This window comes from Emydura macquarii, unplaced genomic scaffold, assembly GCF_026122565.2.
Source record: "Emydura macquarii macquarii isolate MOO-44397 ecotype Brisbane River unplaced genomic scaffold, CSIRO-AGI_Emac_v2 contig_2960, whole genome shotgun sequence".
Lineage (NCBI taxonomy): Eukaryota > Metazoa > Chordata > Testudines > Chelidae > Emydura > Emydura macquarii.
The window spans coordinates 194,585-265,370 of record NW_027133097.1 but is presented as its reverse complement, the minus strand read 5'-3'; the positions used below and the strand labels follow the sequence as shown (position 1 = coordinate 265,370).

The 70,786-nt window shown below is 49.6% G+C and overlaps 1 protein-coding gene across 2 annotated transcripts; it reads left to right on the top strand.

Moving 5' to 3' along the window:
• The first annotated feature begins 29,251 nt into the window (after positions 1–29,251).
• ZNF395 (zinc finger protein 395) lies at positions 29,252–67,414 on the top strand. 2 transcript variants are annotated; one of them, XM_067569930.1, is made up of 10 exons: positions 29,252–29,353; positions 43,844–44,101; positions 47,383–47,648; positions 49,809–49,921; positions 54,455–54,690; positions 55,549–55,649; positions 59,110–59,368; positions 62,028–62,120; positions 62,506–62,609; positions 66,659–67,414. In XM_067569930.1, the coding sequence occupies exons 1-10, from the start codon at positions 29,258–29,260 to the stop codon at positions 66,768–66,770; spliced, it is 1,638 nt and encodes a 545-aa protein (XP_067426031.1). In that variant the 5' UTR covers positions 29,252–29,257; the 3' UTR covers positions 66,771–67,414. The 2 variants fall into 2 exon arrangements, with proteins under 2 accessions (XP_067426031.1, XP_067426032.1); XM_067569931.1 differs by lacking the exon at positions 29,252–29,353 and adding an exon at positions 29,478–29,529.
• Positions 67,415–70,786: the final 3,372 nt, after the last annotated feature.

The following is a 70,786-nucleotide window of genomic DNA, read 5'->3' as shown; positions in this document are numbered from 1 at the left end:
GCCAGGCACCGCAATCAGCAAAGCCAGCGATAGCAGATACGTGGGTTAATGATTCCCAGAGGGCGGAAGACCTGAGCTGCTTGGGCGCGCTCTCTCAACCCACCCGCTTGCTCTGGGGGTTATCCTTCCGCTGCCTTGTGGGCCACGTTCAAGGCGGCAGCGCGGCCTCTGCGTCCACCCCAGTCTCTGCATGAGCTGGGCACTTTCACCGGCCTGTGCTAAGTGACAGCCGCGCGCACGGTGCTCTCAGGAGACAGAGGCTGGCAGCATGGCGCCCTGCCCACGCTGTACTGAGCCATTCTAGCGGACCATGGTACTTCCACAGCCCCTAGTACCGTACTACCGGAACACCTCACCAGCTCTACCATATTTATCCACACAACACCCCTGAGAACTAGCACAGTGCTGTTTTTCCCCATCGCACAGATGGGACACGGAGGCACAGAGACTGACTTGTCAAGGGTCATGCAGGGTGTCAGTGGAAGAGCAAGGAACTGGCCCCGCATCTCCCAAGCCCCAGGCAACCGCCCTAACCACTAGGTTATACTTTCTGTCTTGTGCAGTTTTTGTTTGCTTGAATTCTGGGTTCTTGGTTTTACTGATTTTTCTCTGTAGCCATCAGAAAGTGAATAGATGAATAAATGTCTTCCATCACAGTGGGCAGAACATCAAAGTCTTGGACAACACCATTAAGGACAATTGGGGCACTAGGATGACACCAGGAGAAACAGTCTGAGAGACTTGGGTAAGTGTGGGACCAGGATAAGGGTTTCCAGTTAAAATGGTCAGAGGGTGATGTTCTGCAGGGGATGTTTCTTTTCAAAGAATCAGCAGTGAAACTGTTCAATGTTGACATTTAAAATGGCATCATTAGGTTTCAGAGTCAATGGTACATAATGATGGCTGAGGCAATTCACACCTTTATCCGAATGTATTGGCTCAGTCGCCTCTCCCTGCAGACTCAGGGCAGCAGCACTTTGCTTCACATTCGGCAGGTGTAACTGCAACCAGAAAGACTGGAAAATGTAGTTATTCAACCTGCAGAAACCAATGGGTGGGGAAATCATGGGGTGGGGTTAAGCTCCCTGTAGCCCCTAAGCAGCCCCCCTCTTTCTTTCGTCTATTGGGAATCCAGCCCAATGTGAGTGACAATCCAGTCTTATTTAGGGCCATGTATGAACTGAGTTTGGGGAGGTCTCAGTCTCAAAAAGCACCAGCCCTGCTGGCAGTAACTGGCAACCTTGTTAATATGCCAGCTTCACCCGGGAGACCAAGGACTGAGAGCATCATAACGGCTAACATCTCCCCTACTTCCTAGTGGTTGTCCCTCGGGACTGCTTCCGTGGGGCAGTGTCTGGCAGACACGTGCACTGCCACTGGCTGTAGCTGTCGGGGGATAGATCCAGGAGTCCAGGCCCCAGCCCCGTCTGGTACTGTTCAGCAGCTGAGCAAACAAAGGAAAAAATGTGAAAGTAAAAAAACAAACAGATCAATAGAAAAATGACACAGTGCAAACGAAGACTGAGCCAAGGATTTCCATCAGGGGATTACGATAGTGAGTTACTATTTCATTTCCCTTCTGGTCTGCCTTTAGGTTTGTACTTCCCATTTTTATTGGCGGGGAGGAGAAAAGTTCTCTGGGATCCATCCTGTTTTCCCCCCTGGCTTTAACAACCCTGAGGTCAGGCTGACCAGACTTTCTGGCCAAGGAAAGTTGGCAGCAGCTTTCCCTATGAAGCTCCTGCAAAGTCAAAAGGGGTCCCTCAGATGCACCATCAGGTAAAGAAGCTGATAATTACTGAACAACTTTGAAGTGAGACACAAATAATATCAGGGATCGTGGAAGGCTGTTTGAGTGGGTAGAGACTCGGTTGCTCCTTTAAGCTGGCGCGCTTGAAACCTCTCTATTGATTGGCTTTATCACACACTGTATTTATTTACATCTGAACAAACAAAGCACGCCCAGTAGTAGCTTGGAGTTTAGACCCACTTCGATTTGCCATTGCCTGGCACATTCCTGGCATAGAGCGAGGGCAGAAACGCATGAAAGATCATGCAAAAGAACGCTACGAAAAACAACCCCGAATACCCGGGCCTCTAGTGACCTGGAACACTGTGAGATCCCTCGGACAACTCTGCAGCTCAGGGCTGAGTTTATGGCGCTGTCTTATGTCATCTGGCTGGGGAACACAGGGCTCTTTCCCCTACAACAAATGGAGGAAGGAAGTCCTTGTGGTTATGGCACAAGACTGAGCTGCAATAAAAGCTTGACACACAGGCATGCTGGTAACAGACTGGTCTCTATTTTCTGGAACCAGTCACCTGACATGGGTCGGGCTTACAAAAGGTTAATATCCCTCTCACGTGACACTACCCTCCGGTGGCTGTTGTTGCATCTTCGCTTTAAAAAGAATCAAATACAAATCTAACTTACTGTCAGTCGAAAATAGCCACCACAAATGAATCCAGCCAATTAGCAAGCAGGCCGGTGGAGATGTCTGGAGTGGCGGTTGGGGCACACGACCTGAAGGGGGAGAGGAGAGTTCTGGTCCTTGTTAGACATCTGGCAATAGCTCCCTGGGATGAAGTGCAATGTTTTATAATATTTTTATGACACATGCCTCAGTTTCCCTCTGTACATTGCATGGTTACTTGGTGGGTGCAGGAGAGTTAAACCTGCCCTTCGAACAGCGCAGGAGGGGGTGTGTGGGTGGGTGTCCCCTTGCTGTCTGGGGGGAATGGAGCTATTAAAGTACTGTCTGACACTGACCCATAGCAACAGAGGGCCTGGCAAGACAAAGAGGTGTTGATTGGCCAGTCCTTGAGGGCTGAGAAGGGCTGTCCTTTTGGAGGGACTGGGACTTTGCTACCCCCAGAACTGTCCCATACTGTAGCTAAGTGTCTCCTCAATGGGCACCTGGCTCTGAAAAGGCTGCCGGTGTTGCCGTAAATACTCCCTGAGAGCCTTGCGCCCCGAAGGGCTACGGCACAAGCCTCCCGCAAGGAATCTGCCTTGGCTGGGTTTGCTGCAGGGAGCCCCGGATGGAGACCGGGTTCGCTGGCGCTGAAGGTCCTGTCTCGCAGTCTCAGAGGCTGGGGGCCTGCCCCCTGCATAATCGTATGGGTGCGTGGGGCCCAGCACGTTAAAGGGTCACTCCCAGGAGACTGGTTACAGGCTGGTGGCAGACCAGACCCCCCCCATCCCGTGATGCTCCCGTTGCGTTCTGATCACATGGCCTCTACTTGTTCCCAAAGTAAGTTTCTTCTGCGGTGGCCTGATGGGAGGCTAGGAAGTGGGGGCACTACCTGGAACCTCTGTTTGCTGCTCCTGGTGTATTTCGTGGTCAGTGACTGCATGGGCGTGTGTGGCAGTAACAGTCATGCTAGGTGTCCTCAAACGCCGTCTGAGTGCAAAGGAGGGGGGCATTGGCTTAGCTACGTTAACATGCCACGAATCTCTGTAAAGCTTCCTTGCTTTAGCGTCTTTGCATTTGCACAACTGCCTCCACTTCTGCTGAGTCCAGTCAAGCGCCTGTGTCGCTGGCTGTCCTGGGTCGCTCATCTCACGTGGCCTACCCTGGCACGGGTTCCTGTTCCGTTCAAGGCTCTTTCCCTCAGCCCACTGAAATCAGCAAATCACCTACCGTGACTCCTTCCCCGTCTAGATCCTCGAAGATCTGGGCCAGGAGGCTTTGGGATGCCTGGGTGCTGCAGCAATTCCAAAGGGAAGTTGTTTAAACGTATAGCTACCCCAGGAAAGGCTGAGAAGGCGACGTTCTGCGCTGTCTGTATCAAGTCAGATCTGCCAAAACCCTTGTCTTGCAGCCAGACCTGAAAATACCCCTGCACTTTGAAATCAAGGCATCACCTCCCCAGCTGTTCTCATGCGTTGGGGCCTGCATTGAATGCCTTTATTCCAACCTTTTGGGGCTATACAGGTCCCTAACTTGTCTGTTTTTTATTAAGGGATCGCACTGTGAGCCCTGTCAGCTGGTGTCTGAATTTTCTCAGGAACGTCTATTTGAACCATGCAGTGCAGGTCAGCTCTCAGAGCTGATGGGACGTTACATGGCCACCACAGGCGGAGGAGCTGTCATCTCCCGGCCCTGCTCCTGGAGGTGATCTGTGTCCCCCCACCCCAACTGGGGATGCACTGCCCCTGCTGCCCCCCCTTGTGCTCCACTATCAGCTTTGCAATTCACTTTTATGTTCATGTGGTTCCAGTGTCACAAACCAATCCAGACCCATGCTTTATAAATGTCTCAGATGCTGCGCCTACCTCATCACCTGCCTCCGAGCTGCGTCCTCCCGCTGCTTGGCCACGAAAAGGTTTTGCTTTGGTACCTCTTTGGAGACGAAGTGAGTGGGAGCGTCAGGAGCTCCGCCGCGCTGAGAACTGGTAAAATGAGCTAACTTGTTCAGCCTGCAACGCTGGAAGAGACCCACCGGCCATTGGGGGGCATGTTCCACAGTGCGGGGTGGGGTGGGGGGGAGTGGAGCTGAACAAAGAAACTACAGTGTCCACCCCCACACCTTGCTGTCCGATCAGATCCTGCAGCCCACCCACAGAGTCCAGGGGTGGTTGGGAGCATGCCAAGGTAGGAGTATTGCCCCCCACCCCTGGCCTCCCAGGTGCTGTCTCCTCTCTGGGGAGTGGAAGGAAACAAGGGGCTCCAGTAGGCAGATTCTGCCTTCGACTGCACCTTGGAATTAGCGGATGCACCTCTTGAGGATACAGCCAGGCTCCTCAAAGAGTCTCGGCCTGTGGCTTACAGTCGCTGCAGTGCAAAAACTCGGGGGGCTTAGCCAGGGCTGTCGGAACTGTGGCTTCAGGAAGAAATGGCTAATCATTGATTCACTTCGTCGGCCTTCCGCTTCGTTACCCTGACCCCGGCGCTTAGTTTGCAATGAGAGAGATGCTGGGGCTCAAGCAATTTTTTTTTTTAAACTTTCATAACTGCCAGGGCAAGCCCAGGGGTGCCAGAGCTATGAACCGCCAAGCCCAAATTAACCACTGCCTACCCTCGGGGACACCTGCCCCCTGCTGAAATGTTACAGCAGCCGGGTACGTGCTCACAGCGCTCTGCTCGGGGCATGTGTGGGAGCTGAGCCCGGCCGCCGGAGGCAGGAAGACAGAGACGTACATAGTACGTTCCTGTGTACAATGAGATCGCTGGGGTGTGTTTATTTTTATTGTGCATCTAATTACTAAGCAGATGCTCCCCCCACCCCCTCCCCGTGCGCTGAGCTCTGCGTCACATGCTGCCGCTGGCTTTCAAACTTCGTAACTTACATGCGGCTTTCCTCTCTGAACGGTGGCTTTGCTGTATAACGGGGAAGGACTTGTAAAACGGGCTTGGGCCAGCTAAAGGGCAGGCAGCGGTTGTGCGAGCCTCTTTCACGGCTCTGCCTGCCCCCACGCCCCACTCCTGACCTGTGCCCTTCCCCCTACTCCCCGGTATTTCAGTCCTGGCCTCCCCCCACCACCACGGCTCTGCCAGTGCATCTCACTGGGTGTCGCGAGGGCTCAGCATTTTGTACAGTTCCTAGCACAATGGGGCGTCAGCCTGAACGCTCGTCGACACGTGGAACGCTACAGCGGCTCTGCTGCTGTCGCACCTCAGTGAAGACGCTACTTCTGCTGCCGGGGCGGGTTCTTCTGTCGCTGTGGTTAATCCAGCTCCCTGAGGGGCCGTGGCTTGGTCGACGGAAGAATCCTGCCAGTGATCTAGCGCTGGCTATGCAGGGGCTTAGGTTGGCTTAACCACATCACGGAGGGGTGTGGATTTTTCACACCCGTGAGTGACCTCTCCGGGTTGATCTAATTTTCTAGCGTAGACTAGCCCTCGATCTCCTCCGGCCGCTACCACGGTATGTGTTAAATAATGATAATGGATCCAATCCCAATTGAAAGCAAGGGGCAGAGTCCCATTTAGTTGGATCAGGCCCTTAAAGTCGGGCAGAGTCTGTTTCACAGCGTTGTAAAGCACACGCATTGCCTCTGGGCGTGACATAACTAGGAGATGAGCACACAGCCTGTGTGAGCTGCCCTCATTGCTCACGCGGGTGAAATCAGGTAGCATTTCCCATATTCCACCCAGAAAATATGTCACACCAGCCACCGGGGTTACAAGCCTGTGTTTGCCTCCCTTTCTGTAATCAGGCGGCTTCTTGCATTTCTTCCTCTTAGTCACACGAAGGGACGTGAGTGCCTTAGTCAGCAGAACGTCAGGCAGCATGGTTGGCTGGAGGTGACGCTGCAGGCTTAGCTGACCATTCACTCGGTTTACGTGTGGCTGGGCATGGCCCGCCAGCCTGCAGGGAAGCAGCGCAAGGGGGGGAGATTCTCCTCAGGCACAGTTGGGTAAGAGTGCAGTGAGGAGGAGTAAACAAAAGGAGATTGCACTTTCCACACAACAATTCCATGGAGGGTATGTCTTGTTCACGCACACAGGCTGGTTTCATTTTAGCTTGTAGATCTAGCTACAATGGTGCTCGGAGAAAGGCATGCAAGGACGCCTTGTATCCCTGTCATGTTACGCTTGTTCAGCCCTTAGCATAACCTGGTGGTGCCCTGCAGGTGCTGCCTCGGTATTCGTGTGTAATAACATTAGGTTTTAATCAGGTCGGGAAAGTGAGTGAGGAAATAAGAATCCTTTGCTCGTCTGTGGCACTTTCCATCCAAGGCTCTCAAAGCACTGCACGAACATTCATTAACCCTGTTGAGCTAGATAAGTATTAGCAACCCCACTGCAACGGTAAGAAATTATTACCCCCATTTTACAGATGGGGATACTGACTCAGGCAGGTCAAGTGACTTGCCCAAGGCCCATATAGGATGTCAGTAGCAGAGCATGCAGCTAAGCTGCTGGGCCTTACTGTTATCTCGCACTGGCTTTACACTGGTGTAGTATAGTTGATTTAACAGACTTTATTGCTGATGTACTCATGTAAGTGAATGGAGAATCAGGCCATGTCTGTCATCACTGCGATATCCCTATCTGATAACTCCTAGAACACTGCCTGATTTCTCAGCTCTGTGTTCTAACCTCGAGATAAGTCTTTCTCACATGTTTCTTTATGTTATTTGTCTGCCTTTCTACATGGTTGCTGCTGGTAACTGCCTCCTGGGCTTCCTTCCAGGCTGTGTTAGCCACCTACCACATGATGATTTACTCCAAATCAAGGTCACTGAACAGTCACAGACAAGATCTCCGTGAATGAGTGACTCAATTGACTTGTGACCATGTGCCACTTGATGCCATGATAAGATTGCAGAGCTGGAAAAGGAAAACACTCCAATGCCCTGCCCACGAGGCCAGCTATGACGCTTACTAGCCAGCAAAACCACTAAGATGAGCACTGATCCATGGTGCCTTGGGATGTGACAGGTATGAAAGGGGTTAATTCACTCACTAAGTCCTAGTGTGGAAGTAGCATCCTGCCCCCAGGGTACGTTCAGCCAGTGACTGGATCCTGCTAATGCGATGTTTCTGTCTTGAGTTTCCTCTGCACAACGTGCTGTCTCTCCATGTCCAGGGCGCTGAGGTGGGTAGACTCACCAGCTCATGTTTGCTTTCACCTGCTCACGTAGTTGAAAGCCTTTGTCATCTTCCTAACTCACCTCCAGAGGCTAGTAACTAAGCCCCTATTCAAGTCTGATTCCACACACAGCCAGAACAACGGGCAGGCCTGAGTCTCACACGCGGCTCCGACACCAGCAATTACCGATGCGCTCCAGATGGTAATAATGAAATGTCACCACATTCGATTTTTAAAGTAATACTGTTCCTGGGTTAGCAAGGCCCGGCAGTGCTCTCAGCCTCTGGAGAAAGGGAGAAATCAGACACCCGAGCAAAACCAGCCATTGCCCTGCACGGCTGACTGCCCCATTCTAGAGAGACATCTTCCTCTGCCAGGAGGACAGGCTGCCATGATGTGGGGCCTGCAAGTGACGCACGCTAAAGAGGGCACTTACAGAAATAAGGATGAGATACAGTAAGAGCAAAATGCTTCTAGTTACATTAGCACAGTGCAGCCAGAGAGGTGCCAAACAGATGCCACCTCATAACCCTCTCCAGGTATCTTCGCCTCCAAGAGGGTAATTGTTATTGAAACGACTTGTTTAACCCTTCAAAACCAGACAATGAGTTAACTCACGGGGGACAGTATTGACTGAAAGGTGACGAGACTGGATTTTTGCCTTTTTATATGTATAAAGGATGGCTTGAAAAACAAATTTTCAAAAGGATTTTTTTCTGCTCTTTTTTTTTTTTTTTTTTTTTTAAGTCTTTAAAATAGCAGGCTTGGAAGGGTTTCTCTTCCCTGTTTTTGTTGAGATCTCCTTGGAGGAGCAGAGAGATGGAGTGGGAGTTTTTCTCAGTCTTTAGTTGCTGAGATGAGGCTGTTAAATCCGAGATCTTTCCTGCCAATGATTTCCTAGTTCCCCCACTTCCCAGAGATGTTTCAGGAATAATAGGGTAGATAAGAACTGAGTTTTTAATGTAAAAAAAAAAAAAGAAAGAAACACGCAAAAGGAAAAAATATACCTTTCAGGGCATATTTATAGCCCCATATGATAGCAAAAATAAGGCACAACTCCCTTATGTTTAATCTCTAACAGCTGGGTCATGTTGGATTGTTCACCTTACCCACGCTTGCAGCAATTGGGGTATCAGAGGAGAGGAGGAAATTAGGGGCTAGAGGGGGCTTCACCCGAGACAGCTGGGAACATGTATACCTGGGCCTGGGGAGAGTGAGGAGGAGAGACCATGGATCAGGAAGAAAATCAGCTTTGGGAATAGAAAAGGCAGGTAATGCACTAAGAATAGGAAAGCGGGCTGGGGGGAAATGCCTAGGGGACAGATGTCTTGGAACCAGGGTGGAAGGCAGCAATGGGACAAGGTAAGAAATCTATGGCTGCTGTCTTGAAAGAGGACTAAAGCTGAATACGTAGAGACACTAGAACTAGACTAGAGAGAGAACAGACGGGAAACAGCAAAATTGGTAGAGTAACAACCCAAGAGTATAGCCATGGGCATGTTGTCAGTACCAGTCATCCAGCACTAGAGGGCTCTCGATTGGTGTTTGTCTAAGGCTAAAAAGGGAACGGGGCATTGTTTCATTTTATGCTGTTCTTACCCAGTTATCCAGTCCCTGGACATCTGCAGTAGGACATGTCTGAGGTCTCCTTACTGCAGAGAGGGGAGTCCATCCTGATGCCTCATCTGTGTTGTTTTCAAAATGCAAGGGAGACTGTTGGCAAAAATGTGACCGTGGATGCAAGTTAACCTCTAGAGAGACGTCCATTTAGCATGTGGCAAACAAATGTTTCTGAGCAACAGCCACAAGGAGCGATGTAGGAACACGGCCCGGGGAGCTGGAAGGGGGTTTCGCAGGGATTGTTCTGTCTGTGGGAGTTAGTGAAAGAGAAGAGCCGCTAGGTCAGTGAGTCCATCTTGCGCTGCCAGGCCTGTATCACTCCCACGGAAGGACAAGGAAAGGTGTCTTGCTATAGATGGGGAAAGCAAATAGATACTACAGCCTGAATCACGGGGTCTGTTTTCAAGGGGCAAGGAGCACATGCAGTATATGCTATTTCTTTGCAGCCAGCACTGTAGCCTTTTTTAGTTGCAATTCAAAGGACAATTCAGTTCATTGTGGGGAAAAAAATGGTTTTGGAGTCGGAGAACTAGGTCTGGTTGGGCAATGAGGCAGTGGTGGGGAGGCAGACTACAACTCCGATGGGGAGTCCTGGCCTGCGAGCAGGAGAGTGGGACTGGCTGGGTAAGGAGATTGGGCCAGGGATGAAGATCCAGGGCTTAGGAAAGGACAGGATTGGGGCAGAGGGCAGAGAAGGTCAAGCCTGGGAGAAACACTCTCCCCACCAAAGACTGGAATGGCACCCCAGATTTCTGAGTGTCAACGTTCCTCTGCTGGCAGCAGATATCTGAGAAGCCCAGTGTGTAGCTCACCCTCTCCCTCCAGCGTTGGTCAACCAGAGGATGGATGACAACCTACTATTGTTATCGGTTACCTTGTTCGCTTCAGTGACAGAGGTTGGTGCAGTGCGGCTAAAGGTTCCATCCCTGCTGCTCAGCCATGTGGGTGTCGATATGATGCCATCGAGTGGAATTTCTGTTTGTTCAGATTGCTTTTTTAACTAAGAAAGTACACACAAAAAATGTTAGAAGAACATTCAGGTTGCAAGGTCAAGCACTCTGAAATTAGGAAATGCCAGAGTTAAGGTTGCCTGTGCAACCTTCATTCGCCTGCTCCCCTTCTGTAGGATCGATGTATTTATATAACCTCCCTTACCATCGTATCTGAGCACCGCCCAATCTTTAACAGATTTATACTCCCCACACCCCTGTGAGGCAGGGCACAGCCATTGTTCCCATTTTACAGATGAGGAACTGAGCCATGGAGGGACTCAGTGAGTTGCCTACGGTTCCACAGGAATTCTGTGGCAAAACGGGGAAGAGAACCCAGATGCCTGAGGAAGGCGCTTTGTCCCTGAAGTGCCTCAGAGCTGGCCTCCTTCTGCACACGATACAAATTGTACCAGGTTGAGGGAGGGATTCTTGTACATTGAACAAGCTCCACTGGAAGTACGGAAAAGGCTGGGTTTGCCTGATCCCATGACCACCTTCATTATGCTTTTCACTGTGCTGCCACTTAGGCAAACACGCATGGGCAGGCAATCCTTGCTTAGTTGTGCTGCTGCACTCTGCTGGATGGAATCAGAACTGCTCAACTTTGTGTCATAGACCTGGTACAGGAGACATTTAATTTGGATACTTCAGACATTTACATATGCCTTTGATGTTTGCAAACCGATTTATACTGTGTCAAAGCAGGAAAGGAAAGGGCACGCAGGGAGTGAAATCAAAGAGGATTAAACAACAGCAACAAAAACAGAGGCAAATGGGCCATACTGATAAACATTACAAAGAGGCAAATAGGTGCAAAGAAAGAAAGTTTTGTGGTGCTTCTCTTCCCCACGCTTTTTTTGTTTTTTCTGTATGTGTAAATGGGAGTTGAGGGTGCTCAACTAGTTGTAAGATTGGACCCTGCCAGTTTAATCCTGCAAGGGAACTATATCCTTTGTGGGTTTTAGACCCTGTGTGGGCAGATTCCTTTGCAGGCTCGGGGCATTAGAGTGTGAGTTCTTTATCACAGAGACCTGTCTTTCCTATGTGCTTTTTAAAGCACTTTTGGATACTGCATATACACAATATTAAACAAATTAACCTAGTTATTGCTGTGTTCTTTTATTTCTGCTAGGGGAAGTCAAGATTTCATATTGGGGGAAACAGAGTGATTTGTTCCTGGAATGTGGGACAGATGGCAGGAGAGCATATTTATATTACAATATTAATGCTACCAGCTGTTTTTGTTAATGTTTTTTAACCTTTTTTTATTTCATTCCCTGCACTCCCTTTTCTTTCCTGCTTTGACATAGTATAAATCAGTTTGCAAATATCAAAGGCATACGCAAAAGCTGCTTCCCTCTCTCCATGCCTCTTTGTCTCTATTGCTTACTTAGATTTTAAGGTCCTACTACGTGTATGTGCAGCACCTAGCACAGTGGGTCCCTGAAGCTGGTTGGGGCCGTTAGGTGCTACTGTAATGCTAATAATAGTGGAGTACAAGCTGTATTGTTGATCAGCACGTAAGAGCTACCGTACTGGATCAAACTATCTTTCCCAGTATCCTGTTTCAGACAGGGACCAGCGCCAGAGCTCCAGGGGAGTGCACAGAACAGGGCAATTATGGGTGATCGACACCTATCTTCCACATCGGGCTTCTCTGGCAGTCATAGGTTGAGGGGTGCCCGGAGCATGGGGTTGCATCCCTGACCATCTTGGCTAATAGCCATTGATGGACCTATACTTCATGAACATCCACTTCTTTTTTGAACCTAGTTATACTTCTGGCCATCACAACATCCCCTGGCAATAAATCCTTGGAATAAAGACAATATTGACTTTATGGTGCTGTTATGTACAGAACATAACAACCAGGTGCTCGACACTGAATCTAGGCCAACTTGCACTGTTCAATGCAAAGCTGGAAGGCGTGGGGCATGATTACTGCTGAAAAATGTGAATTCTTCAACCTAAATATGGCTCAGTCACTTACATCATCCTGAAGTCAGTTATGTGTAAATATCCGTTTCTATCCAAGCTTCCCTAATGTGTTTGAGAGACTGTCTCTTTAAGGCAAGAAAGAGCTCTGCTTCCAAGTGGGTGTGTTGTTGAGAGCCAAGCCAAACAGCCCAGCCTGTTGAGACTAGATTTTTCTGGCTCAGACATATTTGGCAGCCGCAGGGAGGGAGTGAAAAGCTAAGATGTTGCGGGTTGGTTCATATGGCTCCTGTTATTATAGTGGAAGCTGCAGTTGTGAGGAACCCTACAGACCAGTGGCTGTTAGTACTTGTTTCAGTTAATGACTCCATGCAGCCTCTGAATATATAAACCACGGGACGGATTCTGGGTAGTGAGTGTAAAGTTGAAAGCAATCCAAGGATCCCTATAGTTAGAGATGTCATTCTGCTGTGCGCAGCAGCTTCTCGGAGTCTTATGATGGCAATAGGGCTAGAGCTCAGATTCTCCTGATCCAGAGGAATAGGCCCATACCAAAAAAACTAAAGTAGAAGCCCCTTTAGGCATTAGCAGTATAAAGCACAGCTGTGAGCCGGTTCCTCATGGGGAAGTGGTGCACGCACTAACAGTAGGATACAACACAACACCGGTGGAACACTGGTAAATCTCCAAAATGGGAAGAAAAAAATGAAACCCTGAAATACAATAATCCTGATTAATAAACTACGCAAGCCACGATAAAAAGACAATGAAGCCTCCCAAAGGAAGCAGCTTAGCTTGAGGGCAACATCTCTCAAAGCAAACCTCTGCCCCTCATGATATTTTCCTTACATCGCCACTGTGCAAGAAATGCTTACTGATTGGAATAGAGGTTTGCAGTTGAGCCTTTTGCTTCTAGATTTCGAGGGACAGTAATAGCTAAAAGTTGTTACCATCCTACTATCGCGAACCCCACGTGTTAAAAAATCACAAGTCGAGCAGCCGAAAATCATGAGATTGTCTTAAAAATCATGAGATTTCAAATAATCATTACAATACATTTGGGATTTTTTTTTTTCTTTTACTACAGATTTTGGGACTTTTGGGTCAACATTTTCAAACTTTTCTCAGCAGCCAGGAGGACTCGCAACAGTTTTTAAATGCAAGCTGAGATTCTCACATATTCCCATGAATCCAGGAGGTGGGGGCTGTCAGGAAAACACTCTACTATTGGAAGCCTCGTAATCAGTTGGCAGCACGGCGGTTCAGGTATCCACATCCCAAAAACACACCGTCACTGTAGGCACAAAATAGCCATGGAGACTGATTCCCTTTTGGGGGGCGGGGTTCACGCCCAGATCTGCGCTGAGGCACAACTGATAGGGCACTGTGAGGGACCCTGGTACTGCCACTCTGGTGCGCTACCTGTTCTGTGGCTAAATGGATCTGACCAGTCTGCTGGGGTGGCAAACCAGATTTAATTCAATTTCAAACTTTGAAAATGTAGATCTGTTATAACGCACAGGCTAGTGCTCTGTCCACTACCCAGTGGAATCAGAACTACCATTCCAAGGAGTGTCAGAGATTCTAGATGGCTAATAGCCATTCTGCATTATTTTTAGTGTACTTATTATTAATCTGTATTGCGGTAGCACCGAGCGGGCCCAGTCCCATTGTTCTAGACGCTGTAGGCACACAAACCAAAAAGACAGTTCCTGTCTCGAAATGCTTAAAATCTATGTAGCCGCTGAGGGACAACAAGTGGATACAACAAACGGGCGATGGCGGAAGCACAAGGTAACAGTGAGACTGCGATGTATAGGAATTTTGTAGCAGCCCTTTAAATAGTTTGTGAGCCCTCTAACGGCCTCGACTGACTGTCGTCTGTGTTTCAGAATCCAGCAGAACACTTCGCGAGCAGCATCATACGTGTGTTACTAGGCCTTGAATGTTATAGATGGTAATCACAGTCATTTGGACCCCACTGTAACCAGGTGCTTCCTGTTAAGTTGGTTGTGTAAGGAGTGAAAGACACAACAGAGACAATTATGATAGGAGTAAGTGTCAGTAACGTGTGCTTTTGGAGCAGGTAGTTCTGAGTTCTAGCCACATTGTTGTCATTTAGGCCATGGTGTGAAATATGGTGACAATCATGAAGTTCTTTGGTGGCCGTGGATTTCTTGCAATATGTTTGCCAAACACAATAAAAGCTGCTTTGCTTTAATTTTTGAGGAAAAAAAGGAAGTTTGTAGTTTCTTTTTAAAAAACCTGTTTATTATTTGCAGGATGTTATGGTACATCTGCTCTTTGGACATACATGTAAAAACCTTAGTATGAAAGCGTTACGCACACATGGCTCCAGCTTTTCACTAAAAGAAAAGCACTCATAGAAAACTGTGACACAACATGCAGCTCATCCTATAGAAAACATACCACATTGTGCAATTACTGCCTGCCTTTTGAATTCAATTTTGAAGGTTTTTTGTCCATAATGTAGGATAATGACTAGGGGTTGTTTTGAAGAAAACAAAATTGCGAACAGCAGAGTTCTGTAACTTAGGCCTGGTCCACACAACAGAGTTTTGTCGACAAAAGTCAACTTAGACACTGCGCTTGCTTATGTTGCTGTAAATGGCCTCCAAGAGGTGTCCCACAATGCCCATCCTGACCACTCTGGTTAGCAATTCGAACTCCGCTGCCCTGCAGCCAGGTACATCTGCCCCTCCCGCCTTTAAGGGCCCAGGAATTTTTGAAATTCCACTTCCCGTTTGCTCAGCGTGGAGAGCTCACATCCCGTCTTCCCAGCTGACCATGGCAGCTCCACGCAGCGAACACGCTCCCCCTTGGAGCACCCTGGAGCTGTTGGATCTGCTGAGTATATGGGGAGAGGAGGCTGTGCAGTCCCAGCTCCGCTCCAGCTGTAGGAACTTCAGTACCTACAGTCAGATTTCTTGAGGCATGTTGGAGAAGGGGTTACGAACAGGTCATGCGTCAGTGCCGTGTGAAAAACAAGTAACTGAGGCAGGCGTACCAGAAGGCTAGGGAGTCAAACCATCGCTCTGGTGCTGCGCCGAAGACCTGTTGTTTCTATAAGGAGTGGGAAGCCATCCTCGGCGATGACCCACCTTCCCCGCCAAGAGCATCGCGGATACTTTGGCAGGGCTGGAGACAACAGACAGCGGCCTCAACCTCGAGGACAAAGTCGTGGACGAGGAGGTCAAGTTGGTGGATGAGGTGGAAGAGGCGAGAGGTTTGTCCAGTACTGTGGGGAACCAGGTCCTTTCCTCGCCCCCCAGAGTGTTTGAGCCAGTCTCAACACTCCATCTCTGGAGCGCATGATGCAGAAGAGGGGAGCTCTGGTAAGTGATCTTTTTGAGTTGATGCTGCTCGGTTATATGAGGTAGAGCTGTCTTTTGCTTTGTGATATTCTGTAAGTGAGTGAAGGAATGGAAATATACCAAACTAGTTCTGTTTGCATGTGCGTCACATTCCCCTCTGCAGCTTAGCTGTGTGGCGGAAAAGTGTGTCAATGCACAGAGATTTCACAGGAATCCTCCAGAGAGCTCTCTAGGAAACTTTCCTGGAGGTACTCGCCAATCCTCTGTCAAAGGTTCCTTGGCAGAGCTGCTTTGTTCCTTCCCCCATTGTAGGAAACTTTCCTGCACTAATTGGCAATCATTTGTGCAGGAACAAAAGTGGCACACAGGCGACCCGGTTTGAAGCTGCTCGCATGCAGGAGATGCAATCTAGCATCCTTTGTAATCTCGGGACTGAGATATCAGCTTCTCTGACCCGTCCCTCGCCTGGGAAAAATGGTGGCGAATTTACAATTTTGTCCCTAGTTGTCTGCAATGATCCCCTTAGAAAAACACCTAGACCCTTTGCCTCATCTTGCACACCCCACCCCTGGACCAAACTCACTGTGTTTGGGGTGCTCACCAAGCTGTGTGCTTGCCAGGGACAGTGGAAAGAAATGTACTTTGCTTTAATGATTCGATGCTGTGAGTGCACAAACAATCATGCTTCTGTTAATTGTTTCTTGTGCTTCTGCAGATGTGGCCTTCAGGGGAATCCCCTACACACTGGTGGAGCGCCAACCGCCTAATAAGGAAGCGACCGAGGTGGAGCAAGGATATATTTTGAGAGGTGCGCCAATGCTCAGAGGCTAAAAACCAAGAATGCAGGTGCTGAGAGGCACTTTAAATGAAAATTAGAAAATGAAGAGGCAGGACAGAAAGGAGAACTAGGAGTGCATTTTAATGGGACAGGAGCAGATGATGAACCCCCACGGTGATCCATGAGTGCTTGCAATACTGTAGAGAAGTACCCCTTTCTATTGATGTACTCTGTCGCAAGATGGTCCGGGGCCAAAATTGGGATATGCGTGTCCTCTATCGCCCCGCTGCAGTTCAGGAATCCCATAGTTGTAAAGCTATCCACTAATTAATGCACATTTCCAACAGTCACAGCCCTTCGTAGCAGAATGTGATTAATGGTCCTACACACTTGCGTTAACGCAGCTCCAACGGTAGATTTCCTGACTCACGACCAACTGGTAGCAGTCTGGAATTGCCAGCTTCCACACAGCGATCGCCATGCGCTTCTCCACCGAGAAAGCAGTTCTTATTGTGGTGCCCTTGCACCGCAATGATGGGGCAAGCTCCGCACACGGTTCCAGGAAGGTGGCTTTCCACATCCAAAAATTCTGCAGCCACTGCTCTTCATCCCAGACCTGCATAACGATGTTGTGACCTCACCACTCAGTGCTTGTTTCCCATGCCCATAAGTGATGGTCCACCATGTGCAGCTGCTCTGTGAACGCCAAAAGCAATCTGGTGTTGTTTCTTTCCATGACACATAGCAGGTCAGGCACCTCTGGTTCCTGTTCAGATTGGGAGTTCATGATACACTACATGAGCATCCGCAACGTGTTTATAACAATGGAGAGAAGTGCAGGGTTCATCCTTTCAGACAGAGATGGCAGGCACACAGTAAACAGGGGCCATTGAAAAATGCCGCAAAACACAGTCGGAAACCTATGGAATGATGGGATGGAAAAAATGCCTCATGGGATGTTGAGCTCGCATCCCTGATGCGCTGTGATCCACTGTGCCTTCCCACAACATGCAGAAGGTGCAGAGTTGCACTGTGGGATAGCTACCCACAGTGCACTGCTCTCACTGTTGATGCCACCACTAGATCACCAACTGTGGATGTGCTCCGCCGATAGAAGGAGTGTTGTGTGTACATGCACAAGCGATGTAATTATAGTGTTTTTCTTGCATCAACAAAAGTCTGTAGGGTGGACAAGGCCTTAGAACCATGGCTGTAGATCTATTCTTTCCAAATCCTTGTTTGGAACTAAAAATGTAATTATTGCCTACAGTAGTATGATATGTGTAAATTAGAGTCGTCCTAATATGCACGAATGCTACAAGTATACTGGCTCAAAGGCAGTTTCTGTGGCCTATTGTGGGTCCATGACCCTGGGGATAATGGAGTTGCAGAAAGGATTTTTAATAGCACTGTTCAGTTCATGATGTTGGACTTTGAGGATAATCTTTTGATACGCCTCTACACATCTGACCCAGTGGTTGATATGCTCTCAGATGGGAGAAGTGTCAGAATTACATTAAAATTGTATTAGGATCAAGCCACCAGATGTGACACTCATGCCTCTAGAAGTCCCACTGAAACAACCATTTCACTAACCATTTTAACTAAGAAACAAAACATAAAGAACATTAAAAAGGAGTTTAAAGAACAGTCTTAAGGGATTTTTCTTAATTAATAAAATAGTTTAATTACTATCTTTTTATAATAAATGGGAACATAAATAAATCACGTTTTAAAAATATTTATAAAAAATGGGAAGATTTTAGCTGACATGTTTCTTTACCACAATCCAGCCCCTCCGCTGCACAACGCTTTGTTTACTGTAGGGTAGTATTGAACCACATGGCAATTTGTTATTATAGGCTGCTTGTGAATTCTGAGATGTCCACATTGGTGTCTTACACAGAATGGCATCCCATGAACCCTGAGTGTTATGGGAAGAAAGGCTATGTTATTTGCTCAGAGCCAGGGAGAAAGTCGGGTAGACCTCGGGTTGGAATTCAGTTTTCTTGATGCCTAGTCACGTGCTCAGACTACTTGCCCACACCTTGTTCATCAAAGAAGCAGCACATAGTAAACCCATGTTTTCCTGGAGGCCTTATTTAAACATTTCTCTCTCTCTCTCTCTCTCTCTCTCTCTCTCTCTCTCTCACACACACACACACACACACACACACACACACACACACACACACACACACACACACACACACACACACACACACACACACACACACACACACACACACACACACACACCCCCCCCAGAAACAAGCAGATAGGATGCTGTGATCCTTCACTAAGATACAGGTAGTCCAGTGGGGGAGATCATTCTTAATGATAGTCTCCTCTTGATGTTCACAGTATTTCAGACATATATAACTCTTCGCATTCCCCACTGTATTGAGAGAAACCACCCTGCATTCTGGCAGTTGCTGAGTGGAAGACCATAAGGAGTGGTTACGATCTATTTTGAGTCCATTCACATGGGCCTTAATTCAGCAAGGTACTTACCAAGTAGTCCCATTGACACACGACTAACCTTAATCAATGGAACTACTGACGTGGTTAAAGTTAGGCATGTGCTTAAGAAGGTTGCTGAATTGAAGCCATAGTTGGGAAGCCCTTAATACGTGGAGTATGGATGTTAGATCTGTCATGGCATAGCTGTTCTGTGTCAACGCAACCTAGACTCCATGGGTCACACAAGGGGTGAAATCCTGGCCCCATTTAAGTTAATAGCAAAACATCCACTGACTTCAGTGGGGCCAGGATTTCACTTAAGAAGGGATTTCTGCCTCTGCCCAAATACAGCTGCCATGCAGATATACTATAAAGAGGCAAACCTAGGATGACATTTGAGACAAGGCACCGTGCCATCTACTACCAGCTACTATCTGTATGCTGATGACTCACATATCTACCTCTCTACGCCAGACCTGCCTCTTTCTCTGCAAACTAAAATTTCAGCCTGTCTCTCTGACATCTCTTGTGGATGTCTAGCCATCAGCTCAAATTCAACATGGCTAAAACAGAGCTCGTAATCGCCCCCCCACCACCTCTTTTCTTGATCACTATGGACAACACCACTGTCTTGCTTATGACCCAGGCCCATAACTTTGGTGTCATCTTTGTCTCAGACCTCTCTCTATCCTCACTTCCAGGCTGTGTCGAAGTCCTGCAGATTCTTTCTGCATAATGTCTCTTAAGATACAGCCTTTCCTGTCCATCCACACAGACTCTTATCATATTACTGCAACATCTCTTTCTGGGGCCTCAGCTAATGAGATCTTGCCCCACTGATATCCATTCGGAATGCTGCTGCAAAGATCACCGGCTCCCGCTTCTCTATCATGTCAAACATAAACTACTTGTCTTCCCTTTCAAGGCCCTCATGACCTGTCTCCACCCTACCTATGATCTGTCATTTAGCTCTGAAAAGTCCACACCTGTTTCTGATCGGCTCATGAGGTCAGCCTGCCCCCATTGCCCACTTATTTACATTTTCAAACAAGCTCCTTCGTACTGTCTCCCATGCTGCCCCTCACACTTGGAAGAAGCTCCCTGTAAACATCGGCAAAACTAATTAATTATCTTCCTTCAAAACCCTCCTGAAGCCTCTCCTTTGCCATGATGCCTTCAAAAAATCTTGACAACAATTCGGCTGTTGGTGTGGTGAAACCACTTCCTATCATGCTGACTAGTATCGTCTTGTCGTTTCCTTGTACACCCCCATTGGTCTGTACCCATCTGTTGGCTCACGTCTTATACTTAGATTTTGAGCTCTTCGGGGCAGGGACTGTCTGTTTGTTCAGCACCTAGCGCAATGGGGTCCTAGTCCATGACTGGTGCTCCTAAGTATTACGATAATACAAATATATGGCCATCCAACGTCTTGACAGATGAAAGGAAACACGACGGAGTCAGTCAGCTAGTGGTGCTCGGCATAGTGTGGGAAAAGAGCCCAAGCCGTGAGCGGCGGACACTCCCACAGTGGCTACAGGTCCACTCAGGAGATAGAGGTTGGAGCACACTCTGCCTCCTGGCTCGTCTGCCGGCCTCAGCCAGGACTCTCTGATGACTCTCCAAGATGACTGCACTGGCCTTGACCCGGCTTCTCCAGACTGAGCAGTTGTGGGCAGGGCTCTCCCCATAATACAAATAACAATAATAATAATAATGAATAGTAAGTAATTTGCCGCAGCAGCCAAGGGAAACGTTTGGAAATGCCCTCTGTCTTTTGGGGCATCAAAGTGGGCGAGGTAATATCTTTTATTGGACCAACTTCTGCTGGGGAGAGAGACAAACTTTCAAGCTCACAGTCTGACTGAGTCTCCCATGCAAGCTATCCAGGAACAACCCCACGTTATAAAACACCTAGCCCCTGCGTGCTCTGCATGAACACTGAAGACACACTGGCACTTTCCAAGAAAGGTGCTATTAAAAGCTATCCCTTTAGCCAAAAGGGTCCATCTCTTGCTGTTTGCCAGTATACTATATGCGCATGGTTGGTTGCTGTCTTTCAGCAGAAGTTGTTGCATGTATGTAGCAACAAAAATCTTTGTGGCTGTTCAGCATGAAATGCACTGTACAAATATGGGAAGCTGTTTGATTTGGCCGCCAGTTTGTCAGGCTGCATGTGTTGTTTAGATGTGTATCTGCAATTGGATTTTGTGTGACGGGTGTAATCGATTAGATCTAATTTTTTTCTAAGCGTGTCAAGCAATTTTGGGTGCCCATCTTGAGAGTGTAGGTGCTGAGTGGTCATGATTCTGACTGACATCAACAAGAGCTGCCGGTGCCTAAAAATCAGGCTTTTGCGTCTCAAAGTTGAGCACCTAAGAATAGAAGCATCCAAAATGAGTGGGTATGCCCTTTTGGAAGTGTAGCCCACGCCACAGCGTTCAGATTCTAGTAGTGCCAACCCTAAGCATAAAAATATCATGAGTTAAGTTCCCCCAAAATGTGAGATTGGCTTAAAAATTATGAGCTTTTTAAAAAGTAGGGGTTTTTTTTTCATTTGCCGTCTGGTTTTTGAACCTTTAAGTCTCACTCAATTCAGATTTTCAAGCTTTTCTCTACAATCTTGAGGGTTAGAAAACTTACTTTAAAAAACAATGAAAGTTGAGATTCTCCCTTAATCACATACCTTCGGGAGCTGGAACTTCAAGAAAACATCAAATATCACAAGACTTGTGATAAAAATCGCAAGAGTTGGTAACATTGACAAATCCCAACTTTCCCAGATTGGTGATATTCAGATCTGCGTTTGGTTTGGCCCATTATAGCGGTAGGGACCTGAAGCAAAATCTGCATGCAAAGTTCTCTGTGGTATGGGGGTGTTTAGGTCTGGTGGTTTGGCTCAGATTCACCTCTACTAAAAATTAAACAAATTATATGAATGGATTCAAAATGTTAGTTAAGCAGTTTGTTGTGAGCTGGTATGCCTAGAAACAAAGCATCCATTGAGGTTGATGGACAGATGCCAAAGTGAAATGTCAGGTGGAACAACAAGCAGATAGTGTTGAGCTGACTGTATTCAAGCAGACAACATTGTTAAACGCACACTAACATTTAATATTAATTGAAGTCACGTCAGGCCAGGGCTCAACAAATTTGTTTTGGAGCTAGGAGCCAGCCCAAAAATTAAGGAGCCTGACAACGTGGGCTCAGTGGCGGGGCGCACTGGCCGGAGCACAACAGCTGTTCTCCCGGCCCTGCCCCTTCACCCCACCCCTCTCCCACAACATGGGCCCAGCGGCACGGCACCCTTACAGGAGCATGGCAGCCGCAGCGCTCCTCCCTCCTAGCCCTGCCACATGGGCGCAGGGCGCCCTGGCCGGAGCGTAGCGGCCACTCCCTCTGGAGAAATACTAGGCACCAGACTTAAATTTCTAGCCTCCATGGTGCCCTGGTGCCTGGGGTTTGTCGAGCCCTGCCTGAGGCTATAACCTAATATCATTCTGTTGACGTGTTATATTATGTGTGACGTTTCTCTCTCCATTGCTTTTTGCTCTATATTTCTTTTCAAGTTTTGCAAAATTAATAAAGATTTGGGTAAGTTCCTTGCGTTGCATATGTATCATCATTGGAAAAGCAATAGCCAGGAACCACTGAGGAAGCAAAAATAGAGATGCCTCTGAATTCCTTTGAAATAGTGTAAAATAAGTTAATGCTACTATATAAATATTCTCACTGGAACACCTTTTGGTCAGCAAGGTTAGCAGTAGGTTATTACATGATGGCTTTCTAGCCTGTGTGAAGTGAACTGGTGATTTGCAGGCCACGTTCTAGCAGATTAAAGTTTACATCGTAAAAAATTCATCACATTTGGCACTAATTGTCACCCTTGCTGCCAATCTTAGCAGAGATACCAAGGTGTGATGGAGAAATAAACTCCCATCTGACAGCATCCTTCTAGTTTAGGGGTCTGTTACATTGTCAGAATGATGAGAAAATTTTGCACTGGTGCTGTCTCTGCCATTTCTCTGATCTGTGGACAGAGGAATTCAGAGGCTGTTAAAGTGGGACCTTTCTTTAGCACTAAACTTGTACATCCACACATTGCTTTCACTATATCCATAAATGCTGTAAATATTTTAACTACACCTATCTTGATTCCTTAAATCCATGTTTTGTATGGATACCGGTAATATTATTTGTGTGTGTGCGCTCAGATTTAGTGCTTATTCAGCTTTAGTGTGCAATTTAACTTCAGCTGAAAATCAGTCTGACGACAAAGCACACATGAATCAAACCAGAAGAAGCAATAATTTTGCAGTTTTACGTCTAGGACTTTTGGGAGGGAGAGAATGAAGAGACAGGAGAGAAAACAATGTCTTGTTGGAAGAGCTTTCTACTCTCAGCGAAGAATTGTGGTGGATTGGGGTATATATTTGATCAGCATGTTTCTTACTCATTTCTTATCTGAAGCTGATGATGTTCATTACTGGGTTATAGTCATGTTTAAATCAAAGAAGTAAAAACTGAAGAAAGCATCCTCGTAAATAGCTGTTTGCACATGCTACACAGCGGTAAGCACTCTGGGCGCTTCGTGGTCTTGGGGTGCACTGTTGGCTCTCTCATAGGTAAGAAATGTCACTTGTTTGTGAGTTAGAACTGAGTACGAATTGTTTGCAACTAAATGTCTTGTTTCTTTCTTTAAACGGAAATAAAAAAACCAACACTCCTAGAACTTAACTGAACTTTTCCCCTTTTAATAGAATAAAAACAAACAGTGTCCCCGAGGGCTAGTTTGAGGCCAGACTAGCAGGGTTGCTGCCCTTCCTGAATTCTGCAGGATTGTCCAGATTTCAACAGTGGCCACGCATCGGGCCAGCGATTTTCACGTTTTCAAGCGGTGTTGCAACCAGGGCGGTCATGCTGCTCACGGAGGAGCATTGCGGTGGGGGAGTCTCACTGGGCAGTGCCACGTGGGGATGGGGGTTCGTGCCCCACACAGTGGGGGTGCTATTTGTGGATGGGAGGGGCCTCACACCCAGAAGTGTCATTGCGGGTTCATGCCCTGGGGGGAGGGGGAAGGGAGGTGAGGAAGGGGCCCACCCCTTGCCATGTCACTGGGAGGGTTCACGTCCCTTATCATAGGGGTGCTGTGTGGGGGAGGGGGAGAGGCCTAGGCCCTGCAGTATTATGGGGGGGTCATACCCTTTGGGGGGACAGTGTGTGTGTGCGTAGGGAGGGGACCCACCCCTGCAGTGTCAGGGGTGGTCCATGCCCCTGGGGGGGGTGATGTGGGGGAGGGGCCCATGCCCTGCAGTGTGTGTGTGTGGGGGGGGGGGTCCACATCTCCCAGAGGGGTGAGGTGGCTGGGAAGGCCCATCCCCCCGCCCTGCAGTCCATACTGTGAGGGGGGCGTGATGTGGGGGGAGGGACCCACGCCCTGGAGCGTTGGGAGGTTCCATGCCCCTTCGGGGGGGGGGTGTGATATGGTGGGAGGGGCCAGTCGCTGCAGTGTGGGGGGGAGAGTCCATTCCCCTTGGGGGGGGGAAGGGACGGACGAAAGCAATTGGCGGAGCGCAGTAAACACTGGCGCAGCCCCGCCCCCTCCATGGAGCCGGGCGGGCCCACGCTGCGTTCGGGACGGGGGTGGGGCCCTGCTCCGCGCTCTCCAGTTCCAGTCTCCACAGCCGCCGGCCGCGGCTGCGCCATGGAGCGGGTGGGAGGGCGCGGCCTCACGTCTGGTGTCTGATTGGCTGTTCCCTGCGTTTCCCCGCTCCGATTGGATGCTTCCGGTCTCCCTCCTTCCCCGCTCTCCGCTCCGGGCTCTCATTGGCCTCCCCCCCCCCGCCCTTTACCCGGCGCGAACGTGCAGCAGCCGGGGCTGTTCACCAGTCTGGGCGGGGTCGCGGGCCGCCTCCACGTGGGGCTCGGCACGTAGTCAGCGCAGCCCGGGGGGAGGGTGTCGTGGGGCAGCTCAGCTGGGTTTGGGGGTGAGCACTGCCTTAGCAGCTGGGGGAGGGGGAGAAGACTGGGCCTGTCTTCCCCATAAGCATGGGGGGGGGGGTCGTGTTGCCTACCCCATAGGAACTGGGGGGAGGGGAGACTGAACCTGCCTGCCCCATAGAAGGAGGGTGGGGGGTGGGCCTGGAGCTCCTTCCCCCGTTGGGACTGGAGGTGGGGGATTGGATCCGCCTGCCCCATAGGAAGGGGGTGAGGGTGGTGTGGGAGCTGTCTTCCCGGTTGGAAATGCGGGGTCTGGGAGTTGCAAACACCCCCAAAGGGCTGCCGACCCCACAGGCCGCGGCCTAGGTGCTGCACGGCGGCGGAGGAGGAGGAGGGGCGACTCCTCGCCACGTGCCCGCTGGGTTAGAAACCCCGTCCTTGGATAGAAATGATCCCGCTGCAGCCAGGCTGTGTCCCGTCCGCTGGCCTGTGGGTGTTTTGCTACGGCTTATGGGTACGCTAAAGCCTAGCACAGACCGAAATGCGTTAGTGGGTCAAGCAGAACCATTGGCTCTCCTCCTAAGCATCGTGTCTTGGCCAGGATCTTAGCCACAATTTTTAAAAGCACTTTGGCCCCATTAAGGGACTTAGGTGCGCAGTGGTGTACTGTGGGTCTCTGATGCCTGGGGACCAGTCCTTGTATTCCCTTCCCTGTTGGTGGCTGTGGTAGTTCCCTGCGGGAAGGGATCTGCAGGCCATTTCCCACTCTCCTGCTGTGGGGGTGGCAGGGTCAAATGCTCCCAGGCCACCCGGCGGCGGGGGGGGGGCTGTCTGGCCCCTGCATAGTTGGGGTCCCCACAGCTCCCTTGTTGAGCCCAGCGTGGGGGTGGAGAGGAGAGGACAGGAGCTGGAGGATCTGGGTTGGTGCAGCTACCAGGAATGTCAGTGGGGGGCAGCTCCAAGGAGGAGGAGGGCCTGGCTGGCACCCCCTCTCGGTATGGGACTAGGTGCTTAACAGCCTGGCTCAATGAAACTCGATAGGGCTTAGGCTCTTAAGAACCTAATTAAGCTAATTCGAATTAGCGCTGCAGTGTAGACATAGCCTCACTTGTGAAAATACAACTTCCCCTGGCTACACAAGGGTTTTAAAATGTGTTTGTTAAAACAAGCCCAGAGTATCACTTTGACTGCAATGGGACCACTCATGGTACGGGTACTATTCAATGTGAGTGAAGATATCACAATCTGGACCCTATGTGGTACATTTTTGGGGGCAGGAACGTTCTTGCCAGACACTGTGCAAACGCATATAATGGAATGATGGGACCCTGATCCTGACCGGGGCCTCTAGAGTCAACTGTAATGAAAATAGTCATAAGGAGGAGAAATTATCCAAAATGAGAAGTTCTTCCCTTCAGATGTGTGAGGCTTGGCGGGTCTGATATTAAAATATCATTAGATGTAACATCACAGTAATAAAAATAGTCTTGGATTAGGAATCATTGTGCACGTGACCTGCCCCTGTTCAAACAGCATATGCATGTGTGTGATTTATTATTTATTTTTGTTATTAACAGGGGAAAAAGGATTTTAGCTTATTCTGAGGAAACCCCTCCTCTTTTTCCTTTTCAGACAGCTTGCTTCAGTCCCACTTGATCTCTGGTATTAGATAATCTCATGCATACACTGGGCCAATTTAATCCCAGGAGTATTTATTATTATTTATTATTTTTATTAGAACAGTGGCTTGGAGCCCCTAAGACCAGCACCCCATAGTGCTAGATGCTGTACGTACATGTAATAAGACACTGCCGCTGTCATGAAGAGCTTACAAACTATATACGCTAGACAAAGGGTAGAAAAAGCAAGTGTTCCCTCCCTTGAACAGAAGGGAAACTAAAGCACAGAGATTAAGGCTTTGTCTGTACTAGAAAAATTGAATTAGTTTAACTAAAGTAATTTTAAGTTAAACTGGTGCAAACCACTACTATAGAAGCACTTAAACTGGTTTTTCATAGATTCAAAGGCCAGAAGGGACCACTGTGATCTGTACACCATAGGCCAGAGAACCTTCCCTAAATAATTCCTAGAGCAGATCTTTTAGAAAAACAGCCAATCTTGATTTAAAAATTGCCAGGATGGAGAATTCACCACATCTTTGATGTAAATTGTTCCAATGGTTAATTATCCTCACAGTTAAAAAATGATGCTTTATTTACAGTCTGGATTTGTCTAGTTTCAGCTTCCAGACTTTGGATCATGTTATCCTTTTCTCTGCTAGGCTGAAAAGCCCATTATCAAATATTTGTTCCACATTTAAATTCTTATAAACTGTGATTGTCAGCCCTTAACCTTTTTAGTTTTTTGTTAAGCTAAATAGATGGAGCTCCTATGGGCCGTCATTCTAAGGCATGGTTTCTAATTCTTTAATCATTCTCATGGCTCTTTGAACCCTCCCCAATTATCAACATCCTTGAATTATGGACATAGTATACCAGTAATGGTTGCACCAGGCCAAAGACCTGTCTACTCCAACTCAAGATTCCCTTGATTATGCCTCCCAGGACTGCATTAGCCCTTTTGGCCACAGCGTTGCACTGGAGCCCATGTTCCACTGATTATCCGCTGCAACCCACACATCTTTTCCAGAGTTACTGCTTGCCAGGATAGAGTCCTCCATTGTGTAAGTATGGCCTACATTCTTTGATCTTGGATGTATACATTTACATTTAACCATTTTAAAACATACTGTTTGTTTGTGCCCAGTTTACCAAGTGATCCAAATCACACTGTGTCAGTGACATGTCCTCTCACTTTTTACCACTTCCCCAATTTTTGTGTTGTGTGCAAACTTTATCAGTGATGATTTTGTTTTCTTCCATTGATAAAAATGTTAATTAGCATAAGGCTGAGAACTGACCCCCATGGGACCCAACTAGAAACACTCCCGCTCAATGATGATTCCGTTTACAGTTACATTTTGAGACCTATCAGTTAGCCAGTTTTTAATACATTTAATGTGTGCCATATTAATTTTATATCATTCTAGTTTTTTTAATCAAGATGTTGTGCGGTACAAAGTCAAATGCCTTGCATAAGTTTAAGCGTGTGTCTAAGAAGTCTAAACTTAACCCTTACTTAATTCTACACGACAAGCTAAACTGATTTAGTCAGACTAGGACAACTTTTCTGGCATAGGCAAGGTCTATATGATTTGCAGAGTGAGTTTGTGATAGAGTTGGCAATTGAACCCATCTCTCCTGAGTCCAGTCCAGTGCCTTAACCACAGAGTCATCTTTTCTCTTTGGTTGAAATTAAGGGAGTTCTCTAAGTGAATGAGTTTGTTCCACTAAATTCAAATTGCCTTGAAGATGTAACACAAAAGCCTGTAGTATCCAGGACTGAGTGAGAAGGAAAGATCTAAAATTACAAATGGAAACCCTTCTCAATGGAGCCTGTGGGGACAGAAAAATTCCTATAACAGAAGGCAGATAAATTACAGAGCGGCCATAGAGATCTTAAATGCTTTCCATGTCTCCTTCCTCATTAATGCAGAGGGTCAACCTGTGGCAGACTACAGTTCCCAGCATGCCTTCTATATTGATTTGGAGTGGCATAGGGCCAAGTGGTTTCAGCAGGCCAAGCCCCACCTTTGATCCAAGTGCTCTGGAGCCAGTAGAAGGTATGAGCCCCCAGCATAAAATGTTTATGCTCTGTCTCTGGGTCCAAGACAGAGCATGACACACTGGGATCCCTGATTGTCCACAGGCTGCCCATGCATTCAAGATGAGAGTTACTGCAGGGAGTACTTTCATTTTTATGTTAATTGGGTGCTGTCTTCGGCTTCTGGCAGGTTGCCAGCATGAGACCCCCTTGGTTAAGGAAACTCTGGACACTGTTAACAAAAAGAAAGAGAGAAAGAGACATTCTGGCCAATGCAGGGTATGAAGCAACACAAAATATCAAGCGTGCTGCCAAACGCCACGCCTTCCTTGCCTCCCCCCCCTACCCCGGGAGCAAGAGAAGCGTTGGGATAAACAGTGGTAGTGCTGCACGTTTCAGAGCCACATGGTGCATTGCATCGCGCCGAAGCCGCGTGTGCGCCGAGAAGAGAGACCCAGAGCGGGGTCTGGGGAGCCGCTGGGCTGCAAGCGGACAGCGCCCTGCGGGTGGGACCTGGGCCTGGACCGTGCTCGCTGTCAGCTAGGGCAAGCGTGGGGAAATCGAGCAGGGGCGGCCCTGCCTCTCCAGTCCTGGCACCGCGTGAGCAGGAGGGAAAGAAACAGAGGGCGTGGGCCTCCCTGTAGTCTGAACGCTGGGCGAGCAGGAGTGGGATCAACCGGGACGGGAGCAGAGCCGCCTGCCCCTCCCACCCGAGCAGCACAACTCGAGCTGATTGCTGGCTGCTGGAATGGGGGGGGCAGGGATCGGGGCCACCCCTGACCTGCAACCCCCCCCCCAAAAAAAAAGCAGCGGCTGTCACGGCTTGTGTTTACGGCCATGCAGGAGGAGCAGGGAGGAAAGCCCGACCCGCCCCAGCCCTGCGCACTGTTTATTTTGTGCAGGCTCCGGCGGGGGTGGGGTGCGGGGGGGGGGGAGGGGGCGTGTATTTAAAGGGCGCCGGGCAGCCAATGCGCGGCGAGGGGCTGAGCATGTGGGCAGCTTGTTTACACCAGGCCGTCCCGAGCCGCTTGCACCCGGCCGGCAGCGGCGGGCGAGAGGCAAATCGCGGCGCTGGAAGCACGTGGGTGGGTGTTTGCCTGTGTGTGTGTGTGTGTGTGTGTGTGTGTGTGTGTGTGTGTGTGTGTGCGCAGCGCCGGGGCTCGCTCCTGGCCGCTCAGCCCCGGCGGCGATGGGCGAAGGCGGCGCGCCGGGGAGTTCCTAGAGGGCGCGGACCCAGGTAAATACCCGGGCGCGGATCCAGGTAAATACCCGGGCGCGGGCGGCGAGCCCCCCCAGCCGGGAAGTTCAGATGCTCAACAGACCCCCCCCCCCCGGCTTGGCTTTGTCCAAAGTTGCATTGGCTGCTCCGGCAGACCTGGAGCAGCCCCCCCCCCCGGTCTTTAATACGGGGGTGGGGGCCCAGGGGGGCTCCTGGTCCCAGCATCAGCAGCTGTGCATCTACCTCCAGTCCAACCCCGCAGCCCACTCCCTGGCCTGTCGAGAGGCAAGGACTGGCCCAGGGTCCACTCAGAGTCACCATGACGGGGGATGAGGATGCCCCATGGGCATGGGTTTTCTTTTGTTGGGTTTCGGCTGCTCCTGGGGTCCACGTGAGTCTGCAGGAGACCCCGCTGGTCTGTGGGTGCACGTGTGTGTGTGTGTGTGTGTGTGTGTGTGTGTGTGTGTGCAGGCTGTGTGTCCTGAGTGTGCCAGGCCGATCCTGATAGTAACAGATTTGCAGGACACTGGGCTGCGGGAAGTGTGGCAGATGACATGTCCTGCAGAATAGCTGTGCGGTGGGACAGAGCCGTGTGCCGGCACCGTGTGCGCGCGTGCATGCACACGAGACGGCCCATGTGCACCAACATTTGATGCATGTAGTCGTGTGTGCGTGTTTGTGCGTGCATGCTGTGGCCTTGCTTTTCGGAGGTGCGGAGCACCTGCAGCTCCAAATGGACGAGGTGCCTGAGCTCCGCAGCTCTGAAAACCCGGCCCTGTGCGTGTCTACACACGTGCCCGCGTCTGTCTGGATCCGTGTAGATCCGTGTTTGCGGGCGGCGGAGTGTCTCCGGCTAAAGGTGCCCGGCCGGGGCGGTCTGTGTGTTGGGGCTCAGCCCGCTCCAGGTAGCGGTGGTGGCTGCTCTCTGCCTGTGAGCGGTGCGGGGCGTGTCTCTTTCTGTGAGTGTGAGTCTGTTTGTGTCGCTCGTGCATTGTGGTCCCGGTGGCTGTGGTGTGTGTGTGTGTGTGTGCATTGCAAGGGCGCGGACTCCCTGGCCGTCCCTTCCCAGCCGGGACTCCAGGCCGGGCGCTCCCTGCAGCCGCGTACGTGAGGCCAGCCTGTGCCGGGGACAAGGGAGGGGGGACGGGGGAAGGTTAATTTCAAAACAAGCGGAGCGGCGGAGCGAGCGGTAAGCGCCGTGCGGCCGGGCGCGGGGGGCCGGGACGCGGGGGGCGGGGGACACCCGCTGCAAGGCGAGCTGCAGGGCACGGGGCTGGGGCGGCCAGACGGGGTGTGCGCGCGCTGGGGCTGCAGCGGGCCGGCCTCCCCGCCGCGTGCACACCCCCCCCCCAGTTCTCCTACCTCGCCGCGTGCAATCGCCCCGTGCACACACCACCCCAGTTCTCCTACCCGGCCGCGTGCAACCGCCCCGTGCACGCACCTCCTCCCCATTCCCTGCTGCGGCATGCAACCGCGCCGTGCACCCCCCCCCCCCCGTCCTCTCAGCCTCCCCTTGCGCCTTCACGTCCCCTCCGTGTTCGGTCCCTCCATGCATCCGTAGTCCCTTTCCCTCAACCGCCTCTGTTCCCCCTTTGTACGCTGCCCACCGCACCCCTCTTCTCCCTGCGTGGAGCTGCCCCCTCCCTCTCCAATCCCTCGTGCACCGTGTCCCTCTACATTCAGCCCCGCCCCGGCTCCCTCCGTGGCGCCCCCCCAGGGACCCCTTTCAATCCCCCTGTGCATCGCCCCACTTTCTGTTCCTCTCCCGAGCAGGTCTCCGTTTCTCTCTGTGCAAATCCCAGGGAAACTCCTCTGTTTTCTTCTGTGTATCCCCCACTTCCCTCTGCCTGTAACCCCCAGGCTTCCCTATTGCTCTGCATGGCGCACCCACTGCCCCACTGCCTGGTAACTCTCAGCGCAGGCACCTATTCCCTGTGCCTTTGCACACAAGCCATGCCTCCTGTTGCACCTCACTCTTTGCACACGCACACACAAACACCATCCTGCTTCCTATTGCACCCACGGACCCCCTTGCACACGTCTCAGGGTCCTGCCCCTCCCTGCGGCACTCCTGCCCCGCTGCACGCGTGCCACGCCCCCCTCCCTGCGGCACTCCTGCCCCGCTGCACGCATGCCACGCCCCCCCACCGCTGCATGCATGCCACGCCGCACATATGCCATGCCTCCTCCCCGCTGCATGCATGCCACGCCCCCTCCCCCTGCTGCCCCACTCTTGCCCCACTGCACGTGTGCCACTCTTGCCCCCCTCCCTGCTGCATGCGTGCCACGCCCCCCTCCCTGCTGCACTCTTTCCCTGCTGCACGCATGCCATGCTCCCTCCATGCTGCACACCCAGCCTGGTGCATGCATGCCACACCCTGTCTCCTGCTCACTCCTGGCTTGGTGCAGACGTGCCATGCCCTTCCCCACGCTGTTGGGCACAGCTGGGCGGGTGCACCATTATCACCCACACCCCCTCTTCTCCTGCGACACCCCCAGCCGGTGTACGCATGCCACGCTCTCCCTCCTCCCCCACACTCCCGGTCCGGTGCACACATGCCATGCCCCCCCCTCTTGCTGCACTCCCAGCCAAGTGCGCACATGCCATGCCCCCCTCCCCCACTACACTCCTGGCCTGGTGCCACATGCATGCCATGTCCTCCCACCCCGTTCTCCTACAACCCTGGCCCAGTGCACATGTGCCCTGCCTCCCTGCTGCAGCACCTCTGTGCCGGGTGCTTTAGCACACACGCCACACGCTGGTCTCTGCCCTTGGCGTGCATTTTGCGCCTCCGTCCATGGCCCTTTGTAAGCCTTCCAGACCCCTTCCTGCACCTATGCTTGCATGTCAAACGCTTGTTGTGTCCCATTGCTCTCTTTTGCGTGCACTTCACCGCCTTCCCCGTTGCTTCCAGGGTCCCGGCCTTGTCTTATACTTTTCTGTCTGCCAGTTTGCATGCACGCCACGCCCCCCTCTCTGCCCTGAACCATTGCCACACTCTGGCACTTCTGAAAGAGAGATGGGAGCAGGGTGGAGAAGAGGTTTGTCAGAGTCGTCCTCAGTTTAGCTCCAGTTTTAACAGGGTTATCTGGCATCCTTCAAGCTGGGACAGTACAAAGTGCTTCTAATCAGAAGGATCCTAAGTGCATTTCAAAGACCATGGACGAATACAGGCTGCGTGGCTAAAATGCAGCCACCTCTGAGGTGGAGGGCAGCAGGCAACATAGCAAAATGAAGGGCAAATTTCGGTAAAGGACGCTGGAGCAAAGTGCTTTTCTTTAGTAACACACCATGGGATCTTCAGTGGCCATGAGGAGCAGGCAGGAGCTGGGTTTTTAAAGTCTCATCTGAAAGATCCTCATTCAGCAAACTAAGGGGAATTGAATTTATCTGCTGTGGAAGGATGGAGTAATTGACTCGGCTGGGATTTGAACCTCTGTTCCAGAGAATTGAAGTATTCGGAGCCTAGAACCGCGTTCTGTCCCTGTTGGAGTCAGTAATGTTTGACTTTATACAAGGCTTTTCCTCCGTGGCTTTCAGAGCCCTCTACAAAGGAAGGTGAATATCACTCTTGTGATTTTTAGGGCTGGGAACACTGAAGCATATAGAGGAGAAATAACTTTCTCGAGGTCACATAGCAAGTCAGGCACAGCCGAGAGTTAACCCAGTTCCCTTGCACCCTCCGCTTGGCCACACATATAGAGAGGTCTGCTTTTATTCTCACTAGTAAATGCATTTAATAAGAATAAACAGAGGCCAGATTTATGATGTAAAATTGGGTCCTGCCCACTTGTAATGAAGGAACTCATGGGCATTTTCCACAGGAGATTGGGTCCTGGCCAAATTTGTATTTGCCCCTTACAGTTTTCTTTCTTAAACTTTCCCCGTGCAGTTTCAATAGGTGATGCAGTTTTTGACTTCCTCGCCTAAATTACCATGTGGTGGTGTGTGCTGCTAAATAGCAGCCATGTTCCATCCCACGGGTGGCTGCACTTCATTATTGGGCGAAGCAGTTTTTGAGGATAGAGCCCAGTCCTGCAACTGGCTCTGTGCGGGCATTCATAGATGGCAGGATCGGGGCCACAGTCTGTAAAGTGCCTTATGATCCTTCTGAAGGCGAGGCAGGGTGCAAATGTGAGTTAGTGGAGTTGAGGAGGGAGACGTTACAGATATTTCAATTGGTCATAGTACCATTTAGATTTTGACACCCTTATTCGTGCTGAATAACATTTTACAATTGACTGCAGTGTAGTAATGTACTGTGTCATGTGAGTTAGGCTTTCGCGGGTACTAAATGATATTTCCAAGATGATGAAATCTACAAACTTCTGTTTTTAAGAAAATCGGCGACAGTTTAGATTGTAAGATCTCCGGAGCAGGGACGCTGGCTCTGTAATGTGACTGTACAGTGCCTGCTAGTCACTGCTGCAATACAAATGCTAATAGCACCATTATTTTTCTGCTACATTTGGGTGTTCTGACTGGGGAGCATTAGGAGCTCGGGTTAGAATGTGGAACTGGGAGTCTAGCCCCATCTTTGCTGTGGATTTGCTGTGTGAATTTGGACAAGGTGCTGCACCTCTCTGCCTCAGTTTCCCCATTTGTAAAATGGCGTGACTGATACTTCGCCTCCTCTATAAAGAGCTTTCAGACCCCAATTAGGCATCTAAACGTTGATGTTATTTGCTGGTATGTGGATCCAGCATGGAAAGACTGAAGATAGACATCTTCTTCTCCACTTCTTGTTTTAAAGTTGAACATTGCCTCCAAAGTGAATGCTCATTGTTGAAGAAATAATTCCTGATCTCTGCTGGTTCTCACCTGTCTGACGTGTGATTACTAGCAGCTGAGAGGCACTGGGTGCTTAGGAGGTGGTGTTCCTACTGGTGCGAGCGGAGGGATAGGTGTCAAAGCAGAAGACACTGCATTGGCTTGTTTGGTAACTGTCTGCCTCTGTTTTCTCATCTGGAAAATGGGCATAATGAGGCCCACCTTGGTAAACTGCCTTGAGATCCTAAAACGAAAGTTGCTGTATGTAGGAGGCGGGTCTTTCAAATGCCATGGCTAGGTTGTTTAGCCTCACTCTTTTTGAGCCATGTTCATGACTCTCCAGCACAAATCTGGACATTTCCCCTCTCAGAAGGGTTCTTGTTTCCTGGCATTTCGCTGCCATTAGAAGCTTTACACTGTCTTCATGTGTTTTGCCCCTTGTTTGCCTAAGCGGGGAGTGGGTCTCCATAGACTTCACAGCCATCAAACTCACCCTTTAGGATTCAGCTGAAGCTGCTCAGCAGTCGTCTTTTCAGCTGAGTAGCTGTGTAAGCATGTCAACTTTGTAATCACAGGCCACGTGGTATGGGACATGTAGTTGAAACAAGATCCCTGGTTTAACGTATAGGGTCTACTGAAAGCAGATGTGGTGCTGGCATAACTGAGCTCCCTATTCTTAAACTCTTTTTGCAAGTCAAATATACCCCATACCCCTCCTCTGGATCAGAGCCAGGTGCTGCAGTGAAAGATTGGCACAGGTTAAGGGAACCTTGCCGTCCTGTTGGTTTCAGTAGTTGTTTATCTGTATGGTGTTTGCATAGGGAAGATGAGCGGGACCTTTTAAAGTGGGAGAGGGCTGGGTTTGGCCGGTAGTAAAACCTGCAGGAAAGGGTCACGTGAGTAGAATTTACAAGGTATCTTGAAAAAATAAACTTTCTGAAGAGATACCGAAGCACCCATTAGAGCGCAGCGTCTCTTTGTGAGGGGGAGTGGGGGAGGGCTGGTGCAAGGGGAAGTCTTTAAACGGCTGAGCCCCTCAAACAGCAGGAAATAAAATGCCATTTATAATCCAGAATCCACTGCTGAACGGAGTTCTTGGACTGTGTTTGAGTGCAAGTCCTTGAAAGGAGAAGGCGTGGTCCATGGGTTGAAGCGTGGTTTGGTGGTAAACACGGAGACAGGATAGATGGGCTTTACCACAGACTTGCCGTGTGACCTGGTGCAAGTTTTTTCAACTCCTTCTGCCTATGCTGACCTTGCTGTTGAATGGGGAATAATGATATTCACCTATGGCACAGTAATGTTTGCAGGGGTTTAGATCTGTGAACAGAAGGTGATCGAGAGAGAGAAATACACCCTTGGATTATTGTTATGTCGCTTCCCTCTGCCTCAGGAAACGTTCATTTGTCCCTTGGAGAAGTCCCATGGTGGCCTGTTTTTAAATGTCACGGTGAATTGATGTGTGTGAGTGCCCATCTTGAGAAGTCAGCAAATTTGTCTCCACAAGTTCCTTAAAACAGAAAAAACTTGGCATGGTTGGGGTTTGTTTTTACATGTGACGACGTTAAGAGCGGGGAGGGGTGTGTGTCGGGGAGTCAATAGAAATGTGAAGGGATTGCCCCCCATAAAATGCTTCTGGAAGTGGTGCTATTCCCTGTGCCCCGACTGGTGTAGGGGCCGCTATGCTACTGGGGGGGTGCCTTTCTGATGAAACAAAACAAAGGTGCTACCCGTTCTTAGGGCCTGATTTAGCAAAGCCCCGAGGTACACGCTTAAATTTGAGCATGTGGGTAATCCCATCTCTGTACGTGCTCTAAGGGCTTCGCTGAACGAAGGGAAGTCCGCGGTGAAAGGCTTGTCTGCACTTGAAATGTGTGCTGCCGTAGTGCTTCAGTGCAGACAGTACCTACGCCGGCTGGAGGGGTTCTCCCATCCACATAGCCACCACCTCTCAGGGAGATGGATTATCTAAGTCGATGGAAGAATTCTCCCGTCGATCTAGCACCATCTACGCGGGGACTTAGGTCAGCTGCACAACGTGGTGTTGATTTTTCACACCCCTGAGTGACAGCGCTGGGTCAATGTAATTGTCTAGTGTAGACCAGCCCTATGTGTTTTGTTGAATCAGGACCTTCATTTTTAAAGAGAAATAGCATGTTTCTTAAGAGTAGTGTGCTAGCCGTAGTGCCCTGGTAACTCTAGTCTGTCTGCTCTCCCTGAAATTCTCTATGGAGTTTCAGTCAGATACAATATGCTTTTTCACTTCCTGTTGGAAACGCTTGTGTAGCTTTACTATGGCTGCTAAATAGCTGTTACTTTCCACGTCAGAAATGGATGCATGTCAGCAGTGGATAAAGTGATCCTTTATATGTAGCTCATAAAGCACCTTGTAAATCACTTTGGTGTCCTTTTGAGATGCGAGATGATTTGGGATCAGGGTCAGTTTGAAATTGTGATCTCTGTGGCTAATGAGGTTCAGAGCTCTCCTTTTTTCTGACATTCTGTTTGCCTTGAAATGGTATGTAGGATACCAGAGTGCTGGTCTGGAGAATGCTAAGTAAGTCCTGCTGTAAGTGCAGGGGACTGGAGCAGATGATCTCTGGAGGTCCCTTTCAGACCTAGGAGTCTATGATTCAGTATAAACTACTGCATATATCCATCATTGAAATGCAGCCATCTCCACAGCTATTTAACAGCAACATGATGATACAATTTAGGACTGGAAATGAAAAAGAATGCTAAAGTCAACTGAAACCACACGGGGAATTTCAGTGACAGTCATATCGTTGCTGGAGGTGGTATTTAGTCACAACAACGTGGTTATAACACCCAAATTCTTCAGGAAAGCACCGTGGGTCTTAAAAGACCAAAATCGGCTGGGACCCGAGTTTTCTTTCAGAAAGCTGGCACCTGCAACAGCACAGCAACCCCTAGGGGCATGGAGGTGCATTGCTTCCATACAAAGTCGCATGGAAAAGCACCACCTCCGATACCTTTCCCTGAAGCACCTACAGGATGGTAACTGCTTTACACTTCAGTTTCTTACCTTACTGGAATACATTTATTTAGGGCTCGTCTTCATGTGCAGCGCTGTGCCAGCAGGAGGGCGTCTCCCATGGGCGTAGTTAATCCAGAGGCAGTAGGTACGTCGATGAGAGAAGCTCTCCTGTCAACGAGGTGCTGTGCTGTGTGCTTTTGGGGGGGGAGGGGGTCACTCAAGGGTGTGGATTTTTCACACCCCTGGGTGAAAATGTAGATCTGTAGTTCAGACCTGGCCTTGGCGTGATGCATTTAATGAACGTTTGTCCAGTCAGGTGTGTGTGTGTGACTATAGCTTTGAGGTGGAGTGGCGGGTTCATGTGTTTGTTTGGAATTCAAACAGACGGAGCGTGAGTTCGGGCAAGTCTCTTTGGGTCCGTCTACACTGCAGCGTGGGGCGTGCCGCCCGGCCCAGGCAGACAGACTTGCACTAACTCCGCTGCACAGCGAGTGTGCTAAAAATAGCAGCGGGGGGGTTTCAGAACAGGCGGCGCCCGTGCTGCAGTGTCCCCGCGGCTGGCTTTTGTGCCCTAGTTCCAGCAGAGCTGGCTCAGGTTTGGTTCTCTGGTCTGCTGAGGACACCTGGCACAGGCAGTGCAAAGTGGCCGGAAAGCAGCTGGTGGAGCGTTCTCCCTGTGCAGGGGAGCTGCCTCCTGATAGAAGCAGCCCTGCTGCCTGTTCTTGATGCAAGGAAAGGGGTGGGGTGTAGGTGGGAGAGCTTGGGGCAAGTGGAGCAGAACTACGTCCTGTCCTCCGCTGGCGTAAGTTAGGGCTGCCCCTGTGCCGGCTGCTGCATCTGGCTGCTTGCAGCTGCCCTTCTCTTCTCCATCCAGACACTCAATCTAGTGGGTAGAGAGCACAGAAGTGGGTGAGTTGAGGGGTCAGGATTCCTTTATTTTAAATCCAGCTGTGGCACTCACTCACTATATGACCTTGGTCCAGTCACTTTGCCTCTCTGTGCCTCAGTTTCCCCCTCTGTAAAATAGGGCGCTGTGACTTTGTAATGTGTTTCGAAGGCGAAGAGTGCTAACTATTGTTACAACAACGTGTACCCATGAACAGAGTATGTTGCTACAGGCTTTGCTGTCTTTGGTGCTTTGTGCATACATTTGGGAAGTCTGTCCTCCGTCTGCATGAATTCTCCTTGCTCTTAGGAAAACCCAAAACTTGTATTTTATTTTACAGAAAATTTGCCAACTGAAAGGAATAGGGGAAGCCAGATGGCTTTATATGCTTGCTAGAGCAACAGCGATAAAAAAGAAAAATCCACCACTGTCCTTTTTCAGGGGAAGGGGGGAATTATTGTGAGGGAAAAAAAGGCTAAGAAAAATGACTCTGGACATGATGATGATGTTACCAAGAGAGAAGGGGGTTTTGGATGAAAATGCTCCTAATGGTTTGTTTTCCAAATAAAGTGGAGTGGTAAGACGTGGCAACTTCATTAATAAACCAGCGTTCTCAATGTTTTACCGATATCCTTATGAGACTCTTGTGAAATGGACAGGATTATGATCCTCATTTTATGGGTGGGGGAACTCCATCATAGAGAAGCTAAGTGACATACCCAAGGTCACACAGCAAGTCAGTGGCAGAGCTGGAATTTTTTTTTGGGGGGAGTTCCTGGATCCCAGTCCTGTGCTTTGACCATTACAACATGCTCCCCTCTCTTCCTCCATTTCAGAGCTTTTTGTAGCTCTTTCCCCTCTATTATTTTCTTTCCTCTTCTCATCTGTTCTCTTAAGTCCTAAAGAGAGATGTCTCTCTTTCTCTAAAGTCCTGAGAGATGTGATTTTTTTTTTAATTGCACTTTTATTTTTCTTGAATTCTAGATTTTTTTTTTCTTTATGATTATTAAACAAGTTTAAATTGTTGAGCCAACATCCCCTTACCGGGAGGAAGTGGTAATTATACAGTTTAGATTTAATTAAACTCTTGGAGCGTTTGAGCATGTTCCCACTGAAGGCTGTGGCCAGACTCCTGTTGACTTCAAGGGAAGCAGTGTGAATCTTTTGTGAAAGAATAAGCATTTCACCTTGGATTTAAAACTGCAGTTGCATTAAAACATGCCTCACCCTGAGCGCTAAGACCAATTAATTCATTTGTTTTGGTGGTGCAGGAGGATGGTTGTAACTCGGTGTCCTAATCTGACTAGTGTCTCGGCCAGGGTATAAAATTCATAGGGACTTGAGGGCCAGGCGTTGTTTAATTATGGTCTGTGGGCTCTGGTGCACATCCAAAAATACATATTTGCCACAATGCAGAGGGAATGTTCTATGCGGCTGTGTTATTCAGGAGCTCAGACCAGATGATCATGAAAAAGGTCCCTTCTGGCCTTCGAATCTATGAATCTGAATGCTGGCTGGAGTTCGTGGTTGGGTTTGCGCAGAGATCAAGGGAAGAACAGCCTTTATGTGGGAACTAAACATTTAATGATTTATTATGGTTCAAGTACCTGATCGTTGCATTCATCATCAGTGAGAGAATCTATTGGACTGGAAGCACCCAATAAGTGTATGAAAGCGGAACCCCACCCTGGAAAACACATCTGGCTGAAACGCCTGTTCTTCCCACGTAGGAGAGGGAGAGGAAAGCAATTCCTGAAGGTTTCAGAAGTGCCAGCCCTAATGTGGTGTTTTGTTTTGTTTTGTTTTGAGGTGTTGCGTCACAGTGTGAAGGTGATCGTGTCTCTCTTGATGGGGCTGGTGAACGTTCACCTTGCACGCTGTCTTCAGTTCTGGGCACCCCAGTGCCAGGAAAACATTGACAAACGGATGGGAATTCAGGGGAGAGCAGCGAAAGTGGTGACCGGGCTGGAGAGGCTGACTTGTGAGGGGGGGTTGAAAGGGTTAAGTATGTGTCGTCTGGCATTCTAGAGGTAGGTAACGACAAACCCCAAGGGTTTGCTCCGGTTGGTCCAAAGGAATAAAACTAGGAGGAATGGGCTGGAAGTTAAGACATGAAAATTCAGGCTGAATATCCCAAAACTTCCATAGATTCCAAGGCCAGAAGGGACCATTGTGGTCTGATCTCTATAAGACAGGCCTATAGAGAGAGAGCAAAGTTCCCCAGGCCTGTGGAATAGTCCCTGTAAGGAAGGAGTGAAAGCCCCATTGCTCAAGTCATTTCAAACTAGACTGGCCAATGGACAGGAGGGGACAGCCCTGCCTTGGCAGGGAGTGTATAGGCAAACTTTGCCATCACTAATTTCCATGACGCTCTTGATGCCGTGGTTTGAAACTGCTGTGCGTGTTCTCTGTGTGGCCTGGCTGCCGCCGGAGCTACAGGGGTTAGCAGAGGTACCCAAGGCTAAAAATAACAAGTGTTTACTGGGGGAAATTGATCCTTAGACCAGGAGCGCACAAGCAAGAGTGAGACAAGGTAATGACAGAAGGGAGAAGGAGGGACTTGGCACGTTTGGGCACAGTTCCTTTGCATCTGGACCCTTACATTGGAATCTGGATTACCTGAGCAATAAAATGGATCTTCGATGTCCTCTGAGTGGACTTTTGTCCACATCATGAGATGGCCAGTCTGTTTTGGCACCACTGCCTCCGTCTGCCCGGCACTGGCAAATGGTGGTTGATGAATTGAACTGGGGGGGAAGCTCCTGGATTGAGGTGCATTGGCAGAGTCTTTTGGAGTGCCGGGTCTGGAATAGCAAAGGGGGCTGCAGGCTGTGTGTGGGGAGCCTTCCTAGCTGGTCTCTGCATGGTGCTGGGCTCTCCAAAGCGGCAGATCCTGCTGGGCCATCGCTATGAATGGCAGATGATGTCAGTTTGGAAGAGCCATCTGGGAACACCAGCTCAGTGGGTGAGGGAAACACCGGTAGGAATGTCGCAGGTTAATCACCGGTTCAGACGAGGGGAATCTGATTGGATGTGGCTGTTAAAAACCCATGGCTTGCAGCAAATGTAGTGCGTCAGTGTAGTAAGAGTAACTTTAGATTCCCCTGTCCATTTTCTAAGCTGTTCGTTCTTGCCCGGCTGACCTTCCTTGTTATGTGTTGTAAAGCACAGACTGGGTGCAATATATGGCGTTGTAGCTGGTGGTTGAATCCCAAGGGGCTTGGTCTGTAAATGTTTATATCTGGCCGGCTGATAGAGCAGGGGTGTCAGGGATCGCTGTCGATGGACTCCAGAAGCTAATATAGGGGCAGATGAGCTGACAGCCAGAGTAAAACCTCTTAGCTCACTGGGGTCAGCCAGCCTGGATCTGATACTGCAGTAACTGATGAATGTCCTCGGAGCTAACCGTTACTGTCATTGTCTGCTGGAGCTGTAAATATGCCCTTGCTGTATTCCCATTAGCCCCTGACAGTGTAATTCGTTAAAAAGTGTCTCTACCGATCTTCCTGGGCTGGCAGCCGCCCAAAGAGACTGATGTGTAACGGTCGATGTGGCCAAAGCATGGCCTCCTGCTCCTGGTTTAACAAGATAAACTGGTGCTTGCAGCCCAGGGCTCATAGGCCGCCCCACAGGAACATACCCAGCGGTGTTCGCTCGGCCCCCGTGTGTGTCCCTGTGACAATAAACCCCTTTGTGCTGCTTAGCCCCCACGTCTGCCCTTTCCATAATAATAATAATTAATAAATATTTATAGTGCTCTTCATCAGTAGATCTTAAGAGTACTTCACAAGCTTTAGTGTGTGCGCTTTGTGAAGCTGGGCAGTGTTGTTATCCGCACTTTTACAGATGGGGAAACTGAGGCACAGAGCGGCTAGCTGACTTGCTCTGGAAAGTCATGTGGTGGAGCAGAGAGTTGAGCCCAGGTTTCACAAGTTCGAGGCTAGTGCTTTCACGGGATAGATTGATTTAAATCACTGCCTTTAATAATCATTTAAATCAACAAACGGAAACCTTGATTTAAATCAGCAGTTTTAATCTTGTTTAGTATTTGTACTTCTTAGTTAGTTTCCTAAAGAAAGGTGGGTTCTCATTGGTTGGTAACCATTAAAACATATTGATTTGGAATTTAATATAGCTTTTACTCTAAATTTGGAGGTGCTTTTTGCTAACCAGAGGATGCACTGTATCTATACACGTTTATTTAAAAGGTTTATTTATATCACTTAACTTATGTTTATTCAGATTCTTAATTTGTACATTATTGTGTTAGAAAATGGTGAATGATGAATTTTGACTTTACAAGACTGATTCATTTTTTACGTGCGATTTGTGTCGGACTCTGTTTGGATGGAAATTAAAATTCAATTCAATGCACAGAAACATTTTAAAAATAGTTTTTTATTAGTTAAATACAGCTACCTTAGATACACTGAGAGAGAGATGAAAAAGTTTATCAAAACTATAACTTCTTTATTTAAATGAAGGAGGTATTTTCTGTAGATAGTGAATTGATTCTAGATCACAAAATCCTTCAGAATTTTAGAACTAGCAGCTCTCATCCTCTTACCCAGGGGTTCTCAAACTCCGGGTCATGACCCCTCAGGGGGTTGTGAGGTTATTATGGGGGGGTCGTGAGCTGTCAGCCCCCGTGCATGCCAGTAAGGGTGGCATGGCATGGGGGGGGTCATCACAAGCTAGAATATTTTCAGAGGGGGGGGCCAGCAAAAAAAAATGTGAGAACCCCTGTTTATATCTCACTTTTGTTCATAGATTGGAAGAGGAAAACAAGCTTTCCTGCTTTTTCAGCTCCCAAGTGGTTTCTTTACTTTGAATGAGCTAACGCTGAACTGAACTCCTTGAATAAACTGAAACGAATATATTCTCTCAGAAAAGGCTGCTGCTGTCAAAAGCTGGTTTAGCACTTGAAACTCCGGTTTCAGCTGCTTGGTCCGTGGTTTCTGCCAGTTCAGTGGTTTCCCTTGCTTGAAAACTTGACAGCAAATGTACTGTTTACTACTATTTTTTAAATTAATTGAAATGATTTTAATACATTTATGGTAAATTTAGGGCTTAATATAGGTGGTCGCAATTTCAAATCTAATTTTAAATAAAGTTGTTTTAAATAAACCTGTATTTAATTTAAATAAAAAACCTGATTTACATAAATCTGTTTTTTTTTTTTTTTTAAAAGCCATTGGTTTCTATCCACTCGGTGCCCTAACCATTGGCCCCTCCTTCCACTGTGTGCAGTAGGGGAGGGACGGAAGGAAAGTCCGTCCCGATTCAGTGAAGAGGGTGAGAAATAACGGAGAGGGGGGATCTGATTTTCAAAAGACAGTGGAAAAATAGTGAGCCGCAATGTACAATGTGCATTGATGCGTCGTTTCTTCCACCCAAGGACCTCAAAGCACTTTCCCTTTGGCGGGTGGTCCGTGTTATCTCCATTTCGCAGATGGGGAAACTGAAGCACAGAGAGGTTGGGACATGGCCAGGGTGGCTCAGTGAGTATCCATCGGAGCCGGACATGGAAGTCCGGCGTCCTGACTCCCAGCCCGTTGTTCTGCGTGCTAGACGGTACTGCTGGAGAAGCTCCGTCTCCAAGGCACTCTCACGACTCCAGTACCTTTCACCAGCTCTCCAGATGCAGAGCGGTTTGTGTCTTGCACTGGAGGTAATAGACCTTCCTGTTTGTCATTTACAGAGTGTCAAGATGGCGAGCGTGCTGTCCAGGCGCCTGGGGAAGCGCTCCCTGCTAGGGGCCCGCGTTTCCACGCCCAGCTCCTTGGCAGACAGGATGCTGGCGACGGCCCAGATCCCTGCGTTGCAGGCGGAGCTCAGCAGCGTAACTTCCCATCTGGCTTCGTATGAGGGTGGCCGCTGCAAGGAGCAGGCGGAGGAGAGCAGCATGATGCCCAGCTTCCCGACCCTGAACCATTTACAGCTCCACCCAGGACAAAGAGTACGTAAGGGCTGGTTGTGCGGTGCTGAGCAGCAGTGTTAATCCCTTGAACCTGGGTGCAGACCTCTGTGGGTACGTCTTCACTGCAGAGCTAGCCTGGGTTTTAGCCCACATGTCACCCTCCCCCTTCTGTCCACACAGAGGAACCTGCGAGCCAGGCTTGAGGGTGCTTTAAACACAAGCTTAAAGGGTATCGGCTCAAGCTGCTATTTCACTTTCCAAGCTGGCAACCTACCTACTCTGCAGTGAGAACACGGGCTTGCCAGGGGACTGTCCGTCCTCCAGTCCTAGCCCACAATGCTATCTGGGCTGTATTTTCTTGTCTGACGCCTCCCTTCTTCAGCATTGGGCCTTAGCTCCATGTTTGCCTGCTCCGTTTCCGCTGTACCTCCCCAGACAGAGATGCCAGCCAAGAAATCCCTCTTCCATGCTGCCCGTTGGCCGTTAGCTGTCACCAGCCTTCTGGTACCGCTGTGGTGTGAGCCCGGTCAGACCCATCAGAGCACTTTTCCATGGGAGCCCAGGAAGGACAGACCAGTTGTCCCCAGTGCACTGCGAATGAAGTCAGAGAGTGGCCCAGTTTAATGCACCAGTAAGAACCATGGGATATCCTGCTGGAAATCCATCCCAGCGTACGGGCTAGTACCGCGCCATTGCGGTCACAGCGGTATGGGTCTGACATGGGTAGGGGGGGAACACTCCACTCGGGCTAGGCTAGCCCGGGCTAACTGCGGTGAAGGCATGCCCTCTGCGGTTCGGGGGATGAGACGTGGGATCTAAGTGTCTGGCTGCATTCGTTCAGGGATTATAACTGAGTTGCTGGCTCCGATCTGGCCTTGCTCTGTAATTACTGAGTCATTAGTTGGGTAGCCAGCATGGAAGCAGGGTCTATAGGCCTGAGCATGAGACTGGGAGTCAGCAGCTCTCCGCACTGCGGCAGCTGCTCTCTTTGAGCTTGGGCGAATCACATCCCCTCTCTGCTTTGGTTTCTGCATCCAATCTCAGCCAAGATATTGTCTCTCGGCTTCAGAGCACTGCGTATTTTGTATTTATATACCCATCATAGACAGGCCTGTCCACACATCACCTCTGGTATTTACATATAGCAACGGGTGTCCCTGTAAATAGCTACAAACACTAACCTACACAAGCGTGCTATATCTCAGCACAGATATGTTTACCTTAATAAAAATAGACGCTGAGAAGTCATGGATAGAAGCCGTCTATTGGGTTGTTGGGTGACCTTGAGAGAAAGAGTTTGAATATTTCCTCTACTTTTTCTTTGTGGAGAAGCTGAGAATGTGGACCCGTCATGACATGAATGAAAGCTCCTCCCTGCCAGACTTGGCCTGTCTCGCAAAGGAGGATGCAACCATATTCCATTGGTTTGTCTATTCATGTAAATGAAGAAAAGTCTCTCCTCTTGGGTTTTCTTTTCTCCCTTTCCTTTGATGGTTGGTCAGACCTGTTGCTCTAAGGGTTTGGTGCTTTTTAACCAAGGAAACCACCAATGTCCTATCCTTTTGTTTTATCCACCAGCTACGTCTTGTCATAAGCCCCAATTGTAAGCTGTTTGGGGCAGAGACTGTCTTGGTGCTTCACGGCTCTGCAGCACCTAGCACAAGGGGCCCTGATCGCTACTGTAATGCAAATAAGAATAAGGGGAAACCCAGGGATGTGACCTGGGGAGGGTTGGGGCTGGTTCCTTTTCTTTTGGGGAGGAATATTTTTACTGTGTCTATTGCTTAGGAGGGGTCAGAGCAGAGTCGTTTGTTTAGCAGGATAGTTGATGCGGAGGCTGCTGGAGTACATTGTCCTTCCTCTGTGCCACTATCCCTTCCAACTTGCAAAAGCAAGATTTAGTGTCTGCTTATACTGGTGGGGACATTCTGGGACATGTAGTCTACCCATGGATATTAGGCTCAAGGGGTCAAATGCATTGCTGGCCGAAGCTGGTACAGCTCCATTGACTTGAGTGCAGTTGTGCCTACGTATGCCTGACCTGAATTTGGCTCGAGAGTCATATAGCAGAGGTTCTAGAAGAATGCCACCCTATAAATGGGGTGGGGGGCGGTGAAAGGGGAGTGGTCTCCACACTCCTGCAGTCCTGCTCTGACTGTTAAAGGGGCAGTTGCTGCCACCCTTGCTAAGGAGTCTCTTGGAGCAGTGAACCCCTCTGCTTTCTTTTCTGTGTGTTTCTCTGTGGAGTGCTCCGGGTGTTCGCTCTGTCCGTTTTGTACCGTCGGTTGGCTTTGCGTTACCAAAAATCCATGGCCTTGTCGGACAGCATGGAGTTGTCACTGATGCTTTGGATAACATGGCCAGTTGGAACTTCTTGATAACAGTGGGTGCACCCTGAAGGTGCAGGCTCCCCCTGCTACGTGAGCTAAACGAGAACCTCCTTTTAGCGGTAGAGGTCCTCACGCACAGATGTGCATTTCTGAGTGCAGCCAGAACAAGGGGGGTGGGGGGGTGTTTTACACTGTATTCTGCAGCCCTTTGTCCAGCTGAGTTTTAAAGGGACCTTGTTCAACTTGAAAATCCTTTTACATTAAATCCTCATCCACGTTTCCAGTAACAGCCTCAGAAGTTGAAATAGAGCAATAAAGAAATCTGACTCACTTAAGCCATTTCTGCTGGCCTTGCATTTTACATTTCACTGAAAGCAGACTTGTCAGTTTCATGTTTTTTAGTTTTCCAGTAGCTCAGTGCTGCATGTTGTTTTTTATTTCATGGGAATTTTGCTAATAAGTTTAGAATCATTTTGTTGTTGCAAAAACCGAAATTCGGCTTAAATCTGACCTGTGGGGGCCTGATTTTGCTCCCATTCAAATCCGCCAAACTTCCATTGGGTTCTGTGGGAGCAATTCCGGTTCTTTATTCCCCAGGGACTCTGAGGAATGCCAACACCTTTTCATCGACCCCTTGGGGGAGTCCCTCCGTTCTGCTGCTGTTCACATGGTGTGTTATCATGTTGCCACAGGGTGCATTAGCTGTGACCTTATATGAGGGGCCCCATGAGTGCCAACAGGCAAGTGGAGAAAGCCCTGAGATGGGCGGCAGTTGCTAATACTGTTTCACCTAGCGCAGTGGGGCAGGATAGGGGTGCTGAACTGGTGGATAGGAAAAGCCTGGCTGTATGCCGTGCCCCGTGATAGAATCCTTGCAGTCGGGGCTTTGTACCGGAGGGTGTCCAGAGGCAGAGCAGGTGAGCTTTGGGCTGGATTTTGTCCAAGGATGGAGAGCAAGGCTGACCCAGCTGTGATTTTGTCCTTGCCTAGGTTAACGTCACCTATAACGGACAGGAGTGCGCTGGCCTGGTGGAGCAGCACAATCAGATGAGCGATGAGGTGAAGGTGCTGCTCCTGGAGAAGGGACTGCACACCTGCTGGAAGACAGAGGACGTGCGACTGGCTGAGATCCAGAGGTCGCCGCCCCCTACCCTTCCGATGGACCATAGCCCTGACACCGCGATGGACCATAGCCCTGACGCCGTGACAGGATCAGTTCAGAGATCTGTTTCTAGGAATATCGATGTACCTAAAAGGTATGTGCCCTCAGCTGGTTGGTGCTTTAAGCTTTGGGGATTGATTCTCTTTCATCTTGCCTGGTTCAATAGCTGGGCTTGTGCATTGGTTGTTTACAGAATCCTTCCTCTCTTTCTGTTCTAAACTAGTATGTAGTGTTGCTGAGAGCTGCTAGAATAGTTGCTGCACTCTGCTCCAGAGGTGGCCGCATTTCCATGCGGGGTATAAACGATACACAGGGATCATTTCAAAGTGCCCTGGAATCCTAGAACTGTGGTTCTCAACCAGGGGTCCGCAGACTGTCTAAGGGGTCCGCAAAAGGTTGTCATTACCATGGGACAATGGTTTTCAATGTGTGGTCCACAGATCCCAGGGGTCCACAGACTATGTCTAAGATTTCCAAAGGGGTCCACACCTCCATTCGGTATTTTTTAGGGGTTCTCAAATGAAAAGTTCAGAAATACAGTCCTAGAGTATAAAGCATTTTTATGGAAACAATTGTGTATGTAAATTGTGAGATGCTGAACTCTGGTTCTGTTCCCTGTCACTGTGACTAAAATAGAATTGGAGTCCCCCTGGGTTGCAGGGGCTCATGGGCGTAGTAAAAATCTAGCAGGCGTCTGCAGAGGAGCTGTAAGATTGCACTGGAAGCTCAGAATCAAGCACAGGCTCTAACTCTAGAGCGGTCCGTAGTATTTCTTTACCCAGAGCAGTAAAATGCTGTTTGTTTGTTTCAATGTCTGAGACATGAACCATCTCCCACCTCTGCCTTGTCCTGTGTGTGGGATGAGGCCACATAAATGTGATGTTCTGTGTCGGCCTCTCCAAAGGGTGCGTTCTCCAGAGTGCTGTTGAATTTAGGATTGAGAGGATTTTTTTTGGTGGTTTAGGAGAAAAAAATATTCTCATCTAAGCAAACTTCCTTCTTGTTTAGAAATGACTCCAGTTCTGTTCGGCCAGGGACAGCAGTGTGGGGAGCGGTGATGGGGGGGAAAGAGGTGTGGAGAGCCACGCAGCCTCTGTCTGTGGACACTTTAGGACTGGAAGCGAAGGAGGTTCAGGTCTGATCAGTGCTTGGATGAGTAACTTCCAAGGGAACCACTTGAAGCAGAGGAGGTTAGCCGAACGGTCCTGTAGGTAGCGGGATTGTTTTCTGAACCACTGCCTGTGTATGGTGATAGTAGCAGCATGTTGCTACCAAAGTCCTCTAAATGCATGAGAATTAAAACAGAGGGGCCTAGTCGTTGTGGGACAGGACAGGGCTGACCCCCAGAGCCACTGTTCACACGTGTCTATAATAATCCTTAGTTTCAGCTTCCACTTAAACTGTTAAATATAAAAGTCTCTCCCGATCCCCAGCCCCAGCCGCTGTTACCTAGTTTGGGGCAGGGATTGGGGAGGCTTCACTGATCCCTTGGTAAGCATGAGTCAAAGCTCCTGCTATGAATAGGCATTGTCCCCACCCAGGTGCTCTCTGCTGGGGTTTTGTGGGAGGGACAGACACCTAGGACTCAGGGCAGGATTTTTAAAGGCATGTAGGTGGTTAAAGGCGCACTGGGAGGCACTTTTGGAAATCCCACTGGATGCCTCTCTGCATCTTGAGGCATCTAAATACCTCTAAAAATCTGGGCCTGGGCACTCTGGATGGGACTGAGTCAAGATCCACTTGTTACTGCAGGGGGTGAGAGAATGAATCCAGGCAGAGACGGGGAGCTCTGGGCCAGGCAGAGACGGGGAGCTCTGGCCCAGGCGGCTGAGCAGCTGCCACTGCTGTTAAAGAGCAGCGCCAAGGAAAGGCCCTCTCTTGAGGGTCTCCTGTCGTCTTGCCAGGAGCTACCTTCCTGCCAGGGGCGGCTGCAGTGAGTAGCATTTCCCTCCCCAGCTCCCATCCCAGCCATCAGCATGAGACTCTCCCGAGAGTGATGCGCGTCCTGTATACAGGAAGGCACGCTGGGATCCTGCGGAAAGGAAGGAGGTACAGAAAAGTAAACAATTCCCACGAAAACACTGCGGGTCCAATTAGCCCTGGCTGTAATGCCTTTGGCCACAGTGTATTTGCCCCCCAGTGGCTCTTTTGATTTGTATTGGGTCTTTGAAATCGAATCCTCACCTTGTCTCCTGGACGTCGGCCTTCCCCTCTCCCGCTGGGGTCTTTAATGTTCCTCTGTCTCTTGGTGCAGGAAGTCCGATGCCGCGGTGGAAATGGACGAGATGATGGCAGCTATGGTGCTGACCAGCTTGTCCTGCAGCCCCGTGGTGCAGAGCCTGCCCAGCAGCGAGAGCAGTATGCCGGGTGAGTCCAACTGTGCGGCTGAAAACCGGGGGCCCGAACCTGCCTGCCATTGCCTTTCAGCAACCAGCAGCTGAATTGGATTGCTTTGGTGGCACCCCTGAAAGAGGGGAAAACTGCTCACCTCAAGTAATAAGTTTTCCCAGGTAACCAGACCCCCCCCCCCCCCCCCCAAGTGCAACGTGAGCGGAGAGCTGCATGACTGCCACGTCCGTCTCTCTCACTGCACTCTCTGATGTCCCAGCGTGCTCCATGCTGGTGAGATCACCCTCGCCACGAAACTCCGCTGCCAACTGGAGCCAGCCTTTGTGGTCGGGTGCAGAGAGCGGCCACGTGGATGAGCCATTGGCCTGGAAGTTAGTTGTCTGATCCATTCTGACATCTCTCTCTAGCTGGCCACCCTTGGTGAAATATCTCAGCACCTCTGTAGTATTTAAAGAGTAGAAAATGATGGCAAGCGGTCTCTTCCTTCCCAGCTTGTTGATGTATGGGGAGGGGGAGGGATTGAGAATGTGGCTGGGGATGTTCTCTGGCTGTGTGCAGATGAAGAAATTCTTGGTGGGGACTCTTAAGGCGCTGTGTGCATACAGAATTGTGCCTGCCCAGCTGTGTCGCTGAGGGGTGGGAAGAGTGCGTGCTTGGACTGTTGTAGCTGTCGTAGCCCCTCGTGTAGACACAGTTATACGAGCAAACCTGGCCTTTTCCGGGATAGCTTTTGTTTAGGGGAGCTGGAATAAACCATGCTGGTAAAAGCACAGCTTGGCGGGTAGAAGCGGTGTCCACGCCTTGAGTGCTGGGTCGGTATCATACAGTAGGCGGCCATGTATCCGAAACCCTGTTATCCGAACCTCTGCATTATCTGACTCTCTGCCTTGTCCCCCACCTATCTTAGGCTGGGATTCGGATGCTGTGGAGGTTTGGATAATGGAGCACAGACCCCCAGGGAACAGGAGGAGACCCCAGCCGTGGGGGGAGGCCACCCTGCTGCGAAGGGCTCCCTGTGGTGCAGAAGGGCCCGTGACACCTGATCTCTGCAGGCGCCAGCTGCAGGGAAGCTGCTGTCTTGGCAGGGCAGAGCAGAGTCCTGGCCGGAGGGTTTCTGCTCTTTCCCACACCTCGTGCCTGTGGGGATCAGGTGTCACCGGCCCTGTGGCAGGGCAAGCAGCCCTCTGCCGCTCTGCTGTCATGGGCGTGAGTGAGGGGGGCAGAGCAGAGACCCCTGGCCAGGACTGCGAGGAAGAGAAGGACGAAACCCATGCCAGGGGGAAGGCCAGTCTGCTGGTGAATGGCTGAATGGTTCCTGCCCTCTTGATTATCCGAACTCCCAGTTATCTGAATAAATTTTATGCTACTCCCGATTATCTAGGTAGCAGAGCTATGTTCACACCTATATTGGTAAACTGCTTCTAGTGTAGACGTGGCATAAGGGTTCCTCGTGTAGCTACCTTGTTCCAGTGGGATGTAGCTGTCATGGGACAACCTGCCTGCAGAGGGGGAGTGATAGGACCAGTCTCACTGGGGGTTTTGAAGATCAGGAGAGAGACCTTGAGCTGGGCACGTATTTGTGGGCGGTCGGTGCTGAGCCTGGAGCGGCAGGTTGTTCCTGGCCACCTTTGTTACTAAGCAAATGGGCTGTATTAGCTGGAGCTCTTTCAGGTGGTTCTTCCTAGACTTAAGGAGTAGCAGAGATTGAGCCTGCAGCTCACACCTGCATGGCTTCGCATGGACACTGCCAGGCTGTGCCCAGTGTGATCCGGCCAGTCAGAGATGGATGTGGGCCGTGTTTGCTGCTGCGGGTGTTTGGGGCTCCAGCTAAGCTGAAGACTCTCAAAGGACCCCCAGGCCATGGACAGCCTTGACCATCAGAGCAGGCGCCCTCGAAGCAGAGGGAGCAAATTCTTTAAAGGGCTTCCCTCTTCCTCCCAGCATCAGCTTGGCGTTGCGCGGGCTCTGGTCGAGCTAGCTGCTGACTGTAGTTGAGCGCTGGGCGTTGGTGCAGATCGCATTGGCTGTACAGGGGCTGTAGAGCCAGGCGGTGTCTGGGCACGGCTGGCATTCACCCTGCGTTTTCCTGTAGCCGTGGAATAACGTGGGTGAAAGGATGGATCCGGTGGAGGGTTTGGAAGGGGAAATGGACAACTGCCCTCCCCCCCTGTGACGACCCTCTGGGCTCAGTGTGAGAGGAAGGAGTTGAGTCATTTTCAAGTGTTTCCAGCCACCCTTGTGACTTCCTAGAAGGCTGGAGACGAGTCGTTGGCGTTCAATGGCAAGTCAGTCAAATGCCGCAGAGAGGTGCAGCCAGTTGACTGGCTAGAATTCCCTTGTCCATGAGCGGGAGGAGGCCGTCTACCAGGTGCTCTGTCTGACCCGTGCCCTGGCCCATCCTGACTGAGAGGGACCCAGGATACTGGCCGCTGACCGCTGTTAGCCTGTCGGTTAGACTTGAGTCTAATTCTCAGCCCCTTAGACAGGTCACATAAACCTCTGTGCGTCAATTTCCAGGTCTGTGCAATGTGGTCTGTGGCTGAAAGGCATTTATTGTATAAGCACTAAATATTCTACTGGCTTTTTTTTAATATCCCTACTTGGTTTGTTAACTTTTTTTCATAGTTTCTATCCAAAAATTTGTACAGTAACATTTTTCTTTAAACCCTTCCCTACTTCAGAGAAACATGCAGGGTCTGGTTCTGACCTCGCTCGTACTGGTGTCAGTCAGGAATATGTGAAGTCCAAATCCCGCTTATAATATTATGAAGGGGAAAAATGCCAGGGACGCTGCCATCCTGCAGAAGTGTCCCATGGTGTGTATGGGACAGCAGCAGAGAGTATACTGGATATCTTCAGTGCAGAGGGACCTTTACTGGGCTTTTGATACAAATCCCTGGGTAGGTAGCTATGGGTGTCATGAGCAGGGAGGAAAGTGTAACTTAATATATTGAATTCCTGCAGGAAAGCCTGAGTTATGAGTGCTGGGACCCCCTGTTTTAACTGGAGCAGACTAGCCTGAACAGCTTTCTCCCTTTCCTGTTTATTCAGAATTGTTTGCTCTAATTATCAGACCTAATAGATCGGGATGAACCAATTGTGGGGGAAAGGGAACCTTGCTTTGGCTGTTCAAAAGCCCTGGGGCTCAGCGAGCAGCGTGCTTTGGGACAGCTGCTTTAATGCAGGTCTTCCTGAACAGCTGGCCGAGCTGAGGGGCCACGTGCATTCCTTGAGAGAGAGGAGAGTGTAACCCTTCCCTCAGCTGCCATGTACGGTAGATCGGCAAGACCTATTCTGAGAGCTGTGGGCATGTGGGCACCGAGTGGCCGGCTCCTTTTTTTAGCGGAGGCTCCATTCCCGAGGAGTCAAGTGGCTCTAGGTAGTTTAAAAACAGGCGTCTGCAGCTGTGGGAAATGTGCATGTCCTGCCGCTGGCTCGCTCTCTGCACGTGGACTTGGCTCTAGCTAGCAGGAGGCAAGACCTCGAGGGGCTAGGCCTTTGAATCTGTGCCACAGCCCTGCCCAGAACGACGGGAACCGGAAATCGGATTAAAGCAGAATAAATGAACTTGCATTCCGACCATCCATCGCTGAATGCACAGCTAAGCCCTTCCGTGGTGAGGGTGCATGCAAGGCAGTTAGGCCTGTGTCGCGTTATAGAATGCATTCCCCTGGAGAGCAGCTGTGTATCGTTGACCAGCCCAGCACCCTCACCTCCCTTAACTGAAAAAGACATTGCAAGAATCCATGTAATTGGCCTTCCGTGCCATCTGGGGAAAAGTTTGTCTTCAGGTTGATTGAGCCTTTTGGTTCAGGGGGGAGTAAATCTCCATGCCAAACCAGATTCCCAGTTCTGGCTGAGCCAGTGATGATGCGAGAGAGGCTTTATCATGGTATTTCAGCCCTTCTGTTGCCATCCGGGTCAGAAGCTGTAGCTGCAGAACTGTTGGAGGAGGAGGAAGATTCTCTGCTCTTCTCTTCTCTGACATCTTCCATCCAGAGCTCTCAAAATGCTTTACGACAATGGTTGAACGAATCCTGCGAGGTAGGCAGCATTAGCTGCATTTTACGGAAGGAGAAATGAAGGCAGGGAACTGCACAGGGCCATGCAGTGAGTCATTGAGGGAGCTGAGTACAGAATCCAGGGCTCCCGGCTCCCAGCCCTGTGCAGTGGGGAGAAGGTGAATGTTACACATGTTCTTTTGATCCTGAGGCCTGTGGTTTAAGTTCTGGGCCAAAGGTCTCTCTTCTGATTGCATCCACGCCACCCTTAATGCTGACGTAACCCAGGGGGAAATGTGCTGTGACCTGATGCACAGAGGCTCTGAGTGTTACAGGGCCTGGCACTCGGTCAAGCTGTCGAGACAGATGCTTGTAGTTCCAGAAGTCCCTGATTCAATCCTGGGCATTGATCAAGATGGAAGCAATCGAACAGACAGGCTGGATCGGGGCCGGGAGCTGGGAGCAGAGTCACAGCATCCTGCAGACAGGAGCCATGTTTGTGCCTGTTGGTTTTAATGTCTGCTCCTTTCTCCTCTTTCCCTTGGCTCAGTGTCCCGGGCAGCCTGCGAGTCGTGGAAGGAGAGCGGCGACATATCGGACAGTGGCAGTAGCACCACCAGTGGGCACTGGAGTGGCAGTAGTGACATCTCCACCCTGTCACCCCCACATCCTGAAGGCAGCCCCAAGTACTCCAGCGAGGCCTTGTGCTCCCCTCAGGCCGACGATGGCTTTGAGACAGACTCGGATCCCTTTCTCCTCGATGAGCCTGCCCCAAGAAAGAGAAAGGTACCCAGGGCGGGAGGGGCAGGTGGAACTTGCCCCGGCGGGGGTGGGGGTTGTTGGACTCTGCTGTGAACGCTCAGTCTTGGGATCCGCACTGCCAAGTGAAACTGACAAAGCGTTTGTCAGCTTCACCTGTCTCTGAGCCAGCAGGAGAGGCTGGAAGTAAAGTGCCTCTTACTTAACCCTTGAGGTCCCAGAGCAGAAAGGGAGCTGGCTGATGGGAGAAGGGGAGAGACCCCCAAGGATACAAAGGAGGGTGAGGTGGAAGAGACAGTATCCCAAAGGTTCGGTTACCTGCCATCTCCCCAGATCCTGCTGGTGACGCAGGAGTGCTCCTTGCTCCCATTCCTTCAGTGATCAGCGTTTCCCACTCTGCCTGACATCTATGGCCAGATTAGGAACCAGGGGCTGGCCAGGGGAGTGCTCCATTCCATGCACTGAGCTGTTCCTGTGCTCAGTTCCCCCCTCTGTCCGCGTGTACCACGTGGAGCAGGGTGCACTGATCATCAAAGGGGCTGGGGGAAAGGAAAGTTTGGGCAACAAGCAGCTTTGCTGTCCACTTTAGGGCAAGAGAAGGAGAAGCGGAGAGGGAGAAATGGGCAGGGTTAGAGTGGGGAACTAAAGCCAGAGAGAACTGGAGTCTTCCTTGTGTCTGTCTGAAATTTGGATCCTTGTGTGGACTGGCGCCTCGGCAGGGCCAGGGAGACCCAGGAATGTGTGTGGGGTGGGTGGGGACAAAACCGCAGTGTCAAGGAGCCTGTTTGCAGTGATCCTGAGCCTTAGTTCTCCGGTGCTGTTTCTGTCCTCCTGAGCTGGGCTGGGGAGTAACCTCTCCATGACGTGGACCTGTCTTTCTCCTAGAACTCTGTGAAGGTGGTGTACAAGTGCCTGTGGCCAAGCTGCGGTAAAGTCCTGCGATCCATTGTCGGTATCAAGCGTCACGTCAAGACCCAGCACCTTGGGTAAGGCTTGGAACGGCGATTAACCTACAGGACCCCTGCAGGGTCAGGGGAGCGGCAGGGGGAGCGGCGGGGGGAGAAGGAATTTCACAGGCTCACAGAGCTAGAGATGGAAAAGATTTGGCAGACCATTGAGATCATCCCTTGGAAAGGCAGGAGATAGTCTCCCAGTTGAGCATGTCTGAGGTGTCAAACTGGTACAGGCCTGGCCGGTGTGAAACCAGTTCTCAGTCCAGTGCTGAGCAGAGCGGTACCCATGTCACCAAAGCCACCGTCACCGTTGTCCCTACGTGTCAGCAGTCCCTGCTTTGGGGCCATGGATTGAAGGGGCCATGGAGATGGAACTTGAAGAGTTCCTCGCCCTTGAAGAGGAATCCCTTCAGGGTGGGCGCTCAGGCACTGAGGCTGCTCAGTGGACATAGAGCACGTCAGTCTCCAGAATGGTCAGTGCAGAACCTGTCACCAGCGCTTAGGGCAGATGCCAAAAGATTTACCCTGCACCCGATCTCCGCTAAACCTGTTGCTTGGGTTAGTCGGGAAGGCAGGAATCTACACTGGCTAGAGAATTGCTGCTAGCCCAGAGAGCTGGTGGCTGCTGTCACTTGCTTTTCAGCCCTCCTCAAGCCCTCTCCCTCTTGGACGCCACGAGGATGGGCCCGATACAAAAACCTGTTGAGAATCAGGTAGCTCAGTTCTGCGTTGCCCGCCCCTGCCTTCTGTGCTTTTCTCCATCTTTCCATCCTTTTCTCCCGGTCCCTCATCTCTCTCTCTGTCCTTCTTCCTTCATGTTTCCTGCCCCTTTGCTTCTGTTAACACATCCCCTCCTGCCTTCAGTTCCATTCCCACCTGTGCCCAAGAGTACAGTAAGAAAAGGTAGATTTGCCAACTATCACTCTGCTGGTATATTGCGTCCCTTTTCCCCAGCCTCTCTCTCTGTCTTGTCTGCGTTAGAGCATAAACGTTTTGGGATAGGAACTCTCTCATGTGTTTGTGTGATGGCTGCCACCTTGGCCAATACCAGTGAGCGAACCGGGGAGCCTTCAGAGCTAAAATTAAGAGTCTCTCCGCAGCCCAGGCTAAGAGTTGGGCTGGCAGCGAGGGTGTATCAGACTCATCATACAGGGGGATGCATAACCAACACTGACTAGTGAGTGACATCTGTACAGCACCTGGCGCAATGGAGGCCCTACTTCTGTTCAGGGCCTTTGGATACAGCTGAAATACAAATAAGCAGCAATGACCGAGACTGCAGGGTATCAAGGAGGGGCGATGGGGTGTGTCTTCAGGGCGTAGTAAGGCCCGCCCGCCCCTCTCCTCCCACTTCCAGAGTAGCAGGGACTGAGCGACTGTTCAAACATGGTATTTCTTGGAAACAAGCCCTGGCTTTATGCTCCTCTTTAAGCTGCTAATTAACTGAATAGAACTCAAGTAATGACTATAGTCGCTCAGTTCATCTAAGGCCTGTTTCTGGTGTGCTGGGGCCCCCTCGTGGAGATTCAGGCTTGGTTCTCCAGGGATTGCGACGGCCCTAAAGCAAAGGAATGTAAAGTTGAGACACAAGTGAGCTGTAAGCTCCTCTCTCTCTTCATCAAGTAGTAAAGAATACTTAGGTGGTTGCACCTCCAGCCTGCTGCCCCATTTGACTGATACAGGCACAAGTTGCAAAGCATGGCACTCCTGACTTTGTACAGTGACTGTGGGACAGTGCAGAAATGGGGTTATATCACATGGGAGCAGCACATAAAAACCTCCTGCTTTGTTAAACTTTCCGGGGGGGAAAAAAAATCCAGCCTCAAGTGGAAGTAGGTTTTGGTTTCGTTTTTTGTGTTCCGTGGTCTCCCTGCTGTGCTGCATAAGTTATCACAGAAGTGAAGCTGGATCTGAGCATAGGGCTGGGAGCCAGGAACTCCTGGGTTCAAAACCCGGCTTTGCCACTCATTTCCTCCAGGGCCGTGTGCAAGTCACAGTCTGTCCTTCCCCCATGCCTCAGTTTCCCCATTTGCAAACTGGGGATAATACTACCCCACTTTGCAGGGATATTGTGGTGGTGCCCGTTCTAAAACCTATGCCTGCTGCTCAGGCCCCGTGCCAATGTGGTTTTACAGTCTCACATTTTCCTATTCTGTAAAATGTTTTTTTTTTTTTTTTCTTGCCTTGTTTCCATGTGAAAGCTCCAGACAAATAGTGGAGGGAAACTGACTGTACAGAGGACATGGGGAAACTGACAATGCACAAAATACTGTCAAATGCACAAAATAAACGTGCTGGAAAAATAAAGAAAAATCTCTTCTAATATCTTTCTGTTAACGCTCATCGGGTTTTATTTGTAACAATAGTAGATAAAACAAAATTAGTGGGGGGTGAGCGTTTTAAGCTGATGATGTCCATTTAACTAGTTAGTACTTCTAAACCCCTTTGAAAATATTAAAGCACTGTCCCATAAAAGTGCTAAGTATTATTTGCGCGGTGACTGTAAGCCAAGGATACCTTTAGGGTGTGTCTAGACAGCATTTTGGGCCCTCAGGAGCAAGCCTCCCAGCCCAGGTTGACGAAATAGCTGTGCAGACACCGCTTTGAAGTTACAGCTTCAGCCCCAGCCGCAACGTCAAAGTGGTGTCTACAGCGCTCTTTTTACAGCTCTGACGTAAGTCCCGTTAACCCAAGTCTGTCGGCCGGCTCTGGGATGCTTGCTCTCACACGCTCTAAAATGCTGTGCAGACGTGCCCTTAGATTCCAGAGGTTTGCTTGGCATGTTTTGTACTGTCTTGAGGTATGTGACCGCGCAGGCCAGGCTGAGCAAAGGAACTGACGTAGCTGAATCTTTATGCAGCCGGGAAAGGAAGAAAGGAAAAATATTCATTCTCAATAGCAGCTAATAACACTGGGTGTGGTGGCAGGAGATGTTAGATGGTATGAACGGGCTTTCGAAATATTGGCAGAACTTCATGCTGATGTTTTACTGGGTCAGTATGTGCTGTTGCTGCTATGTGATTATTTCATAGCCGTTTGCATCTCCATTTTGGGACCAGTCAGCTCTCCAGGTTTCAGTACCCCTGGTGTGGGTAAGCCCATCAGTGCTCCTGCACTCAGCAATAACTCGCTGATGTCTTGAGCGTTAGAACTTGCTTTGCTGGCAGAGGGAGTGTTGGCCAGGACACCTGGTCTCTTTGAAAAGTGCATGGCGGAATCTTTAATCAGAGCGGGGCCAAAGAGACCTTGGTTTAACAGTGTAACCGAAGAAGGGGACCCTCTGCAAGGGTGGCTTCACAGTGTGCCTCACACGGACCGCTCTGAGAATGGGTTTGAGACCAGGGCAGGTCTTGAACCCATGACCTTTTGTAGCTCATTGGTCTGCATGCTGCCACCCATGTCGTGCTGGCACCTCATACAGAGCTGATTGAAAGAGGGTGTTTAGTCGTCGTGGTTATTGACTCGTATCCTTTACCCTTTTAAACCCCCGCAGAGATGGCGCCGACTCTGAGCAGCGGAAGAGGGAGGAAGATTTCTACTACACCGAAGTGCAGGTGAAAGAAGAAGCTGCTGCCGAGTCTGCCACCAGCCCTGCCTTTGGGTCCACGCCTATTGTCATCCAGCAGGCCCTAGCCAAGCCGGAGGCTTTGACTTTGGATCAGGCAGCCTTGGAGTCTCACCTGCCAAACAGTGCCCTCAGCCAGTCTGCCCCCAGTTCCTTCTGGCATATCCAGGCGGATCATGCCTATCAGGTATGTTGGCCGCTTACGGAAACGATGTAGTGGCACCTGGCATGCCCGTTTTTCAGGGCATTTATTTTCACGTCTGATGACAAGGCTCAGAAACCAGTTGGTTACTTACAGAATCTTTCTTACCACTTCAGACCTCTGGTAGTGACCAGTGCCTGGTGCGTCAGAGAAAATAACACACCCAGTGAATAGGTTGATCCGCTGATGGTCTGATTCTCCTTGTTTTGGCTTGGATAGCTATAAAAGTTAGTGATCCTAAAAGGATCCAATTCTATTTTAAAATCCAGTCACAGCCTTTGACTGTTCCTCCTACTGTATTGAGTTCCACAGGTTGGGTATAGGTGACATGAAGTGTTTTGATTTCTTGGTTCCAAATTTACTGTCTCTTAGTTTTGATCCAGTGTTTTCACAGCCTTGTTGTCCTCCTACCTGCTGGGCAGTCCTCATAATCATGGAGTTGCCGACCTGTAAATCTTTGTTTCGTGATCAGTGGATTTCTTTTGCTAACCTGTGTGACACAGTTGTTCTCTTGTTATGAGAACTCTAGTTTCCAGACACCTGGTAATTAGCCAGCTTGGTGGTATGCAGCACATCCCTGTGTATGCAAATAAAACACAACCAGGAATGTAACTATACTGGATCCTTGCAGATCTTGAGTACTAGGAGTCAGGAGTTCACATGCCTTTGAATACCTGAGAAGCAGGGGGGGGGGGATCCAGTGTAAATGCATCACTTACAGTTCCTCGTGCTACTAAACCTGTTAGGTCTTCTCTGCACACACACACAAGCTGTGTACCTCTTTAACGACACCCATTTAGTTAAAGAGACAAAACTCTCCTATTGTAGAGGCTGTTTATACTGGCATAGGTCTCTTTAGGCTTGTTCAGCTTATTCCTGTATGCGGAGGGGATTAAGTGCTACTGCTGTCAGGTACCTTTATACCTGGTTGCATGCTACTATACCTGGTCTAGTCTTGTAGACCAGTCCTTACAGCCCAGGGTATCCGTGTGTTACAGAGGGGACAACTGCTGTATCTAAAGCAGCGTTAACATTTCCATTGTAGCCCGCTGTCTACAGTCACTTTCCTCTTTCAGGTGTGGTCTCTGCCTGAAGGCAAGTGGGTTGTGTTTTCTGGTATGGAAAGTCGGATTTAAAAAAAAATTACCCTGCTTTTTGTAGTAGGAGAAAAGGGGAAAACATGGGGAGAGGAGGGAGGGATTCTTGTAACGTTTTTCTGACTGGTCCCACGGTCAGCTGGGGGTTGAAGTTGAAATTTGTGTAACTAGCTGGGAGAAATCTGCTTCAGGGAGAAATGCTTCTCGGGGCTGTGGTGCAGCTCAGGCTTACCTGGAAGGAAAGCTGCCTGCCGTGCATGAACAGTGCCACCGGCACAGAAGGGGAGCAGCTACGGTTGGAGAGGAAGGGTGGCCCTGTAGTGAAGGCACTAGACTGGGGCTTGGGAGATCAGGGTTTAATTCCAGGCTCTGCTACAGAGTCTGTTTAGCCTTGAGCAAGTCACTTAAGGGTAAAATTTTCTAAAGTGGGAGTTTAAATTCCATTGACATTCAGAACCTCAGTCTGTCATAAAAAATGAGAGGTAAGGCTTCTAACTCACTTTTGGAAATTTTACCCTTAATCTTGGGTTCCCTGTCTGTCCCATGAGGATTATATTTCCTTTCCTCCCCTTTTCTCTTGTCTCTTCAGCCCTGAAGGTAGGAACTAGGGCTGCTTCTTGCTGAATATGTGTATGTACGTTCCTCCCACGGTGAGGCCATGGTCTTGGCTGGGGTGTCTAGGTGCTATCATAATACAAATAAGTAACCCTAAGGAAGATGGCTGCGTGCGCACGGTTGCGGAGGCTGCATGCTAAAACGTGAACTGAAGGTGCAGGCCTGCGACGGGGACTCTGCCCCTCAGCTCTGTAGCAGCCAGCAGCTGTGTTAGGTGTCTGCCCGGTGGAGCTCAGAATCCGTGCCAGATCAGGGGCTCTGAAAGCTGGCATCCCATAGCTCCTAGGACTGGCAGGTCAGGCACCCTCTGCTGCAGACCTCAGAAGAGTCCTGGAGAGGGTGTTCTGGTGGGACCTGGTGAAATAGTTCCTGGTTCAGGAATTGACCTAAGAAATGTCTTTTACAAACCCCCTTAAGGGAACATGCAGGCTGCATGGTTTAAGTGTGCAAAAGTCAGGGAGAAGGGGTAGTGAGGCTCCGGAGTTAAGGCAGTGGTTCCCAACCTTTTTTGGTCGGGGAGCCACAGATATCATTTTTACAACCCTGACGGGCCACCAGTCTCCACTAGCAGCCATCCTCCCCATCCCCACTGCAGCCAGACAGAAGGAGTTCAGCCTCCCTCCTTGCTGATCTCCCTTCCCCCTGGCTGCAGCAGGGAAACTGCACATCTTGTAGCCCTGTGCGCTCCACCTGGGTCCCTAGGCAGCGGCTCCCTTCTGCAGCCAGCGGGAGGGGAGCGGCGGGTCACTTTGAAAGACCCCACAGGCCACAAGTTGGGAACCACTGAATTAAAGTGTTTTGACCAGTTCACCCAGTGAGTCAATGACAGATGGAACCCTGGAGTCCTGGCTCCCCTGTCCTTCCAGTTACCAGCACTGCTGCTGGAGGGGTAACGTTAAACCACTAATCTTCCCTCCCCTTTCCTTCCACAGGCCTTGTCATCAATTCAGATTCCGGTGTCACCACACATATTCACCAGCATCAGCTGGGCTGCCGCCACCTCCACCATCCCCTCTCTCTCCCCGGTGAGTCATGCTTGCGTAGCTCTTTTGTCTTTACGCACAGCACATTTGAAAGGGTGATTGGGCGAGGGTGTGGGGGGCGGGGCGGGCACAAAGAGGGAGTTTTAAAGAGAACCTGGTTTAGCCTTTGTCGCTCCCTGAAGCTAATGCGCTGTCTGAGGTGAGATCTGCCACCTGCTGAGAGGACATGGCACCACAGTGGTGTGTTTAGTTATGCAGGAACGTATCTGTTCTCTATGCTGATTCATGCACCCAGCAAAACCAGTCTCCATAGGCTATCGGGTTCAGAAGTTGGACTGGATCTGTCTGCCGGGACAGACCCCGGCAGCAGAGGGTGAACACTGTCTGGTGTGTGTGATGACCAGCTGGAACTGATTCTCACATGCAGGTTCGAAGCAGATCACTGAGCTTCAGTGAAAACCAGCAGCCAACGCCAATGCTGAAGTCCCACCTGATTGTCGCGTCTCCTCCCAGGGCTCCCAATGGTACCAGGTAAGAGTCTGCAGGGAAGGGAGACAGGGTGGGGACCATGCTGCCCTGGTACTATAAAAAGAAGAATCCTAGATCAGGGTTGGAAGGGACCTCCGGAGGTATCTAGTCCAACCCCCTGCTCAAAGCAGGACCAACCCCAACTAAACCATCCCAGCCAGGGCTTTGTCAAGCCGCACCTTAAAAACCTCTAAGGATGGAGATTCCACCACCTGCCCAGGTAACCCATTCCAGTGCTTCACCATCCTCCTAGGGAAAAAGTTTTTCGTAATATCCAACCTAGACCTCCCCAACTGCAACTTGAGGCCATTGCTCCTTGTTCTGTCATCTGCCAACACTGAGAAATAGTGTTGAGCAGAGGAAGTAATGAGCAGGTACCATATCCTGCATAAGGACAGCTGGGTGTGGTTACATCGTTGCAGGTGGGAAAAGGTAGGATGCTGTTGTGGTTGTGTTGTATTAATTTAGATGGAATATATGGGCGCAAAAAATGAAAGGTGTTAACGTGACGTGTCGCCATCCAACATTAAAGAGTGTTAAAAAGGTTCAGGAGAGACCTCAGCCTACTTAGTACTATGGCAAAAGCACCATTAAACAATCTTTTATTAAAGATACAGGAAAAGAAGGGAATGCAGTTAACGCGTTTGGAATGTAAAAGTATTCAGTGAGGCTTTCATTTTAACAATGTCCCTTGTCGTCTTTAGCTGACGAGAGTTTTTAGATTGGAAAAACCCATTGTTTGACAGTCTTGTCGGTGATATGACGGATGGGGAAACATGGGACTGAATACCTCCTTTTTGGGGAAACATGGGACTGAATACCTGAAAAACTGGGTTCTCTTTCCAACTGTGTGAAAGATCCCGTGTGATCTTGGGCAAATCTCTTAACCTCTCCATGCCTCAGTTTCCCCATCTTCCGAATGGGGCTAATAATAATGCTTGCCCTCACAACATTCTTGGGAAAGCTCTTTGGGGCAGCGGCTATCTCTTTGGTCGGTGTTTGTGCAATGTCTGCCATAGTGGGGTCCTGCTCCATGACTAGCTGTGGTGGTAACACCAACAATGTCCTCAGTTCTTTGATATCCCCGGTGAGAAAGTGCTGTCCAAGGGAAGTTACTGTTGACCCAGTTCTGCCTTGGCCCAGATCTCTGGCCTTGTCTCCTACCAAGTTTCCTCCTATCTCCTCCACTCTGTAAAGGAGGACCGCCCTGATGGTCCCTGTATTTCCTAAACCTGTTCCATGCAACCCCTGTGTGGAATGCCCTGCCAGTCCCTGTTAGCCAAGCCATCACCCTCTCCTTTTCAGAAGTCTCCCTTTCAACTCTCTTGACCACCTTTTGGGCACTGGAGAAATCATCGATGCTCTGGGTGGGGCTAGGTGAAGTAGAGAGGTAAGATGGTGGTGGGGATGTTTTAGAGCTTCTAATCTTCTGTGGCACTTTTGTATTGGTTAAAGCCCCACCAGACCCTCCTTGCTGGGGCCTTCTGCCTGAACAGGTCTCTTCAACCCAACCTCTTTAGCCTTGGATGAGACATGAACGGAGTAGCCCAGACATGTCTAATATGCATCCCGCTGATCGGCCTGGTGCTGTCACACTTGTTTAACTTTGCATGGGGCAGAGGTCTACGCTCGTGGTCCCCTGCGCGGGTTAGTGCCCTGCAAGGGAATTATCCCATGTTCCCACGAAAGCCCCACAACCCCGAGAAGCCTTCACCCAGGAGACCAAACGCATTCCTGCCTATTTCGGGGTTACCCTGGGGGCCTTCCTCAGCCAAAGCCAGAGCGGGCCTTGCCGTATTTTAAAAGCCGTGTCAGAATCTCCTGCGGTGGCATCAAGTCTCCCCCATTCTCATCCCACCCCAGAAGGCTCCAGTTGCTCTGCTGCCCCTAACCTCAGGGCTCAGTTGTTCTCCCCTGCCCCCTTCCAGCTTGTTCCTGTTTTAAAAAGGAAAATTACATTCTTGCTGCTAGGACCAGCTATGGCGTGGAGCCATCTTTGGCAATATATGCATCATAATAGACTTCCACTGTGTCATGCCTTGGGCCTCAGATTTCTGGATTTTCAAGCCCTCAGGTGAAGCCATCAGATCTTCCCACACTGCTAATTTACATCAGGCCCAAATCTGTTCCGGTGTGTCACTTCAATCCAGCGACCTGTTGTACACTCAGCAGCCTCTTCCTCTTTGCTCTCTGCATGTAATAGCTTTGCCTAAATACTTAATAACTGGGGAAACTATTCTTCATTTCTCTACCTAAAATCTCTTGTGTAGTGCTGGTGGTACAGAGTGGCTGCCACATTCCACCCCAGAAGTGGCTGCCACATTCCACCCCAGAAGTGGCTGCCACATTCCACCCCAGAAGTGGCTGCCACATTCCACCCCAGAAGTGGCTGCCACATTCCACCCCAGAAGTGGCTGCCACATTCCACCCCAGAAGTGGCTGCCACATTCCACCCCAGAAGTGGCTGCCACATTCCACCCCAGAAGTGGCTGCCACATTCCACCCCAGAAGTGGCTGCCACATTCCACCCCAGAAGTGGCTGCCACATTCCACCCCAGAAGTGGCTGCCACATTCCACCCCAGAAGTGGCTGCCACATTCCACCCCAGAAGTGGCTGCCACATTCCACCCCAGAAGTGGCTGCCACATTCCACCCCAGAAGTGGCTGCCACATTCCACCCCAGAAGTGGCTGCCACATTCCACCCCAGAAGTGGCTGCCACATTCCACCCCAGAAGTGGCTGCCACATTCCACCCCAGAAGTGGCTGCCACATTCCACCCCAGAAGTGGCTGCCACATTCCACCCCAGAAGTGGCTGCCACATTCCACCCCAGAAGTGGCTGCCACATTCCACCCCAGAAGTGGCTGCCACATTCCACCCCAGAAGTGGCTGCCACATTCCACCCCAGAAGTGGCTGCCACATTCCACCCCAGAAGTGGCTGCCACATTCCACCCCAGAAGTGGCTGCCACATTCCACCCCAGAAGTGGCTGCCACATTCCACCCCAGAAGTGGCTGCCACATTCCACCCCAGAAGTGGCTGCATGTCAGTGGTGGATAACTGAATTCTGTGTGTAGTTTCCCTGGCGCTTTGTGACTCTTCAGGATGAAAGCTGGTAGTATTATGTATTTGAATTATTTGTGCTAACTAAGATCAGCCAAGACTCCCTTGTGGTAGGCAATGTGCATAATACACATAGTAAGAGACAGTCCCCATCCCAAAGAGCTTATGATTTAAATAGACGTGAGAAATAAAGGCTGGGAGAAAGGAAGTGTTGTAAAATGGGGAACTCATAACACAGGTCAAGTGACTTGCCATGGATCACACATGGAGTCCGTGGAATTGACCCTAGATCTCCTGAATCCCTGTCCAGTACCTTAACCATAAGAGCAGCCTTCCTTTAGATTAGAATTCTAATAGTGATGCTGCAGAGATGACTAGTATTGCTTATTCTTGATTTAAAGCAATCCAGAATGAAAGCGAGAAAATCTCTTGGTTTAAATTTCCATTTTCCTTGGGCTTCTTCAGGATGGAAACAACCCTAGGCCTAGTCTACACCAAAAAGTTAGGTCGACCCAGCTACCTTGCTCGTGGGTGTGAAAAATCCACACCCCGAAGCAATAGAGTTAAGTTGGCCTAACTCCCGGCATAGACTGTGCTGGGTCGACAGAAGAATTCTTCCATCGACCTAGCTACCGCCTCTCGGGGAAATGGGTTACGTAGTCCAATGAGAGAGCCGCTTCCATCAGCATGTGTGGTGTCTACACTGAAGTGTGTTACAGCAGCATAGCTGCAGTTGTGTTTCAAGTGTAGACAAGCCCTTAGAATTCTAGAAGCTCCCACGTAGGAAAGAGATGATATAGTAGGTCCAGCCCATCTCTGCTACTGCAGGGTTGCTCTCTACTGTGTATGTCCAATGCTTTATTCACACTGAGGCTTCCTCCTCAGTTTAACTCAATCTTGCACTACGTTGTAAACGCTCTTTTCTCCCCTGAGCTCTGCAACGCTTTAATAACTGCGTTCCCATCTTGGGTTTTTTCATTACTCTGCAGAAAAGTCCGTGGCGAAGCGAAGAAATGCCGTAAAGTGTATGGAATTGAGCACCGAGACCAGTGGTGCACGGCCTGCCGGTGGAAAAAGGCCTGCCAGCGGTTCCTGGACTGAGCACATGAACGTTTCGGGAGTATGGAATCTCTCTCTCTCTCTCTCAGCCAAGAGCACCCAGATTTGGTCATCGCTGCAACCCGGGCACAGCTAACTTGGAGGTATCTCCTGTGGCTTCAGCAGAGATCACAAGAGCTGCGTGTAAATTCCAAGTTCTGTATATTGTATGTCTGCTGGATTTATTAATTTTTTACACTTTCTGTGGGTTTTCTACAAATGCGTTGTTTTGTTTTGTTGTTAAACTCTCACATTTTATGGTAAAAATAGAGGGGGAGAAAGAAAGCTGGTTGCATGGTGTTCACAAGAAACTTGTTGTTTGCTGGTCAAGGGACCAAAGAACTTTTTTCTGATCTTCCAGCTCAATGATAGTCTACTGAACTTTCAGGTCAGTAGCTGGGATAAGGAGGTAAGGATCATCTCTGTGTTACTTCACTGGCTAGAAAAATCTGGTGGTGTTTTTTAAAGGGACACTGTTAAACTCTCATTGTTATTCTAAAAAAGGAAAATGATGTTCGTGTGTTACTAGTAACACCTTAAATTACTGGAGTGAGAGGAATTTAAAGTTCTTTCCTTTGCTTTTTACCAGTGATACCGTGTTTACTTTTTACACCTCTCATCTCAGACAGTAAAGCTGGACTGCCATGTCTCTGGTCAGTTTCATGTCCTGGTTTTCATGTGTTCTGATGCAGCTGCATCAGGAATGTTGAAATCCTGAAATATTATATATTTTTATTTTTAATTGGGGGAAAAAAACCAATGCTGATTTTAAAACAAAACTGAAACTTTTTTGTTTATCTTACATTCATCAAAACAGTTTATTTAACCTAGAAGGACTAGGAAGGATGGACATGCAAAAATGTAGGCCCCTGATTCAGCAAAGTGCTTGAGTACATGTTTACATTATGTTGAAATCAGTGAAACTAAAGTATATGCTGAATGAGATGGGATTACTTGCATGCTTAAAGATAAGCATGTGCTTATGTCATTTTCTGAATCAGTGTCATAGATAGACATGTTATGAAGTCCCAAATTGTGAAAGATGTCTGAACCCAATTTCCTGGCTTTCATTTTTTTAAAAATTCATATTCTCTTTCCCTGATTCAGATGTTTCTGGTTTTAATTTATCTGTCACTGGGTTCAATTTACTTTTCCCAGGGGTTAGAATATGTCCCTGTTTGCCTGATTTTTCACTTACGGTAATGTAACTTCAGTGGAGTTACTCCTGATTTGCACAGGTTTAAATAAGAGAAGAATCGAGCCGGGGGAGTCTTTCTGAAATTGGATGGGGGAGGGATTGGGGTTGGCTGGAGATGTTGGGGGAGCTGGGGGGAAAGATCAAAGGTTCTAGAGGCCCCTGTGACTATGGAGAAGAGCACCATTTAACCCACAACAAGCAGCTAGGTCCAGTTTATTGTTTTTGGTCTTTGCTCTCATGACTGATTAGCCACACATAGGAATTGTCCAGTCTGCTGTCTGAGCGATGTAAAAGCCAAGTGCAATCCCGCCACGATACCAGCACACACATGGCAGCTGCAGGGAGGAGCAGCAGAGTGCAGCCCATGGCACCATGAGCTGGCCTGTCCTGTGGAACGTGGACAGGACCCTAGCAACCAGGATGCTCATGTCCATGTCTCCATCCACCTGACTGTGTGGCCATGGAGCACAAAGGCAAAGAGTTTTGTGCTATACATCCCCATTTTGTGTCTTGGCCTCAGTGGTGTTTCCATCATTGAACCCAATACTGTGTACGATAGTAGCAGTAAGGGCTGACTGGGACGTTGCTTCCAGGGGTGCCATTTTGATCCAGCTGAACTCTGGGGGTGTCAACAGAAATGCTCAGGCACAGTCGCCAAGGAGCCATGGTTTCTCTTAACGGGGCAAGGAATGCCCCAGTCACTAAAGCCATTCAAGTGCGTACACTCTGTGGTGCAGAGAATCCTGGTGCTGTGACGTGTGTTTTGTTTGTAAATACAAAATGGCAGCTACACACGAGCCACGTGGTCCATGTTGTGCGTAACTCAGCAGTGGGGGGGGGGGCGGGTTTTGTATTAATGGGCGTGGGTGGGAAATGGGTCGTTGGACTCTTTGCTGCGTTTTTGATAATCACAGGGCCATAAACTGCTGCAGAACTCAACCCCAGGGCGGGTGGCTATGGCAGAAACAAACCTGGTTTATTTTTAAGGACCATACAATTAACTATGCTTTCTTTGTTTAAAAAAAAAAAAAAAAAAACCTAAAAAACAAATCATGTGATCAGGAGGGTGTTATTTCCTCCTGGATCAGTGTGAGCCCTGATGTTAAAGGGGCAGGTGGGGCAATCAAAGGGGGTTATATATGGGGTGCTTGTTGGTATTTTTTTGTAATTTTGTACATATATATACAGTATATTGTTTTAGAACCCAGCCTTCTGCTCACTGTGAAACTGGTGGATGCCAAATTGACCTGTGGGAAGCTGGAACAAAGCGAGCATGTCTCCCTGTTGGTTTTGTTTTTTTTACCTAGTCCAGTGGTTCTCCAATGTGGCCTGAGCCAGTGGGATCAGCTGGGTCTGATTCATTAGGGTCAGGTTCTCCAGCTGGGTCCATATGGGTCTGATGCAAAGCCCATTGAAGACAATGCGAGTCTTTCAGGTGATATCAGTGAAGCTGTGGATCAGACCCTACATGAAGGAGGGAATCCATAAGAGACGCTCTCTAACACTTAAGTCCCTCCACTGTGGTTCTTATTCTGCTAATCACCATGAAGGGCTAGCAGTTTGAGATCCAGTGGCTTAATCGAATGTGAGAAATGTGGATTAGGAAAGCGGAGACATTGCAGAACTGTTCTGTATTGGTGGTCTTTAAAGGAAAACTGCAGTGATTTCTTATAACAGGTGTTAAAATATCTCCCTGGGGCTTAATACTTTACTAAATATAGGAATGAATTTTCAAAATCACCATTCACAGAAAGGGGTTGATGATGTCTGCAGTTGGGGTTGCCATTTTTGTGGTGCAGAATTGTGCTTCTCAGCAGCCGGAGTACTACTCTGATAGAATATACATGAGACCTGCCCGATTTTCAGCTATTTCCTATGTAGTGCATTTCAGACACGGGGGGCCTAATCTTGCAGTGCTTGTATGAGGACTCCCAGTGACCTCAAGACCTGCAGTGGGACGACTCACATGAGACAGGGCTGCGGGATTGGATACGTAACTCTTAAATGCAGTGGTTAAACTATCTCTTGGGCTACATTGCAGTTTTCCTTTAAGGCTGGCAGCTATGTCCTTTCCACTCCATTGATAAAATTATGAAAGAAAACCTCTCGTCTCCCAGTTGGAACTATTGATGTTGGATGCGGCATATTTGCATGCGAGAGCTGCTGTGTTTTCTGCACTCTAGTTCTGGAAGGGTAAAGTAAAACTTACTAGAACCATTGCCTGAAATTCAAATAGAAGTCTTTTTGGAAGTCCAAAAAGGTTCAGATTCTGATTTTATTAGTTGTTTTTCATTCCCCGTTCTGGAAGAAGAGAAATGCCTTATCTCTTATTCCTCACTCCTCTGAGCTCACCCACTGTTCCAAGGTGTTCTCACCTAATAGAGTCTTATTGAGTTTGAAGGACCTTCTGTTGTATCTTGTCTAAGAGGATGTGATACAGCCCTGCTAGCCTGTAGTGGATACACATAACTGGAGGAACATTCATGATACAGCATTTTTCATAGTAATCACTTCATAATGATTTTGTAATAACAACTAGGAGTTATAAGTTGTATAGATATGGGGTGTGACAATTTGGGAGATCTTTGTCAGGGTCCTTCTTCAGCATCTCCACCCAGGAGAGGACGTCCACTTGGCATTTTCTGTCCTCTCTTCCTGACCATTCCCTCTCCAGGTGTAACCAGTAGGGTCACTCAAGCTCTCCAGCTGTTCATTAAAACCATCTTCGCTGAATTTCTCAGATCAGCCCCAGCGCAGGGCAGTTATTCCAGGTTCAGACCAGCTCCCCCTTAAACGGGCCCAATCATCCTATGACACCATC

What these genes read in the sequence shown, in the direction of transcription:
- ZNF395 (XM_067569930.1), top strand. Translation starts at nt 29,258, where the DNA reads ATGTGGGCAGCTTGTTTACACCAGGCCGTCCCGAGCCGCTTGCACCCG. An exon ending in GCGGCGCTGGAAGCACGTGG is followed by an intron (nt 29,354 to 43,843) that starts GTGGGTGTTTGC and finishes TGTCATTTACAG; the next exon opens with AGTGTCAAGATGGCGAGCGT. An exon ending in AGCTCCACCCAGGACAAAGA is followed by an intron (nt 44,102 to 47,382) that starts GTACGTAAGGGC and finishes GTCCTTGCCTAG; the next exon opens with GTTAACGTCACCTATAACGG.